The sequence below is a fragment of the Pistacia vera genome, unplaced genomic scaffold (assembly GCF_008641045.1).
Source record: "Pistacia vera cultivar Batoury unplaced genomic scaffold, PisVer_v2 Contig842, whole genome shotgun sequence".
Lineage (NCBI taxonomy): Eukaryota > Viridiplantae > Streptophyta > Magnoliopsida > Sapindales > Anacardiaceae > Pistacia > Pistacia vera.
The window spans coordinates 54,050-126,138 of record NW_022196715.1 but is presented as its reverse complement, the minus strand read 5'-3'; the positions used below and the strand labels follow the sequence as shown (position 1 = coordinate 126,138).

The window sequence follows — 72,089 nt, the reverse complement described above, 5'->3', positions numbered from 1 at the left end:
CTCTAGGTTTTTGGTCAACTTGCAATGTCTAAATATCTGACAAGCTATTGTAATCTTTTTATCAAGTGAGCCAAGATGGTGCAATTAGGATGTCCAATGCTCCAGTTTTTCTTTTGCTTTTTTTTCTTTTTTTTTTGGTTTTCCTCGACATATTAAATGTTTATTCCGATTTTAATTCTTGAAGGTCCAAAAGCGCGGCTCTGTAGGAAGATCTATAGACGTCACGCGGTACAAAGGTTATGATGAGCTGAGGCATGATTTGGCGCGCATGTTTGGAATTGAAGGGCAGCTGGAAGATCCTCAAAGTTCTGACTGGAAGCTAGTATATGTGGATCATGAAAATGATATCTTGCTTGTTGGTGATGATCCATGGGAGTAAGTCAAAAAATACCCTGTCATCTCATAACTTTTTTCGTCAAATTTGTTTGTTCCCAACTAATCATTTGTAAAAACTTGCAGTGAATTTGTAGGCTGTGTTCAGAGCATAAAAATACTTTCATCAGCTGAAGTACAGCAAATGAGCTTGGATGGGGATCTGGGTAATGTGCCAGTTCCAAATCAAGCTTGTAGTGGGACTGACAGCGGGAATGCGTGGAGAGGTCACTATGATGATAACTCGGCTGCCTCATTTAATCGATAGGGAGATTTATAACTTAGAATATGAACTGTGCATGAGTTGTAGAAGTGAAGAGCAGTATCATAATATGAATATAGTTTACAACCCTTGGCTCACTCTTCCTAAATATATATAGTGCAGTAGTTGCTGGTTGACGGAAAGATCAACTCTCTTGATACTGGCATCTACTGCGTGGCTTTTGACAAAGGGATAGCAATATTTAGGGGTACAGAGCACATGAAATTGGTTGTATAATTAAATCTTACCCTCATTGAAAGCTGATCTGACTTCCACTTTCATACTACTTGTAAATGCTGTGATTTAGAGCAACGATGAACAGAAATATGTAGTGACAGCTGCGTCTATTCCTCAACGACATAAGTAGAATCATTTTTGCTTATATTGCAAGCCTTCCCTAATTCTGTTTAGTGCTGTGTACATTATTGCTAGAAAAATGGAAAATAGATTCAGATAGACATCTCTACTAAAACATATTTGTCCAAAAGCAGCGCCTTGCTCTTATGTTGTGGAGAAGCAGTAACAATATCATGAGGAGAAAGGTCCAAATTTTGTTTGTAGGTACAAATACCAAATTCACAGATAGCCCAAAAACCATTCCGGTCTTTTGTCGATAACCATGCTAGCCCGTTGGCTCTCCCAGTAATTCATCTTCTATACGAAGTGACAGCTTTCCCTGACACAACTAGAACTATTAGTCAAATATGAATAAATGTTTAACAAATTAAAGGAACCACCTGTCTAACATGAGATAGCCAGCCCTTATATCAAAGGCCATGTCAACCTTTAGACTTGTTCCAAACGCTGACAAGGGTTAATGTAAAGGTAGCTTTGCGCCACAAATTATAACGCCAGACACGTGCAATAACTAGGAGCTTCCTCTTCTGAATCAAAGGTTACTCTTGATGCTAACTATCTAAAAGTTTGATCCATATCTATCTTCAAACACAATTCAGGTATTCCATTAAATTGTAACCCAAAGGACAACATAAAATCCTAGCAAAGAAAGACAAAGCTGCAATCCATTATACTCAAAGCAAGATTGCATTCAAAATCCGTTTGCCTTGAAGCAACTCATCCAGAAAAATTCAGTAATACATAATAAAATTCGCCTAGACAAACAACTAAGAGAGCACAGCCATCACATCGGATGCTCTTAGAGCAATGAAGTTGGTACCATCGTTGCCCTTGAAGTCGTTCCCAGCATACTTGGAGAACAACACTGTGTTCCCTGGTGCGATGGGTAGTGCTTTTCTGTTGCCTTCCTCATCTAGAGGACCAGGTCCAACGGCAACTACCTAATCCATCCAAAGCAAGAAGCATCATGTCAATCTCGTGTCATATTTAATCCAAGTACTCAGGAACATGGTACAATACCATCAAAAGGGAAAAAAGAAGCCAATTCTTACCGTGCCAATGGAAGGTTTCTCCTTGGTTGCCTCAGTTAGCAACAGACCTCCAGCAGTTTTCTCCTCAGCCTCAGCAATCTGTACCCAGATGTTAAATAACCAAACAAGCCAACATATGAGACTGATTGGTTAAATTACCCTGCACAACAAATTGATCGATATAGAAAGAGTACAAACCTTTATGAATACCCTATCATTCAAAGGCTTAAGATCCTTGATATCATCTGTCTCAAGAATGCCAACTATGTCATCCTCCTTCAGAATGAGATGGTTTGAACCACTGAACTCCACCTCAGTTCCTGCATACTTGGAATAGACAACTTGGGTCCCAGTCTATACAAAAGAAGCAACGAGCAAGTGAGAAAGTTAATAGAATTGAGACACTGAAACATGAAATGAAACCCAATCATCAAAAATCACCTTCACGCTAATGTCCACTTTGTTTTTCCCAATGGACTTCCCCTCGCCAACAGCTACCACCTCACCTGATTGAGGCTTTGACTGAGCTGATGTTGGTAGCAAAATACCACCATCGGTTTTGTCCTCTACCGTCTTTATTTTGACCAACACTCTATCACCCAAGGGTTTAAGCGAAGTGTACTGCAGGGCCACAAAAAGCAAAACAATTGAAAAATAATCAACTCAAATAAACAGATCCATCATGAAACAATAATGGAAACCTTCACAAAGTAACAATGGATCATGCCAAGTCACATAATTATCCATTTAGAATTAAATTGAAAGACTTGGGAGTTCAAAAATAATAAAGCAGGCTCATCTATGCCTCAATTCAATTCAGTGGTGCATTTGGCACCACCAGAAGATCACTTTCGCATCTAATTAGTAACTTCTGGCTGAAATAGATTGCACATTTCTGGGTAAAAGAAAAAAAATTGGATAGTTTTCAGCGAAACAAAATTGAAATCGCTTTTACTTCAAAGCACTTTCTTGAAAAACACACCCAATATGCACTAACTCGTATCTCACATCCATCAAACACAATATCGGTTTCACAACAAAAAACTAACAAAAATTCCAAATGAATCGATAACCACGAATTCTAATGCATTGGAGCAGCTAAAAAAGAGGGTAACAAATACCTTGGGAGCAACCGCCGTGGCTGCTTTCACGACGAAAGAGCGAAAGGAGCGTTGACAGAGAGTGGTTCCAACAGAAGAGAACTTGACAGAGGAGGGTCTTAAACCTTCAAATGAAGCTAAACCCCTAGCAGGAACCGCAATTGATGATGCAGTTAGGTTAGCAGTGGACATTTTTTAAAATACAGAGAAGAAGAGAGCTTGTGGTTTGATAAGGTTGAATTAGAAATGTAAGAAGGAAGAGTCGAAAAGATAAAACCCTAGATGCATTTAAGTAGAGGGTTTTTTAAAGATGATAAGATGCTTCTAGAATTTCTCCAACGCCTCTCTCCAAACGGTTTCGTTTTAGTTGAAAGATTATTCTGGAACTACAACCATTGTGCATATATGATGATTGATGACATTTCAACTCAAAGCATTACTAATTATTTGGTTGGAGTGCTAAACTTTTGAGTTGTTTAACAAACCTTCACACTGTCATTTTGATCAACTAATTTATTATATTATATTAATTAAATGATTTGTTATTAAATTCTTCATGTTGCTTGTAAATGATAATGTTCATGTTACTACATATCCCTTACTTCACAGTTGAATAAGTTAAATATTAACATGTATTAATGCAATCTTAAAAAGTAAACACGAGAGATTTGCTCTCTTCATTGATTTTTTTAGGTTTGAATTCTGGGGTTATCCACTATATTTATGGCTTATCTTGAAATATTGAGTTTGTAGGGTATTCAATAACCCTAAAATTAGTGAAGGTATGCACAAACTTCACAATCATAAAAGAAAAAAAAAGATAATAATAATTTTGTCCATGAGCTTTGGTCTAAGTAAATTTGATCCATGTGTTTGTTGATAAGAGAAAGCAAAGGGGTTATTATCAACTAGAAAACACTTTTATCAAACATTTACATTATAGAACACAAATATTATAATAAACAGTGAGAGGACATTTAATGGTGTAAAACAAAAATAATGTTCTCTCATTATCTTTTTTTTACTATAAGTGTCCTATAATTAAAAGTTTATGTTAAAAATGTCTTCTGAGTGATAATAACTCAAAACAAAACGATATTCACAGAGACTAAAACATTATTAAATAGTTCTATAGGACTAAAATGTACTTAATCCAAACCTTAGGAACGAAATTGTTATTTTTCCACACAAGGATGATACACATTAGAGATGGCAACGGGTTGGGCCGGGACCGGGTACCCCTTGGCCTGAGCCCAAGCCTGACCCCATGACAAAGGCCCGAGGGGACATCACGGGGATGACGGGTAAAGCTCAAGCCCGGTCCGACAGGTTTTTTATAATCTCAGTCCCAGCCCAAGCCCAACCATTTTTATAATATGAATTTTTAAATATTAATAAATATTAATTTTTTTATATTTTTAATTACAGAAACAATTTTTAAATATTAATTTATTTCTGAATACTCATCAAATATTAATAAATTTCAATTTTTTTATATATATGTAGGATAATTCTGTAATTAGATATATAGTATAAGGTTAATTTAGTAAAATTAATAATAAAATGTCAGGCCGGGTCGGGCCTAAAAACATACCCATGCCCAACCCGTACCCGAGGGCAGACCTTAAAATCAATCACAGGGCCAAGCCCAACCTCGCTAATATTAGATAAACCTAACCTTTTCGGGCCGGACCGAACCAAATACCTAGAAATATCGAACTCATTGTCATCTCTAATACATAATAGACAATAAAGATTAATGAGTACTTGAGTAGTTTCAATGAAAATAGAAACAACATATGCTGGACTTGCGTTTGGTCTACTAGCTCTCACAAAAAGTTGTCCGATTTATATAGAAATACATCAATTATTTCTCTAGGGATTCAAAATTTTTTTTGCCCTCTGTATTGTTGAACTAGTAATTTGTCTCCTTATCAAATCTAACTTTCTAAATTGATCCTTCTTCTGACCCCTTATTTGTTGAATATTACTCATTAACCCTCCTAAATCAATTTCTTGCTACGCCCCTTCAACGCACTCTTTTGTATGCTTATATTTCAACTTTCCATTACATGTTTAGAAATGGTAAAGAATTATTTTTATATTATTAATTATATTTATAAAGTAATATATATTTATATTTTTTTATTTCTATTCATTTCATGTATGTGTCACCTTGTCTAGCCGTGTACCAATCTTGCTGTGTTGCCCTAGCCCACAATTTTCATAATTTGGCATGTCTTCACAGTCCACACCAATGCATTATGGTCGTTTCTCGTATGCGTGTTATTGCCCACAAGTAAATTTCCCACTAAACTCTATGTTGTGCACACCAATGCACGAATGGCAATTGTTCTGCATTCATCTATTGCATGTTGCTCACAGCTTGTCCTTACACTTAGTGTGCACTACTAGACAATATATCACATGTACGTTATGAGAACCATGTCCTCTCAGACCGTTATCTGCAAAAAGTCTTAGTCCACCCAAAAAAAAAAAAAAAAAAAAAAAAAAAAAAAAAAAAAAAAAAAAAAAAACTCCACATAAGAATGCCATGAAAAGCACCAATCATTTAAGGTGGGCTGAGGTGGAGTAGGGTGAGCTAAGGTGTGGTGGAAAGGTAAGGGGTGATGTGGCTGCAAGAGAGCAATAGGATGCCAGGCAGAGGTGCATTCAATGGAAGATGGGAGTATAAAGGAGGTGAGGGTAAGGATGCAATATTCAATTGGGTGGGGGTTGAACGAGGTTAGGTAGTGTTATTACAAAATCTCACAACAACCAAAGATATCCAATTGACATTGACAGAATCAAATAAGATGTGGGCGTGATTAATTAAAATCAACAAAGATAAAATGAAACAATAAAAACACAAAATTTTTAAAGTGGTTCAACAACTTTGATCAAGCCTACATCATTTTATTGATTGATTTGAGTGACAATTGCTAGCAACAAGCTTGTCTTTGACTTACAATTATGCTATTTTCTCTCTAAAATTGCTAACCCCTTTACAATGATTTTGAGGGGGGTTTATATATTGTTGAATTGATAACAGTTACAAGAGGGATTCTCGGGATAATGGCTTGATTTGGGAAGTTAATCACATGATCTTTGGTGTAGTTATCATGTCGAGATTAAAGGGAGTCAATCCCGTGATCTTCTCCTTGATTTTAGGGATAACGCTTATCAATGGTGATAGGACTTATCCACGATCTGAAAGACAACTGCCAAACAACTCGCCTTACCTTAGACATAGTTTGCTACAACTCAACAGCGACTCGCTTCGATTTGGTCGTCATCTCACAAATTACTTCGAGCTAAAGCTCGCTCTGAGTTGTCCACACATTCTCACACAACATTTGCCTCCAGTTTTTTGAGGTGAGCTTCAAAAACTATGACCTTTCCTGAGCACGCTACCGATATGCAAGTTACTACTAGATTAAATTGGCTTGTGAATCGGGTTTAACCAAATATATCTAAGCTGTAAGAGCGAGCTTGTACCCAATGACCTTTCGACGATAAACCTGTGTATTGGGATGAGCTTTCATTGTGCACTGAGCACGTTACATCCAACGAGGTACTAAAAACTTGGAAAAGTTTGGCATTGTTGGCTTTCATTTGAAAAATGCTTTCGGGGGCAATCACGAAATTTTAGCAAAATCACATCCATGCATTTAATGCGACTTCAAGTGAATAGGTACGCCTACTGTGCATTTAATGCGGTTGCAAGTGTATGGACACGCCAGTTAAAGCAACTAGCTATGATGTTTCATTTTCTGAAACGACAGTTACATTGCTTGGCTTGATCAACAACACAGACACAAATAGTCGGCCAAGATCGCTGCCAAGAATGGATGACCAAGATTACTTATAAAAATAGACGACCAAGATTGAATTTCGCTTGAGGTAACTTGCTATAAAAGGAATCCATAGCTAGACTTGCAAACCCTTACAAAATCTCCTCTTTGCAACCCAAAACACCTTGTTCTCAAAATCGAAAATCTTCTTCTTTAACAACGCAATTTCACAGTGACTTTCGGTGATTCCCTTCAACACTCTTTGTATTCACATTAGGCTCTTGTTTTCCTCACTTTTGACTTCATCATTGTGGTTATTGTTGTCTGCTTGTTATGGTTGAATTTGAATGGTAGATTTAGTTTTCCTAAGTTTTAGATATAAAAACTCACTTAGGATAGCCAGAATTTGTTGCCAAAGTCCATCTGTGTTGCTGGATTTGCGCTCATTGCTTAAGTTCGTCATTGGGTCGTTTGCTTAAAAATACTCTTGGTACTTAGGATTGAAGGCAAGTGTAGGTAGATCAACTTTAGGAATTAACGCAATCTATAACACTTGACTTCATGTTTTAGGTACCTAAAGACGATCTTTTAGTATGGCTACCACTGACAAAAAAAATTTCAACCTTTTTGATGAAAGCTCCTCGATGAGTCCAAAGGGATCTGAGGATAAAATTGAGTCTGACATACTCACAGATGAGATGTCAAACAGGAATTGACCTAGTGTAGCCGAAGTTGATTCTATGAGGACGGATGAAGACGTTGTCGAGGAAGTTGAACCTGAGGACGTTGAGCCTTTAAAGGTCGTTAAACCTAAAAAAGACTTTGTTTCTTTGATAACAAAGGATGACCAGACCTGTATTAAGAGTGAATAGGGGCTTACAAACCCTCTTCATCAGGCTAAGGATCGCTTGTAGAAGGATCCTCCCCATGGTTAGGTAACGATCTCCGAGATGCTATTGAGATGTGGAATGTTAGTTCCACCTCACCCTTTCATCGCCAATGTATTGAAACACTTCAACGTCGTTCCACTTTAACTTACGACAAACTTTTACATATACGTGAGCAACATGTATATTGCCTTCATGAAAAGTGGTTTGGGCGAGCTCTCGGTGGATGAGCTCATTTACGTATGTTCTCTGAAAAAGAGTAAAGGGGGGACCTACTATCTTTCCAAGACAAAAAAAAAAAAAAAAAAAAAGGCGATATCAACAGCCTGGTCAGTATTCCAAACAAGATTGGAGGCTAGGACTTTGATCATTTTTTCTTTCACTGCGAAGGCGATGGCTTCTTTAGAGAAACCTGTAAGTGCTCATTTGCTGGGATTTTAGGTCGCTTGTCCTTATCTCTTACGATCTCTTTTCCTTTTACTTGTAGGCTAGGGCGGACCCAAGCCCATTGAGGGTAGCCTTATCCTTAAATTTAAAAAATTTGAAAAACCCAAATTGGATTATTTCAACTTGATTCATGGTCTACGACGACGTCTTCATCATTTCCCCATATTCTCTTCTCCCTCCTATCTCAGACCCAGAACCAGAACCAGAAATTCCAAGTTGGTCCACCTCTCAGCTTCTCTCACTCACGTCTCCTGGCTCTCTCCTCACCATAGTGATAGAAACGATTATAATGGTTGGACCATTTTGAATCTCCTCCTCCTCAAAACAATAACAAGAAGATTGGTATTGCCTTTGCTCTTGATCTTTCACTATTTCGATTTAAGCGGTGTTTTGACCATTTACTTGTTTTTTTCATTTGTTTAGGTTTGTCTACTGCTGTGATTGGACTTTGGACTTTGGAGTTGCTGTGGGATCTTCATATGCTCTATTACTTGCTGTTATTTCGTACTTTTTGCTCTCTAGAACATGTTGCATTCTTTGTTTAATTGTTTCTTTGATTTCTCTGAATTGATTTTATTAAAACTTACTACAATGTATTTGGATAGCAGGGTTCAAGTTCCAATTCGGTAGTCTGTTGAATGTTTTGAATGAAATTTTAAAACTTAATGAAACAAAGTCTGATAAAGCATGAGAAATTATTAAACACAACTTTTATTTTTGTTTTGTATGTCAAAGATTAGTGTCTTGTTTCTTCTGATATGTAAAATTGGTCATTGTTGAAGTTTTGTATCATGGTTGTTTTGCAGTTATAAGTATGAGAAAACAAGAGTTGGCATTATGGTGGAAAAGGCTAGTGTAATAGGTGAAGTAAAAATGTTTTTGTATTTAGAACTATAAACATCAATTCAATTATTGTATGATCAGTGATGCAATTATTAAGTTGTAGACTGTTATTAAATCTGAAAATTTATCCTTAATTGCTTGGTTCCATAACATGTGGTTTATGCCAAATTCTTGCTTGTTTGATGCTTGTTTGCCATGATTTAGTTTACAACTTTGGTATAAAGCCCAAACGAATGTGGGAGCAGAAGTCATTAAATTCAATCACTTACATTACATGTATCGTACTCTCTTTTTTCATTTGACAACTATTATATCCAATTATTTCAAGAGACTAAAGAAAAGTCCAACTAAAATTGTTGATGGAGACACTATTGATATTGAGGTTGATCAAATCCCATTAGAAGAAGAAGCCCTACAACAACGACAACAACACCAAGTAAAAAAAGCTTAACCTTCGATCGGGGTTTTCAATTTAGATGAGCTTGAAACTGATCTAGGATTAAGGATACCAGTTAACAAGATTTGTTGAATGGTCCTTGCCAACCTAAAGGTCATAACTTTCCTTTTACTCTTTTCAGAGATAAAAAAATGTAGGTTTACATTAGAGTGATACAAAGAAGGTTCAAGTTGGATGGAATATAGTGTGGCAAAAGATGCAATCTTTTGTTTGAATTGTTATCTTTTCAAACCCGATTATGGTGACCAAGTAGGTGGTGACGTTTCTTTGAGTAAGGGATTTAATAATTGGAAAGATAAAGCAAAAGTGAAAAAATATGTTGGAGATCATTCTAGTACTCATAACCAATGTCATGCCAAGTATGTTGATTTGATGAACCAAAGGCAACACATTGATGTAAATCTTGCTTGAGTGTCGAAAAGGCCAAATTGGACTATCACATTCGCTTGAATGCATCAATTGATTGCATTAGATTTTTTTTTTAATTAAGGATTGGCATTTCATGGTCATGATAGGTCAGTTGAATATGAAAATCAAGGTAACTTTATTAAACTATTGAAGTTTCTATCCAATCACAATGATAACATAAAGAAAGTTTTGTTGGAAAATGCTCCAAAAAACCATCAAATGACGGCCCCCAAAATCCAGAGGGAACTAAATAGTGTCTATGCTCATTTGACGATCAAGAAAATTATTGTAGAAATTGTGAGAGATAAACAACCGTTCTCTTTGCTAGTTGATAAATCTCGTGATATGGCAGTGAAAGAACACATGGCTATTGTTTTACATTATGTGAACAAAATAAGTTGTGTTATTGAACGTTTTATTGGGGTTGTGCATGTTAAAAATACTTCTGCAAAGTCTTTGAAAACTGCAATAGATTCATTTTTTGTAAAGCATGGATTTAGTTTAACAAGTTTACGGGGGCAAGGTTACAACAGAGCAAGCAAGATGAGGGCTGAGTTCAATAGTTTGAAGACTTTGATATTGAGAGAAAATAAATCTGCTTTCTCCATTCATTGTTTCTCTTATCAACTCCAACTGGTGCTAGTCAAAGTTGTAAGTAACCATTTGGCACTGGGTGAATTTTTTCAATCTCGTTCTATGTTATCAAACACTGTAGCGACATCTTGTAAGTACAGAGATCTTCTACGTGATAAACAATATAAATATTTGTTATCTTTGATTTCTAATGGTGATCTTCAGACGGGACGAGGTTTAAATCAAGAATGCACTATTAAACGATAAGGGGATACACGTTGGGGTTCACACATAGGGACAACTTATAGTGTCATAAACTTATTTTCTTCCGTTGTTGATGTGCTCAGGGTGATTGAGATTGAAGGAGACAATTGAAAAAATAAAATTCAAGCAAGGAGTTTGTTACAAATTGTAAACCCTGTGTTATTATTTTGATGCCCTAAGGTATGAAATTTATCTTTTCAAGTAATTTTCTTTTTTTGAATGGAAGGGTAAAATGGTCAATTTACATGTATTTCGAGATGTGACCATTATAAAGTGTAAGAGGTGATGTCATTGAAGAGAAATGAGGGTAGAATGGTCATAAAGTTGATTGATATGGTTAAATGGCATAAACGGTAACCAAGGGTATAATGGTCTTTTCATACAAATCCATATAAATTAAGTATCCATAAAAGTGCACCAAGGGTAAATTAGTCATTTACCTAATGAGATTGCTTAATTACTAAGTGTTTTAAAGAAGTCAAATGGCATTAAATGAGTACTAATCATTATGTTGTAGTAGAAATGACAAAAATGCCCTTAATGCAAAATTTATACCAAATGACCCATATCTCTAACTTTGATGGCCAATTTAAAAAAATGAAATATTTATAAGATATTTCCTTGGTTAAGTCGGCCAACACTCTTAGAACATCAAACTCTCTTCTTCAAGTCTCATTCTCCTCCATTAAAGGCTTAAATTCAAGCTCTCTCTCTCAAATTTTCATAGGATTTCAAGTTGAATTTCAAAGGAGATCACCATCCACACTTAAAGAACTTCAATTTCAGGGTTTAAGGTGAGTTTCAAAACCCTACTTGTTCTGATTTTTAGTTAAAAGAGAAATTCATAAGTGGTTATGTGTGTAAGGTAGAAAGGGTGAACTTCCCTTACTGAGCGATTAGCGCTCATCCCACGAAATGTTTTAGAATGTTTTGCCGGTAAGGATTAAGGCATGAAGCTGGAAGAGGATTCTGAGGGATGCTATGAGCATGAAGGGATGTTTTAATTACGACTATTGAATGGTTTTGCTAGTATTTAGTGTAGTAATTATGTTTATATCTCATAATGCAGTAAATATGTCCATATTATAATGGAATATATATGTTTGTGTTAATAAAGGAAATCAAATTGCTAGTAAAAATTGTAAAAGTGTGTATGTTCTAGTAAGTATTACTATAGATTTCATAATTTTCTCCAAGAAGGGGAACTATATTATTTGACTTGTACAATGAACTTGTTATAGTTTAGAAAAACAAAAAAAACAAAAAAAAAAAAAATGATTTTAAACTACAAGTTTATTCTTTAAATAGGATTTTAAAATAAACTTCTTTCCTAGGTATGCGTTTTCTAGATTCTCAATGGCCAATGGATACTTAGGAAATACCCGACTAGGGAGGGGTTTTACACGAATCATGGAGAATTTTGAATTCGTCTTTTAGTTATTTTTAATGAAAAAATTATTGGGAATCACAAATAAACTATCACAAGCACTACAAGAAAAGATCAGGACCTTTTTAATGTCATGCAGTTTGTATAAATTTTAAAACATCGATTGCATAAAATGAGAACTAAAGACATTTGCTTCGACATATTGTTAAAAGAAGCTTCTAATATATGCAAAGATAATAACATACCAATCCCAGAGAACATGGAAGATAACTTTGGGAGGACAAAACGGGGGATTGTGCCAATTATGAATAAACATCATTTTAAGGTAGAATTGATGTATACAGTTTTAGATAACATTCAAGAAGAGCTCAATATCATTTTGATGAAGTAAATATGATGTTGCTTCACTGTATGGATCTCTTGATCCAAGTAACTCTTTTGCTGCATTTAACAAAGATAGATAACTTGAATTTGCAAAGTTCTATCCTGTTGATTTTCCTCAACACGATATTTGGTTGCTTGATGATCAACTTGAAAACTATTATGAGGATGATAACACCAAAGCCAATTTCACTCATGTCGAAGAGATTACCGACCTTGCTAAAAAATGGTTGAGTTTAAGAAGGATGTTGCTTATGACAAGGTTTTCTTGCTTATTAAATTAGCATTCGTTTTGCTCGTGGCTACTGCAACAATTGAAAGGGTGTTCTCAACAATGAATCTTATTAAGAATAGTTTGTGTAATCGAATGGCAGACGAGTGGATGAACAATTGATTGGTAGTTTACATAGAAAGGGAAGTTTTTGCTACAATTCAAAATGAAGATATCATTGAACATTTTCAAAATACATCAAAGCGGAAAATCATGTTAAATTGAAGATCTTCAGGTATACCATTCTAATTTGCTTTCATCTTTAAATAATAAATATTCATATATTCGGATCTTCAGGTATACATTCTAATTTGATTTTTTGTTCCGTAAGTAGAGGATGCGTGGATCTTTAATTTAGACAGTTGAGTTTTGATTTTAACGGTTGGATTTGGAGTTATACAACTTGAGGTTTGACTGCTTCTTTGGTGATTTTAATCCATCTCTTTGTAAACCTTTGTATATTTTACTTGTGTTAGAGCTGTGATTGAGCTCTAAATTTGTGTGGAATATTTTTGGTAGATTGTGGTTGCTGTAAACTCTTTAGATTATATTAGATTTAAATGGATCGTTAGATTCTCGTGGTTTTTTGCTCTCTTCACATTCAAGAGGTTTTTCTATGTCAAAATTTTCTTGCCTTTCTTTGTGAATTGGATGTGATTTTCAACACATTTGCTCAAGGTATTACTTCTCATAGAATTCAAGTAGGAAAGTATTATATTATTGCATTCTTTCCTTTCAGCTTCTAAATATTGTATTATTTCATTTACTCAAGGTTTGGTGGTTTTTTAAAAGTTTTCACTAGTTGACTGGCAAACAATGACGGAGCCACGGAGGCCCCCCTAGTAAAAATCCTAGGTCCGCCACTACTTGCAAGTAATCACAATGAATCTTATCTTCCTCAGGGGTCTCAGGAGTGAATTCTTGAGTTTAACTGCTTATCTGAGGTTTGACCCGACGTGAGAGAACTCATCACGCTTGAGAATTTGATCAAGTTCGGATTCTGTCCTCCTACCGCAAGCTTTAATACAATCTTTGAGAAGAGAAGGTAAGCAAGTAAGTATCCCTTTCGTCGTCATTTCATTTGCTCGGCTTTTCCTTTAATTAGCTGAAGGTCGCCCGATGCTTCTCAAAGATGTTCGCTACCAAAACCAAAGCGCCAACAGGAGAAAAACACTACTTCTGAGACATCGGATCCGGGGAAGCAGGATTTTGGAAACAAGATTCGAGGAGACGGGATCCAAATAAGAATTATCCAACAAAGAATCAAAGGTAGGCAGCTTTAGAAAAAGATTCAAAAAACAAAAGAAAGATTAGAAAACACTAAGCTCCCTTGCGACCTCGAAAAGGACTTGCGAGATTTGGACCGTCGAAGAATTAAGGAGAATGCCGCGGAGCTTGTCAATCAAAGGAAGGTTAGAGTGGACGATTTACTGCCATTCATTCAGTAGGAGGCTGCTGTGCGAGCCAGTTCTTCAAAGGTTAAGGGTTTTAGCAAGCAGTTGGATGAGAAACTTATGAAATTGTTTGCTTGCATTTCCATGAGGGCTTTGATATTAAATGAGATGATCTTGAGGATGTCTTTGAGGATCTCAGGAAACTGCCTCCTTACCAAAAGTTGCAGCAAGGAACCGATATGCTCTTTAAGGCAAACTTTGATCGTCTTCCTTTTAGCTATTCCTTTATTTATTTATTTTTTTTTTACCTCAGCTTGATGATATTTTAACGCCTTGGATGCAGAGCTTGAACGTTTTCTCACTGCTTGTCCAAGAAAGTGGTGTAACCCTTGAGTGATCTAATAAGATTAACGAGAAGATGGAGACGATCAAGAAATCTTCAAACGAGAAGATTTCTAAAATGAAAGAGGAGCTAGCCATTGTGAAGGTAAAGCTTGCTAAGGAGATTGAGTCTTCAAAGGTCCAACTGGCTGAGAATGAAAAAGAATTTGCTAAACAGCTTTGAGAGGAGGAGAATTTGAAAAATTAGCTTGTGGCAGATAGAGATAAACAGATGCTCTTGAACTCCAGACTCTTTAATAAAAATGAGGCTTTAAAGGCTGATTTGGATTCAGGCAAGGTGGAGTTATTTTCAGCTCACGAAAAACTGTCGAGTTGGAAAATGAGGTCGCCTAGCTAAAGAAGCAACTTGAAGAAGAGAAGGAGTTGGGCGAGGAAAAAGCTTGGAACATGTTGGTGAACTTGGTGGAGCTTATGTGACGATGGAATCTCGACCTTGACTTTTCATTTTTTCCATAAGACTATCAAGACCATAAGTCTTCAAGTTATAGTGATGATCGTCTTTCTCAATTCAAGTGATTTCGAGGATTCCATCTCAAGACGAGGTCGAGTTATAGCAAGGGGCCTTTCTCGAGTCTTTGTCTTTGAGGTATATTTGAATCCTCCTCGAGGTGTCGATGTCGATTTAGGACTAAGTGAGTAGCCTTGTTCGAGTCGTCTATCATTGAGTTATGAAGGATGCCCCGGAAGCTTAAGTTTTGGTGATGTTGTGCTCCTAAGGATCAAGTCACTAAATTACAACCGGATTGCCTTCTCAACCTAATGACTTCGAGTTTTGCAATGTCTTCTTCATCTTCGGACTAAAGATCCGAGCTACAGCGTAGTTGATTTTTCCAACACATGACCATGCAAGGATTTTATAACGTATTAATAAGACACTTATGCACATTTTACAACAAATTAAAAATGAGCTACAGACAACTTGTAATCAATTCTCGTGAATTAAAAATCACAATTGATATAGGCTGAACTTGGCCTTTACAAATAAGGACCGAAAAAATAAAAAATTTACATGATAAAATTTACCAGACTTGGTTGGCTTGAACACAAAGAGATTCTTGCAGGTGTTCGTCATGGTCTTGTCAGTCTCCACGAGCTCGTGTTTTGTCCACAAATTCCTTCAAGCGACCTCTTCAAATGAGGTCTTCTATGACATCTTTTAGGGATTGGCACTCATTTGTGTCATGATTGACATCCTTGTAATATCGACGATATTTCTAGGAATCTCTCCTACTGCATTGCCCTCTTAATTTCTCTAATCGAGGTAATTGCCTCGCCTTGCTTGACACTACGAAGATTTCTTCAAGAAGAGCAACCAAATAAGTATAATCGCTTAATCGAGGAAGTGGCTCGCGGTCACTTCTCGATTTTGTTCGCTATTTCCTTGAGAAACGATGTCTATCCCTGTTTTCTCGCTCTTGACCATCCTTCCTCTTTTCTCCGGCTTCATCTTCATTGTGAATAGAAATGTTACTTGAGGCTCCACCATTTAGCGCAACCATCGAGTTCTCTAATTGTTGATATTTAACGGCCATTTGGTATAAACGAGCTAGACTTACATGATTCTCGCCTTGCAAATCCTTCCACAGATCACTCTGTGGTCTTACCGCGACAATAAGGAGTGTTCGAATTGACTATTCTCGCCCGTTTGCAACTTTGCTTTGCACCATTTTCTTACTGGATGTTACTGAGGTAACTCAAGGGCATTGCAAACCGCCTCCTCGCTTAGAATTGCTAGAGGTAGAGTGCATTGAACTGCTGCCATGAATGAACTAAGCCCGCTGAAAGCCTTTTATACCACCTTTTCGCCTATTCAATCAAGGTGACCTCGAAGCAGCGGTACTTTGCAAGGTCAGAGACCTAATGTAATTCCATTAGGTCGTTGAAGGTGTCAAGATGAACTCAAAAATAACTTTTACCATCGAACTTGATGTCTGACGATTTGAAGCCTAGTGGTAGGGGTGCACGACACAATTCTTTTGAGAATGGGATTTGACAGCTCCGATAACCTGGTCGTCTTGATGAGCTCTAAGGTCATCAAGTATTCTTTGTACCTAATCTAACTAATCGTTCACCTGGGGATTTCTCACCAGGCCTAAGTTAGACCCCTGTGCATTGAGGTGAGTCCAAAGATCGGTTCTCTGTGAATCCAGATAAGTGCGGAGATCTAAAACCCATCCTTTCTGTCCATTTTTATCAGGCATGCTGGCCTGCAAGGATGAACTATAGTTACTCAGACAATAGGTATTATCTAAGGTTTCCCGATGTGGATGTAATCGGCACATCAGTTTTGGGCATTTAAATGACGCGAAGTACGCCCCTAGCATGGGTTCAAACCGACATGCTGGGCTTGACCGTTTGCTTGCTCAGGGTGAGCAACTTCTTGGCGCCCTTCTCTCTTACCCATTAGCTACTTTCCTAGGCATCTGCCTGAGTTATTTTGATCTTGAGCCTCATGCCTTTGTGCTCCACCAACTCTTCGCCGCCGATGGTGGCACTCACTGGACGAACTAAAGACGTTGTTAGCAATTCCAAACTCCTAGCCTTACATTCTTGCAGCGACGTTTTGCTGGCTATGAGCCTGGTTTCCTTGCTAGACTTTTGTCATTTTAGCCATCTCTTGCTACAAGGTTTGGAATGCACTGGTGAGCGACCCCAACATGTTCATCATCTGGGCATTCTCTGGGTTGGATGACATTAGTGCCCCCTGTTGGGATTAACGGTGGAACAATTGGTGGGCGAGTCTACATGGTCCTTTGGTTAACCTCTTAGTGGCCGGGCTCATCATCACTAGTCTGATTTGCTCCAGTTGCACTTTTGGTTGCTCTGGTACGTGTCATGGTTGTTATGCATGATTAACGAATAAGATTGACAAGGGAAAGAAGACCATACTTCTAGCACCAAAATGTTGTGATGAAATCTCGCAACAACCAGAGATATCCAATTAACCATGATGGAATCAAATAAGATGTGGGCGTGATTAATTAAAATCAGCAAAGATATAGTGAAACAATAAAAACACGACTCCATTTTTAAGTAGTTCAGCAAGTTCGATCATGCCTACGTCCATTATTATTTTATTGATAGATTTGAGTGACAATTGCAAGCAACGATCTTGTCTTTGACTTACAATTATGTTATTTTCTCTCTGAAATTGCTAACCCTTTTACAATGATTTTAAGGGGGTTTATATATTGCTGAATTGATAATAGTTATAAGAGGGATTCTTAGGATATTGGTTTGATCTTGGGAAGTTAATCCTATGATCTTTGGTGTAGTTATCATGCCAAGATTGTAGGAAGTCAATTAGGCTCCATTTGGTTCATTATTCTAATAGTTTTTAGAATAATCTTTTAAAAAAAGTTAAATTGGGCGGGTATTACGATGTAGAATTTGGAAATTAACAAAAATATCCCCTATGTTTGTTTATTTACTAAACACCCCTATAATAAAATATTAAAAGTTAATAAAAATATCCTCAATCCAACCATTAACTACGGACAACTGGCCACCACCGTTGGAGGGTGGCCGGAGTGTTTTTGCAATTTCTAAAAAAAAAATTTGGGAGTGTTTAGTTAAATTAACAAATTTAAAAAGTTTAAAAGAAATTAAAAAATATATAATAATATTTTGAAAATAATGATATTTTACTGTTTAACCTTTTTGAGAATACTAATAATAATATTCTCAATAATAGTATTCTCAAAAGTGAAACAAACAGAAGCCTTAATCTTTTTTATACTATAGTACGGGGTAAAGGGAATAGATCTCAAACTTTAGGGACGTTCGGAATTAAGAATTTGTGGGGCTGCGATTCAGGTGACATTGACTTTAATTATACTTATTAACTCCGCTCTTTGATCACGAGAAATAAAAGACAAACGTGGCTAAAAGCCCCAAAACACCCTACCCGCGTAATCCAGAAACACTACTTTCTTATCTGCCACGTGTCCACTATTTTCCTTTTCCGCTTCAAATTAACTCGCTCTTTTGGTTTTGAGTGTTGACTGAGAGTCTGAGACTCACCTTCCTCCCCACTACCAACCTAACTCCCACCACTATATATATCCACTCAGCCGCAAATTCATTCCTCAATCAACACAAAGATAAAATCCTCAGCAACAGCAAACACACAATATAACATCCAACAGCCACCAAACAAAGAAAAATAAAAATAAAAATTCCAACAATGGTGAAATCCACAAGCAAGAAACCTGCAAGGACAAGTGACTCTATTTACAAGGGTGTCCGCAAGCGAAAGTGGGGCAAATGGGTTTCAGAAATCAGACTACCAAACAGCCGCCAAAGAATTTGGTTGGGATCCTACGACACCCCTGAAAAAGCCGCTCGTGCTTTCGACGCTGCACTTTTTTGCTTACGTGGCTGCTCTGCCAAGTTTAATTTTCCCGACAATCAACCAGACATAGAAGGTGGCCGCTCGCTTAGTCCTCCCCAAATTCAAGCCGCTGCGGCAAGGTTCGCAAATTCCGAGCCTTCAAGTTCAAGAACTCAATCTTCGGAACAGTCTGTGTCCGATTTACAAACGGAATATTCTTCTCCGTCTATTTCAGACTTAGACAGTGGTGGTGCCTTTGACTGCTCCTTCTTGGATTTTTTATCTACCACGAATTCCAGTAATTACGTGCCGGATCTTGGGGTTTTTTCTCAGTTTGATGATCTGTCTGGTGATATTTTTGCAGCACCACCTTCGACCGTTGATTATGGAGACCAAATTAATTTTGATGGGATTTTAGTGGATGATTCATTTCTTTGGAATTTCTAACTCTAGGTGATTAGTTAAGTCAGAGTTCTGGAAATTTTTAGATTCTGGAGCTGCTGATTGGTACAGATAGACCATTTTTTCACGGTCTTCTTCTTTTAGTCGAGTGAAATATGAACTTGAATTGGGGGAGAAGATTGTAAAATGAATAACTTGTACTTCTTTTTGCACGTGGTGAATTGAATTGAGTTATTTTTTTTAATCAATGTAAGGTATTTGCCACATGTAACTCGTTGTTTTAATTGTGGATGAGTATATATTTTGCACGTTGTGTAAAGCCTTCTTCGTTGTTCCTTCAGTGCCTGCATCCGCATCAAAATAAAGCAATAGTTCAATTATTTATGCTAACATTCGTTTTATTTGGAAATCAAAACCAAATTCATTTCTGTTTTACTATATATTTATCAATTGTTAATCGTAAATTCCATTGAAATCTAGTTTAAATTCATAGACTTTCATTAATTAAGCAACTATCTTTATATATATTTTTGGGTCGAATTCTGATTAGTAAATGCAACTAAGTCGAAGTTAACTTTCAAGTAAGGAATTATTTTGTGTCCAGTAGTGTGAGTTCTGAAATTGGATTTTATTTAAATTATGGAAGTCAGATTAAAGCATATAATTATTTTTTTTTTGTAAAAAATCATAAAATTATATGTACAACTAAAAAAAGTTATTTTGAAGATATTATTAATTAATCAATTATTAAAATAATAAGTTGAAAAGTGGAACCGAAGGACTATGGTTGAATTTAAGTGGATTAATGGATTGGATGAGGTCATCCATGACGTAGTTTTAAGAGCAATTAAGAGTAGTGAGAGAACCCCTTTTTGGAAATTTTGGGAAAGCTGACGCGTAATTTATGAATAGTTTAATCAGGCTGACGTTACTGTGGATGACGCATCAGTCCTTTGTTAACTACCAAACCTAAATTAATAAACATACCTAGCTCTGCTCGCCCGTGTTGATATGCCAAATGCCAACTGCAATATCCTTCTCCGCTTATCATCTTAATTCTTAGCCCACATCAGGCTCTTCATTTCCTATTTTATATCAGTATTATTATTCATACAAACATCTTTTACCAAGATTTGTATATAATAATGTATCAAAAATTAAATGAAAAAGTTATTATAAAATTGTTACAATATTATTCTATAAAGATATTTTGTTTGTAAAATTTTGGCTAAATGAAATAAAATGTCAAATGTAGAAAAAGGTTGATAATATCCTGTTTCTTGAATTAAGGAAATTTTAGATTCTAGAAAGGTTTGTGGATCAACATCTAACAGTTTTCGAGTAAATAACTTTTTTTCACCCAAAGTTTAATTACACTCTTTCACTTATAGATTTTTAAAATACTATTTTATTATTCAAATTTATATTTCGTTTCTAATTTCGACATCGTTGTGACCTTACACCATCATCATTCTATTTTTCGATCATTATTCACCAAAACCCCTCAAATACTATTCCTGCTGTCCCTATCAATTGCTAACAATCGACCGATTAGAGTTTACACAACCATCTTTTTTAAGTCAAATTTCGATTAATCTCAACCATCAAAATCCAATCTTTTATAATCAAAAGATTTATCAGTCTTTTTTCTTCAAAAGTTTTAATAGTCTTAATAGAGTTTGTTTTTTATTAGCTATTGAAATATAGGTTTTGATAATAAAATAATATTTTTAAAATCTTTTAGTGAGTAAATGTCGTTAAATCATTATTTAGGTAAAAAACAATCGTTAACTCGACAATTTTCATTAAAAAGAAAAATGCATTCAAGTATCATTTTGTCCGGCATGGAGTAAAGCAGCTTTAAGTATGTCTTTGTCATAAAAAATATTTCCGGAGTAGTTATTTTTATTCTTTAAAAAATAAAATAAAAGAAAACGTGCTACAACACTCCTCCCGCGTAATCCAGAAACACAACTTTCCATACTCCCTCTTGACTCTTTAACTGCTTTTAAATCAACGCGCCTGTTGAGTGTTGACCACTCGCAATTGACTCTCTAGTAGACTAGTATTAAGTATCAACCCACTTCCCTTCACAAAACATACATATATATATATATACAAACACACCTCCAGATAAATCCCATCCTCATAGTCATCAATACAAACACAACACCAAAATTTTATTTGATCCTCAACTGCAAAGTCAAAATCAAACCTTATAACAATCAAATCAGACATGGTCAAACACACACCTGAAAAACCGGCACAAAGATCCGACTCTCGTTACAAAGGTGTTCGAAAACGAAAATGGGGCAAATGGGTGTCCGAAATCAGACTCCCCAACAGCCGCGAACGAATTTGGTTAGGATCCTACGACACCGCTGAAAAAGCCGCACGTGCTTTCGACGCCGCACTTTTTTGTTTACGCGGCCATTCAGGTAAGTTCAATTTTCCCGACAATCCACCGGACATAGCCGGTGGACGGTCGCTTAGTCCGTCCGAGATTCAATCTGTTGCAGCTAGGTTTGCGAATTCGGAGCGTCCAGAAAGCCACCGGTCGGAACTTCAAATGGAGTATTCGTCTCCCTCAGTCTCAGAAGGAACGGTGCAGTTGGATGGTGATGGGGTTTTTGACGGATCTTTTTTGGATCTTTTAACGACGTCGGGTTCAAGTAATTACACTTCGGGTTATGGGATATTTCCCGGATTTGATGACCTTTCTAATGATATTTTTGTACCACCACAGCCAACCGTTGATTATGGAGAACAAAACTTTGATGGGATTTTAGTTGATGATTCATTTCTTTGGAACTTTTAGGTGATTAGTTTACCGATATCAGAATTCTGGACATTTTTAGAATCTGGAGTTACTGAGGTTTTAAATTCGGGTACAGATTATCATATTTTTTTATTTGGTCATCCATCAGATTCGTATATATTTTTTTTACGAGTCTACAGTTCAGTTCACCAAAAAAATTGTACATTGTATGCTTGCAATTTTTTACATATTGTATGCTTGCAATTTTTTACATGTAATGAATTGAATGGATTTTCCGTATTACTTCATTTCTATAGGTTGAAATTATATGGCCACGTGGAGAAATACCCCTCTTTCTATGTTTGTTCCTTTTACATCATGTGGGCTGCAACACCCGCAGATCAAACATTCTTTTGTAAATGAATATTACAAAACATTATAAATGAGTTGAATTATTTATGAATAACTGAGATTTGTTTAACTTAATTAATTATTTAGGCAGAACTTACCAAAACCAAACCTATCTTTGTACTTCGTCACTGTGGGAGTGGAAACTTTGATTATTGGGGGAAAAAAAAAAAAAAAAACCTAAAATCCAGTGAATAGAATATAATGCCATCCAGCCAATTAGCATCTAATATGAATATATTCTACATATTTTTATATTTGAAAACCAAACAAATGTGATAAATTTTAGATAAATTTTAATGAAACAACATAAAATTTAAAAGTGAATGATACTGGTTTAATTTACTGGTGAGCGAACCTACATGCAATCCAGCAAGGCACATGCCCCTTGACTTAAGAGTATGTTTGGTGCACAATTATGGTAAATTACTGTAACTTATAGTATTTTATAGCATAATATTATATGAAATATAGTAAAATGTTTGTAGCATCAATGTATCATATTAATTTATTTTTAGTTTTTCAATTACATTTTTGACGGGTATTCATTAAAATTTAATAATTCATCTAAAAATTTAATTGCTTTTACTATTGACTTAATTAGTATCGATAAATAAATAAAATTACAAAAAAATTAGTGATAAAAAAATCATTTCTTAGCTTTAAGAATAATAATTTTTTTTTTGCTATGTTATTTTAAATCTGTTGTGTGTGATTTTTCCATCAAGCTCTGAGAGCTGCAAGGTAATAGCTAGCTCGACCCAGAATCAATCTGACTCTACTGATTATCCGACCCAGCATAAGCTTGTCGAGATTTAGCTCGACCCAGCACAAGCTAGTTGCGAACAATCCAAGTGAGCATTCAATCAATTCCCAGATAACTTCAGATCCCATATATCTCGGGAATGATCAGATTGACAACAATCTTTGTGCAATCACAGTGCCCAATCACAAGAATATCGGAGTCGCATTTCAATTTAATTGTAATCCCTTTAATTTCGCTCTTTCCTTTGTACAAACTTTGTATATAAATCCCCTCAAACGATGAGGAAATGGTTGGAAAATACTCCTAGAATTACTACTATAAGCTCACACAACAAATACAAAGAACAGTGGACGTAAGCTTTAGAGTTCATCTCGCCGAGCCACTTTAAAATCCTTTTTTTCCATTTAAATTACTGCATTCATTATTCATCCATTGCTGGTTATCCGTAATCACGCACACATCAGTTCCGATCCTGCCAAGGTCGATCAGATCACTTTAGTTAGTACAGATTTCTGTATCAACATTTTGGCGCTAGAAGGAGGGCCTTTGCCAACATATCAGAAATTCCGGCAAACAACCACATCGATCTAACCATTTCAGGCTCATGATGGTGTGTATAAGATTAAAAACCACCGCCGGAAACCACGACGATGTGGAGACCACCCATTAAGAGGTGCAACAGGACGTTGCTGGGCGTCGAGCACCATTGCTACCATCTCAACATGCCACGAATAACCAAGGGGCAGGAACATCAAACCCCGAAAACGAACAGTTGGTGGAAATGATCAGAACTATGGTTGCACAAGTGGTGTAACAGAATGTGGCTGAACTAAGAAATCAGCAACCAACTGCCCAAAATCTTGACCAGCCATACTTTATTGATCCCACCCTGATGGGTCGGACTTCAGCCGGGGACTAGTTTGGCTCATCGGCGCCAAGGGGCGACTAACACCCCCAACGTCAAAGGGTGCACTTTGCCCACGAGCGTGAGTCTCGTGGACAAACTAACCTTGAGAGGCGGTCGGGGAAACAACCAGTGGGTGAAAACGAAGGTAATGGTTGCCCACGAGACGCTCGACTTTCCTAGTGGAATCCTTAACATCAGCGTGCCCGTCTTAACCCGCACTCGAGACAAGCTTGATCCTTACAAGCTCGCGAGATAAGTAATGTGCACCAATCTAGCAATGATCGACGTTCCGGTTATAACCGACGTCGTGAGCAACGCATTGACGAGCATGATAACACTTACCAACCGAGCCATCATGACTCAACCTTGCGCATCAATACATGCAATGAAGGAGGTTCACAAGTGACAGATTTGCGAACTCACTTACTCGAGGTAAAGTTGAACAGAGCCAGCCAGGGTAATCACAATAAAGACTTGGATCGCATGAAGAAAATGCTCGACGATCTAAAGGCCTGCCAGAACGGTGTGGCGGAAGAAATAATGAGATCCCCCTTCACAAAAGAGGTTCGCTAGGCCCTACTTCCACAAGGATTCAGGGCGCTAAAGAGTAAGTTCGACGGGAGAGGAGACCTCAGAGACCACTTCGATAATTTCAATGACCTGATGGAGTTGCACCAGGTCTGTGACCTAACGAAATGTGGTTGCTTCGCAGTAACATTGGTAGGAGATGCCAAGAGGTGGTACAAAAGACTCAACGTGAAGTCCACAGTTGTTAGCAATAGTTCCCTTCGCTGTACTTATAGCAATTCCAAGTGAGGAGACAATTTGTAATGCCGCTCAACTACTTGAGCAATATTGGTCAGGAGAGAGACGAAACCCTAACCTCGTATTTAACGAGGTTCCAGAACAAGCAAGCAAAGGTCGCGGATGCACCCGAAGGGTTAATCCAGAATTTGTTGATTGCATGCATCAGGCCGAACACGGAGCTATGGAAAGAGCTTCAAAGTGAAGACCACATGAGCTTAACCAAGTTTTACCAGATGGCTGCAAAACACTAGCGAGTTGAAAGCTCGACACGAGGAGCCTCGAACAAGCAACAAGATCGCCTATTAGACAAAAGTAAGGGCCAAAACCGCAATGATAGAGACCACAATAGGTCGCAAAAAAGAGAGAGAAAAGATAACCGCAAGGACAGGCAACCCTTCCCCCGGTATGCAGAATATACCCCCCTCACGCAAGACATAGCCCACATCTACGAAGTCTCCCGTAAGGCAAAAAGATTACCTGCTCCAGAAAAGATGAGAGGGACTCTAGGCAGAATAGATCGGCAAAGATATTGTCGATACCACTGGGACATCGGGCACAACACCAATGAGTGTCGGGCATTGAAAAATGCCATCGAAGACCTGATACAGAGGGGTTACCTAAAGGAATTTGTCAAGGGGCACCGACCCGTGAAAGTATTGGCGAGCAAAACAACCAGGTCTGGAACCAGGTATAGTAAGCCCAAGCAAACGCCAACAATGAGGTCCTGGTAGGCATGATCTATGGGGGGCCCAACATAATGAACAACTCAAGGCGCGTTCGCGAGTAATATGCTCTAGAGGCCAAAACAGATTCGGTCCCACGGATAATGAGCTATGAACAGAAGCCGTCGAAACTACCCAGATAAGAGAGCGAGGTGGTAGGGTTCACAATCGAAGAATGCGAATAATTCTCTCACCATAATCATGATGTGATCATAATTGTAGCCAGAATTGGCAATGCCAGAGTACTGGGGGTGATGGTTAATAATGAGAGTGCATCAAACATCATTTTCTTAGGAGCTTTCCGAGGAATGAGGTTCACGAAGAGATACCTAAGGGCGTGCCCTTTGCCGCTTTATGGATTTACCGGGGACAGCCTGGTTCCCAAGGGGACAATTGACCTTCTCATGACTTTGGGGGCAGAGCCCAAAATCAGGAAGTTGACGACCAAATTCCTAGTGGTAGACTGCCTGATTGCATACAATGTCATCCTCGAAAGACTGATTTTGGATGATCTGAGCATAGTCACTTCAGTGCGCTGCCAAGCAATAAGGTTCGCAACTCCCGAGGGAGTCACGACGATAAGAAGCTACAGAAAAGAATCTCGAGAATGTTACAAGTAGGCCATAAATGCTGCAAAAAAATGGATGCTCCCAAGGACAATGGTTATTCCAAAATCTGAGCCGAATCTCAAACCTTTTGAGGATATCATAGATCCTCGCATCCATAGAGAAGAGCTCGCAGCAGGGCTGATGGAAGAGCTACGAGAAATATGTGTCAGCAAGGAAGATCCAACTCGAGTATTGAAAATTGGCAGTAGCCTGAGCAAAGAAATGGTTGACAATTTGGTGAGGTTTTTGAAGAAAAACCTCGACGTGTTCACATGGGTGCATGCATATATGGTGGGGATCAGCCTTAGGTAATGTGTCACAGGCTAAACATCGACCCAAAAGCTCGGCCAATAAGACAAAAAAGAAGGTCTATGGATGCAGAGCACTCTAAAGCGCTCAAGGATAAAGTTGATAAACTTCTGAACATCAACTTCATTAGGGAAGTGTAGTATCCGGATTGGCTCGCCAACCCAATCCTAGTTAAGAAGTCGAATGGCAAGTGGCGGACTTACGTCGACTTCTCAGATTTGAATAAAGCCTGTCCAAAAGATAACTTTTCGCTACCACGGATCAACCAACTAGTAGAAGCGACAGTTGGAAATGGACTACTTAGCTTCATGGACGCATACTCGGGATATAACCAAATCCCGATGTATTAGCCCGATGAAGAGCATACCTCCTTTATTACTAATCGTGGGATTTATTGTTACAGGTTTATGCCGTTTGGCCTAAAGAACACTAAGGCGACCTACTAGCGTTTGGTGAACAAGATGTTCGCCAACCAAATTGGCAAGACTATGGAGGTATACATCAACAACATGCTCGTCAAATCAAAGGTTGCCGAAAGCCATGTTAAGCATTAGGGGGAAATGTTTGACATCTTTAGAAAATACAGAATGAAGCTCAACCCCCTAAAATGTGCTTTCGGAGTAAGCTCGGAAAAATTCTTAGGGTTCCTTGTAAATCAACGAGGTGTTGAAGCCAACTTAGAGAAGACTCATACTCTATTGGATATGAAAAGCCTGACCAGCATAAGGTAGGTACAGAGCTTGACAGGATGTGTGGCTGCGCTCAACAGGTTTGTTTCTCGAGCCATAGATGCTTACCATTCTTTGAGACCTTGAAATGGAAGAAAGGTTTCAAGTGGACAAAGGAGTGTGAAAGAGACTTCTAAGAGCTAAAGAAACATCTGGGATGACCTTTTGTGTTGTCAAAGTCTGTCTAGGGCGAGCCACTGCTATTGTATTTGTCGGTATTAAAGTTCGTTATCAACGCGACATTGGTACACGAAGAAGGAGAAGTGCAGTGGTCTGTATATTGTGTGAGCAAGAGGGTGCTTAATGCAAAGACGAGATACCCTGAAATGGAGAAGCTCACCTACGCCCTTGTCATCGCTGCCAAGAAGTTATAGCCTTATTTCCAAGGGAACTCTATTCACATGCTGACCAACTTTCCTTTGGAAAAAATAATGTAGAAGCCCAATACATCAGGTAGATTGATCCAGTGGACAATGGAAATGAGTCAGCATGATATCAAGTACATCCCGAGAACAACAATCAAAGATCAGGCCTTGGCAGATTTCATATCAGAATTTTCCTATCAGCCGGAAGGGGAACTAAGCCTGCTAAAGGCAAATACCTTGGAAGAAGTCAAGCAGCATAAGCCAAAGCTCGATGAACTATGGCATTGGACTCTATATGTGGATGACTCCTCGAATGAGAAGGGGGCAGGAGTAGGGCTCTTGCTCAAAATTCCAGAGGGAAACCCAATCACAGCCATAATAAGATTTGAGTTCGCCGCCTCCAACAACGAGGCTGAGTACGAGGCATTGCTCGCAAGGATCCGCCTTGCCAAAGAAATGGGGGCAAAGTCCATTAAAATTTACAGTGATTCCCAGCTCATAGTCCACCAAATTACCAGGAAGTACTCGACGAAGGAAGATAGGATGGCGTCCTGCCTCCAGCTGGTGAAATCCGAGCTCGAGCAGTTTAGATCCTTCATAGTTCTTCAGATCGCAAGGGAGAAGAACTCGATAGCTGATGCTTTAGCCCACCTAACCTCTACAATGGACCAAGAGAAAGCTGATTCCATACCAATTAAATTCCTCCCAAGACCAAACACCTCCGCTCCATAAGAGTCAGTCTTAGCAACGAGTTAGAGATACAGTTAGATAGACGCAATCATTGCCTAACTAAAAGGGATGGTACACTGAAGGAAGGAAGAACTGAAGCTAGAACACTCCGTGCAAAGTCAACTCGGTACACAAGCATCAATGATAAGTTGTATAAGCACAAATTCAATGTACCGCTACTGCGATATATTGACCACGAGGACGTAGATTATGTTCTGAGGAAGATCCATGAGGGAATTTATGGGAACCATGCAGGAGGTAAATCTCTAGCATACAAACTGCTTCGTCAAGGTTACTACTAGCCAACAGTTTTTGATGATACAGTGGACTATGTGCACAGATACGACAAATGACAGAGATTCACAGACACTCCATGAGCTCCACCCCAAGAGTTAACTACGTTAACAAGCCCTTGGTCATTCGCAATATGGGGGATCGACCTAATCGGTCCTTTGCCTCAAGGAAATGGGGGCGTTAAGTTCGTAGCTGTTGTCGTGGACCACTTTACCAAATGGGCGGCAGTCGAGCCTTTAGCCACCATCACGTCGAACAAGCTAAAGGATTTTGTCTACAAAAACATCATTGTAGGTTCAGAATCCCCCGCACTATAATTACTGACAATGGGAAAAGATTCGACAGTGAAGACTTCAGATCTTAAGGCGAACAGCTTGGTATCAAGAAGAGCTTCGCCGTTGTTTATCGGCTACAACCCAGTGGTCAAGTAGAGGTTATAAACAAGGTCATCAAACATACCATCAAAAGGAAGCTCGACGCTTTGAAGGAAAGATGGGCCGAAGAATTGCTTGAAGCCTTGTGGTCCTACAAGATGATAGCCAAGAGCTCGACAGGTGAAACCCCATTCTCTTTGTCTTACGGGTGTGAAGCAATGGCCCCGGTTGAAGTAGGGATCAATTTATTCTGAAGGAAAGTTTTTGATGAAGAAGTAAATGGGGACCTTCTCCGCTTGAGGCTAGACCTAATCGAAGAGCATCGGGCCGAGTCTCAGTTAAGGCTTGCCACATATCAACAGCAAGCCAAACGATATTTTAACACTAAAGTCAAAAACAGAGACTTTGAAGTGGGCGATCTGATTCTCAGAAAGGTTGTCCAAGGTATTTAAAACCCGAACTTGGGGGCATTTGGGCCCAAATAGGAAGGTTCTTTTAGGATCGTTGAAAAGCTCGCGCCAAGAACTTTCTACCTGGAACACTTCAATGGCGATTTCAAGCCTGGAACGTCGAACATTTGCGACTGTACTACCAATAAGCAGCTCGTGTTCCGCCTATGTCTTTCTTTTTATCATTCATGGTAAGGCCGTTCATGGCCAAAATGTTTTATCAATGAAAGAGTTATTATTCAAAATCTTTCTTTGTTCATCATTGTCATTTTTGCTCGTTTAACACTTATTATTCATCGTTTCAAAAATTGTGATCTACGCGATAGTATTTAAAAAAGAACTTGGAGTCAAGAGTCAGAAAAAATGCAATTTATCTCAATAAGCCAAGCCAAAATCTGACTCTATAAGGGTGAAATATCCCGAATCGACGAAGTTAAACTTGAAAAAAAATTCAAGAAAAACACGTCAAGGAAATTGGCCTTAAGCCGGCGATCAAAACTCGAAACATACAATGGATCCGAAATCAGAGTTGTTTTTCACATAAGATTTCCTCTCATATTTTCGAAAAAGCTCTTTAAGAAGTGAGCTATGCATAACTTGGAGCAAATATGGATTCTTTATGACAAGTCCAGTTAGGACGACTGAAATGACTCTGCAAGATTATAAAAAATTTGCTCGACGAGGATATACTAAAATATATTCTTTTCATTGATGAGGTCGATTACAATCTAACAAATAAAAAAAAAAAAAAAAGAAAAAAGAAAGAAAGAAAGAAAGAAAGAAAAATATATGATGATCTTTCAGGCAGTTGGAAGAGCAGGGGCATCGTCCTCAGTCGGTCTAGGGAGCTTGTCGCCGACAAGAAGAGACGGTTCCTCGATGGAAGGAATGGTAGCAGTCTATTCAAGGTTGGGAGCCTCGCCCAGGGGAAGTGTAGCTAGGGGAGTTGGATCCTCGACTTCTTGCTTGAGCCCGATCTCCTCTTCACCTTCCTCGACCTCTTCTTGGCCTTCACCATCATCCTCAGAGTCATCTGAGTACACGTAGGCCATTCCCTGAGCCTCGGTCTTCATTCTATCGACCTCTCTCTGATAAGCTCATGGAAGGAAGGAGAAGTCGATTGAAGGGTGGGCTTCCCACAACTTTTGCACAAGGAAGACCGACGTCTGTCAAGCCTAAGTAATGATGGCCTCGTTCAACTCCTCAATTTGAAGCTTGAGTTGCCCGACCTCAGCTTCGGCTTTCCCTCGACCTTCCGCCTCCTGAGCAAGGTCGAGCGAGGTTTGTTTGAACTTGGCCTCCCAACCCGAGGTAGCTTTTTGGGCTAAGGAAAACTCTGTTGCTTCGGCTTCAGCCTTGGCTTGTACAGCCTCACTTGCTTTGAGCTTGTCAAGGAACTCCTTTTCCTTGACCCCAAAGGTCGCCATTTCCTCTCTGGGTCGTTTGAGCTTGGCCTGCTTTGCTTCCTTTGCCTTCTCCGCGACTTGGTCCCTGGCTAAGACATTCTCCTTCACCGTCTCCATCGACAAGCTATTCACAAGTGTTCGAAATCGCGCAAGTAGTAAAGCTCGAGTAAACGAGTGTGGAATCCCAAGAGAACTACCTACCAAGTACCAAACTAGTTTATTTTATTTCTATTTGATGAAACAGAATTTTAAGAATGAATTAATGAAAAATAAAACAAACTAAAAAGTAAACAAAAGCATAATTGTATTAATACTCTGATAAAAAGATCAATAAGACTAAACCTAGGGCACATATTTCACACCAATTTAATCGTATGCATTAAAAATTATTGCTAACCTAATTAAGCTTAAGCTTATTCTAAAGACCAAACTCTCTAATATTTCACTAACTTTCTTTCCAACAATTAGCGAATTAACCCTTAAACAACAACCCAAAATATCTCTAAAGTGGATTTAAAAGCTAAGAGATCATTAAGTTTTATGGAATTTACTAGAGCCTCATAGATCGTGGTAACCTATCTCTAACGTTTGCTCAATCTCTGGTTTTATTACCTTAGACTAATTAGGTTTCATCTCTCGATCTCAACCCAACCCATAAAATCATTCAGCTCTCGGGCCTTTAAGAATTGAAAGCATTACACACAATAATAAAACTTAGAATTAATGCTCAATTAAAATTAACAACAATAAAGTCAACACATATTCATAAATTAGGCTACATCTTTAGCCCTAGAAAAGGAATTTAGTTTATAATTGCAGTAATAAAAACAACCATTGTATTAAAAAACATGAGTTCAAGAAAGAAAATAGAAAAACTTCTCTAATTGGTGAACGAAAATTGCAAGAATTCTGATCTCCAAAATAGTAGCCGCTCTTTCTCCTTTTTAATCTCCCTCAAAACTAAATAAAGACCCTCATTTATAGTGCTAGGGTTTGAAGGTTAATTAGGAAAGAATTAAATGCCTTAAACCACTCAAATTAAGATTAGGAAAATACAATAACCCACACAGGCCTGTGATCCATCTCTGTGGTGACAGAAACAGTCGCTGCGATGATCGTTCTTTCTGTCCCACAAGTATATAATATTCAGAATTTGGCAAGGTCATCAAAATGAACTTTGTATCTCTCTGAATAATCTTTCCAATGCCACAAGAATCATTGAATTCCGATTTCTACAGCTCAAGTTATGATAAAAATATCAAAGCATGCTCATCTTGACAAATTTCTAAGTTTTACGTTTCATCTTCAACGCATCACAACTTTCTCATTTCAACTTCGATTCTTGCACCGTTTGTTCCTATTCGTCATGAATTCCATCGACATCATTCTTCTTCATTCAAATATCATTTTTAATTTGAAAATACTCAAAATACACCCCGTGATCCCATAAAAGATATTTATGAAATAATTAACTCAAATTTCACAAATTAAACACATTTTCCACAAATAATCCAATTGAATCACTAACAAAATATGTATTTTCAAGCTCTTACTATCCACTTGCTGCCATCCTTTGTGAGTGTCTTCCAATGTAGGATAGCACTCGTCGTAGAAGACCCTGCTTACCATGACAGCCTAAATAAATGAGGGAAAGTTAGCAAGAAGTACTGATAGCATGCATAAAAAAGTAAATTAGGCAAACTACTAATACCTTTGCCGTATAGCTGCACACCCAGGCCAACATCTCGGTGGGAGATGAATCCTTAACGCCCATGAATGTTCGCAGGGTGACGCCATCCCTAACCGCTGCGGCCCTAACGCTGATATGGTCAAGGAGTTGATCGATTAGCGTATCAACTACATCTTGAGCTGCTTCATCCATTTTCTTGCCTCGCAGCTGAGACAAGCTAGACTTACTCCCCCTGACAGTGCCAGCCTCGCCTGTAGGAGCAGACTTTTTCTTAACCAAATCCTTGGCCATAGTTTTCTTTTGGCCGCCAGCTTGCACAAAGACCTCTTTGCCTGAGCTAACCTGCTGTTAGGCCACTTTCTATTTTCCTAAGCCCCCTAAGGGCTCAGTCGACTTTTTCTTGCCCGAGCCGTCGTATTGCTCGAATGCCTTCTGTTCCCCGAGCCCCCAGTTAGCTCGGGTGTTTTCTTTGCCGGCCCTTTTTGAGGCTCGCAAATACCTTTCCGCCAACTGCCTTCAAGGCATTCGTGGGCTTCTTCACACTTAGCCTTCCCCAAATTCGCCCGTGCTACGCTTTGTGCCAGCGATGTCAATGGGTTGCTTTGTTACTAAAGCAGTTGGCGCTTTCTTGGCAACCGCGGAAGCCACCACTTTCTTCTTGAGGCCATTTGGTTTCTTGACCGACATTTCTACAAAAAAAGGAAGCAAACAGTGGGCGACCTATCTACGCAGGGGAAAAAAGCACGAGTAAGCGATAACAGATAACTTACCTTTCTCTAGAATGGTAAGAAGCTTAGCATTGTCCTTGCAAAAGTTGTATGCCTTCAAATGAGGAAGCGAAATAATCTCGTGAACGTTGCACTATCTGTTAGGAAGGTCGCTAAAATGCTGGAGCCTCTGCAAGCTCGCAGCAAGGAGATAGTTTTGCTCGATGTTAACTGCAAAACAAAGCAACTCAGTTAGCTTAAACATAAAGTTTGAAAGCAATCCTCACACGCACTGGGAGTCAAGGCCTTACTTGCTTCCGAAGTGAAAACGCCAGTCTCCTGGGCTTCATAGAAGAAAAATTGGGAGTCCCAATACAAGACCTTCTTTGGGACGTCGACCAACTTGTTGAAATGTACCTTCCTCGTCTTGGAAAGGTAGTATGTCCAGTCTTACCCTTTTTTTAGCCTATACAAATGGATGAGCTCCCCAACAGATGACTCACCCAATTCGGCAATCATGTATGCTATATACAGACCTATGGTTATGACGTATGAGTTTCCAGATAGTTGGAAAGGAACGATGTCGAACCATCTCATAACGCTGTCAATAAAACGATGAGGGGGAATAGATACCCCGCATCTCAGGAGGGTCTCAAAAATTGCCACCCATCCGGGTGGGGGATTATTCGGAGAAGAGTCCCCTAGAACCATCAAATTAAGTTGCGGTGCATAAACCTATCTTATGTGCTTCTCCCTCTGCAACTTATGAACTGGAGACCGCTTGGATTGAACCAACTATACAAAGGCACGATCGGTTGAGCCTGCCACGTTAGGATCCAAGCTCTGCGCAACAATTTCCTCGGAAACCTCATGGACTCTCTCAAGGATTGTCAAGCTCGTGGGTGAGTCAAACATACGATCAATCGTGTGACTACTGGTAGAAGACATAATTATAACTTGCTTTTAGGTATCTGAAACAGAAGTGAACATGTGTCAGAGCTCAAAAAACTCGGTGACCTATCCATACTTGCTTTCAATTTAGGCAACTAAGATAGCTCGTGCCACACGTGAGTTCACACAACCTACCTGGAGTTCCGACGGCCACTGCGATAAACCCTCCTTAAACCCAAGGCCGCCGGAGACACGCTTAAAAACCTTAGTAAAGTCCTAGAAGGCTCAATGTGGCCACGATAATGGCCACCCTTAGTCATGAAAATCAAGACAACAACTAACGAGAAGGAAAGAAGCCTTACCAGAATAAGAGAATGGAGAGAACTCGCAGGAAAAGAACACCATGGTGATAATGAAGCAGCAACAGAATAAGCAAAGAATTTTTGCAAGTTGAGTAAGTTTCTAACGACTTCGCTTGCTTTTATAGTGGCTTGCATGGGAGACGAAAGGGCAGGGTTCGATCGTAGCCGTCGATCTATAATGAATCTCAATCCTCCCTTTATCGAGCAATCCTAGCTCTTGGATGTGGCCATGTGTCAGACATCCGCAAGGGATGACGAACCGTCAGACTACTATGATCATAATTTTCATCGCACGTCGCCTCAACTCCGCGCGTGGACAGTTGTAGTCGCCTACGCGCGACAAAAGGTAACTGCCAAAGGCTGCCACATTTAATGCGACATGACCGCATGAAATTTATATAATTGTCCTAACCATTCGTATTCCAAGTTTGACAGGTGTCATGAAGAAGAGAAGGTCCAAGTGTGAAGTACGTCGATCGATCATGGGTTCGACCCTCGAAGCTCGACCAAGCTTGCATCTGATGGCCTAATGACGATACCGAGCTTGATATTAAATTAAGCAATCTTTGAAGCTCGAAACAAGCATCGAACATAGGGGGTAGATGTTGTGTGTGATTTTTCCATCAAGCTCGGGGAGTTACGAGGTAATAGCTCGACCCAGAATCAGTCCGACTCTACTGATTGTCTGACCGAGCATAAGCTCGTCGAGATTTAGCTCGACCTAGCACAAGCTAGTCACGAACAATCCGAATGATCATTCAATCAATTCCCAGATAACTTCAGATCCCATATATCTCGGGAATGATCAGATTGACAACAATCCTTGCGCAATCACAATGCCCAATTGTGAGAATATCGAAGTCGCATTTCAATTTAATTGTAATCCCTTTAATTTCGCTCTTTTTTTTGTACAAACTTTGTATATGGACCCCCTCAAACGATGAGGAAATGGTTGGAAAATACTCCTAGAATTACTATTGCAAGCTCACACAGCAAATACAAAGAACAGTGGACATAGGCTTAAGAGTTCATCTCGCCGAACCACTTTAAAATCCTTTTTTGCCATTTACATTACTGCATTTATTATTCATCCATTGTTGGTAATCTATAATTATGCACACATCAGTTCCGATCTTGCCAAAGTTGATCGGATCACTCTAGTTGGTGCAAATATCTATATCAACAAAATCAATAATTATCTATATATTTCAAAGTAATTATTTAACTTATTAAAATTTATAAAGCTAATGGATTAATACAATAGATCCCATAACCTACCCTTTTACTTAGTATTAATTGATAAAAAAATATTATTGATTATCCTTAAAGTTTTCAAATTTATTATTCGAATTAAAGGTGGCGAAATCCGGTTAATCAAACCAATCCTATACTTTATTGAACCCAATTGGAATCTGGTTCAAGTAGGAAATCAAACCGAAACCAGATTGATTTTTTACTTAAACTGGTTATTAACTAAACCAAATATTCAGTTCGATCAATCGGTTTTAAACCGGTTTGATTAGAACAATGCTAGGGTCACTCAGATTTCCTACTCTGTTCCTCTACCGCTCCTTGCACTAAAGACACGTGGACAATCTTTTAGTTGAAACTTGAAAGCCTGCAAACTAAATGCATATGTCTTTTCATGCATGCTTTTCTTATTTACATCATGTCATCATAACAAAAACCATTTCTTATTGTTATGTTTATAAGTTTTGTCATTCATTGCTTTTCCTTTACATTTTACTTGAACCATTCTTCTTATTCCAAAGTCGTTTCCGTTTCTTCTTCACAAAGACGAGCAACTGCACACTACAACTCTACACAACAAGTTCACACAATTACACTTCCTGGTATTTTCTTACCTTTTTGTATTGAATCCTAAAGAGACGAATCAAAAGAGAGATGTTTACTTTGCTGAATCGACAGATCGCAAACGGCGTAAGGCGTAAGTTGTGAAGAAGTTGATGATTGAAGGAGTGTAGACCACCGCGATCTTTGATGAACCGATGGGCGATGACGGTGATTGGTTGTGAAAGTTGAAAGTAAGAAAGCAAGGCAGTTGGTAGAAAGAGTTAACTAATAACTGAGTAGAAAAACGGTTAGAGAATTTTTCGAACCGAAACTGAACTGATTCTATCAAAAAAATGATTTTTTGGTTCAATTTTTCGATTCGGTCTGGTTTTCAATGTATTTTTTTCCACCCCTAATTTGAATATAAATTTTTTTACTTTTTAATCAAATGGACTCTCAATGTTTAAAATTTATATCATGGATACCCCTTTTCCCTAAATCTATTATGTTATCGTTTGTTGTAGATGAGTGAAATGGAAACTTTGATCTTATAAGAAAGTGTTTTGTAAACCTAACGACAATATAACAAAGTTAGGGTAAAATGATATATGTGATAAGGTTTTTTAAACTTTTGAGGGTTCATTTAAAAATGTAAAGAGATATCAATGATACATGTTTTCAACTTTGATGGCCTATCTGATAGAAAGTAGTCTATTACATACTCCCATTAACTAATACAACCATTTTAATTGGTGTTAATTGGTATAATTGAAGTGTATTTAGGACTTACACATTGCATTAGTAATGAGTATAGTGCAAAATTTGCACCAAACATTGTATAAAATTATTTAGTGCAATATACTGTAGTGCACCAAATATACCTAATTTACCTTGAATGTAGTTGCGCCTCCTACAAAATATTTTGCCTTAAAACTTAGGCTAAGTTTTATTTGTTTTCGGTTTACATTTTCTGAATTGTCGTAAAATCTGTGGCACTTGTTCTTAAATAAATAGTGTTTTTTTTGTTTAAAACTTGGGAAAATTTTAGCGAACCCCATGTGTTTCTTAAATTACTAAGCACCCATTGGTTCTCGAAATAGCACCTTAACCCTTATTATTTATGTTTGTCTCTTTTAATGAAAACATATTAAGAAGTTAAATGACTTTTTGACCGCAATGAAAATAATACAACACTTCCAATCGCCTAGCTCACCGTTTATCATCGCACCACCACCACCACCATCTCCAACAACCTTGTGCCGTTGTCGAAGGCTTCTAAGGCCTCATGGAAACCGCTAGAGGCCTTGCGGGCCTCATGGCAACCGCTTGAGGAAAATATAGGCCTCGTGGTGGCTGCAAAAGGCTTTGAAGCCTTCACGATGGCATCAATAAGGCCAAACAAGTCTCTTGACAGCTGTTGAGGTCGGTTCTAGGCCCCACATAGTTGTTAAAGGCCTGATCTGGCCTCGGGGTAGCCTATTGAGGCATTCACCAGCGAGCAAGGGATGAAGAAGAGGGAGGAGAGAGAGTGAGAAAGAAATAAATAGGGGAAAATGAAGAGGGGAGAGAAGGTGAGTTACTACTACCACTAAGTAGCTTGGCGGTTTGCTTGGGACTCTTGGGTGTATTATTCAGAAGGTCCTAAGTTCGAATCCCCACGACTACTAATAAGGGGTAGCCACTAGAGGCTTACCTGGCCGTTAACTTCAAGGTCCCGAGAGACTAGTTGAGGTGCACATAAGCTGGCTTGAATACCCTCGGATACCCAAAAAAAAAAAAAAAAAAATATACAAGTTTACCTATTTGTCAATTAAGTTTCATGGAAAATTCTAATGGAGTGGTGGTTAGGATCCTATTTCTGGAACTAGTTGGAGCATGTTATATTACCTCAAACAAATGGGGGTTTACTGAAATTTCCCCAAAACGTCAACAAATACCATTTACCTATCAAAAGTGCAAAAGCGGTACTTGGTTAATACAGGAGAAAAAGATACTTGATTAATACACAAGGAAAAAAATATTATTTTTTAAACAGTAATGCTACGGACACCGAATTTGTGCACCGAAATTTTTTACCGAACAACGCGACATCCACTAAGATGCGGCCACGTTAGACAAAAAAATACTGATTCCATGAATGGATGGCAATCTATCTTACACGGTCGGTCGTCCATATGTTATGGACGACCGTTCATCACGAATGGACGATCGTCCACAACAATATCAATAGACTCCCATGCATATAATATGGACGGGTGTCCATTTACTATGGACGAGCCCGTCCAGAAAAGTTTAAAAACAAATAATGGATGGACATCCATCTTATATGGACGACCGTTCGTGTAAGATGGACGGCTATCCATGCCCAAATTCTAGTTTAATAAAAAAAATTCTTTAAAATTTTCAATTAAAATGTTTAAAAATTTAGGCCTCTCAAAACTGGTTTTAAAAAACTGGTTTAATTTCTCTCTTGATTTGCATTTTTTTTATAAATGAAAAAAAAATTGTTAATTTAAAAAAAAAAAAATTATTTGAGTATGGATGCCAGTCCATCTCATTTGGATGGTCGTCCATTGTATATGGACGATCAACCTCATTAGGTGGATTGGCGTCTATACTTTGTACTTAAAATCAAAGTTGTTTTTTTCCTTTATTTCATCTAAAAATTTTGTGCTTTAAAAATGAATATTTCATCTAAAAATTTTGACACTTATTTGTAGAAGCATCTTATACAAGCTATAAATTTTTATAAATGAAAAAAAAAATTGTAAATTTAAAAAAAAAAAATTATTTGAGATGTACTGACATCTATACTTTGTGTTTTAAAATTATATGGACGACTGTTCATAGTAAAAGGACTCCCGTCCATAATATATGGATGGGAGTCCATTGATATTTTATGGACTCGAGTCCATTGATATTTTATGGACTCTCGTCCATTTGTGATGAACGGTCATCTATAAGATATGGACGGACATCCATAATTTTTGGACTGTCGTTCATTTACTGAATATCTGTGTTGTGTCCTATGTGGCACATCCGAGTTAGATGACATAGATCGGTGCAAAATTTCGGTACCAGCATTCGGTGTCCGTAGCATTTTTGTTTTTTAAAATATCACTTATCAAAACCTTTTTTTTTTTTTAAATAAAAAACAAATTTTAAATTTCTTATTATACTCTCATATATAGTTTCTTAATTCCATTTTTATCACAGCTCTTTATGATTTATATGGATCAAATTAAGATCTATTTAAAATATGTTTATTATCCAACGTATTTTCAAATTATATACAAATAATTTTTAGAATATAATTTCTAAACAATAGGTTATATGCATTTTCATTTTCCAAATATTCATCATTTTTCCATATTTTTCAAAAAAACAAAATGAATTCATAAAAGAATGTATCCTTTAACTTTTTTTACCCATATGTATCATAATGTTACTTTTTCTTTTGTTTACATAACCTTTCATTAAACTACTATCAATCTAAATTTTTAATTTTTTACATCTAAATACTGAATTTTATTGAAAACACCATTAATCATGATTCAATTTTCACTTTTTTTTTTTTTAAAATTAATTAATTTTACTATCTTCAAATATTACTGACGCTTTGATTTTACAACGAAAAAATAAAATAAAAGAAATCATGCTATTAATATAAGATTTAAGTGCATTTTTCTTATAGTATTGATATTGCAATAATTATAGAATTTTCGGATATTGTTTTATTTTTTTTGAGGTGCCTTCCTATAAAAATCCGCAGTACAGCCAACCAAGGTTTCCCATAAATTTCATTTATATGGCAATCCCACATGAATCAAATGATAATTTGACAAATTTAAATGACTTCAAAGTCAAAGACTGTTTTATCAATTTCAAAAACTATTTTTGTCAGAAGAATATATAGTACAAATGTCCAGTTAACATGGGTTTTATTATAATTCTAAATTATTAAGGGAGTTTTGTTCATTTTTTTAAGGGATTTCTTTTGATTAATGATACTTTTTATATTAAAATCAATTCACAAAACTTATCACATTAATAAAAATTAATCAATTTAAGTATAATTAATGCTGGCTAATGTCATAAACTCCTAATATTATTTAATAGAATGAGGATCTAATTTATAATTAGTAAGGCTTTGTTAATTATTATTCGAATATATAATTTCAAACAATGTATCGTCTTAACAATATGTTGTATGATCTATCAACTCAACAATTGCGTGTAAACCTATGGTTGTTAGGATTAAATAATTATCTGTTATAAAAAAAGAAAATTATTAAACAATATTTATAAATATTGGTTAAGTTCAATTGAATTGGGGTTGTTGTACCTTAATTAAAGCTACAAATAAAAAGGTATTTGATAAGTTGATTTCAAAAGTGATTGTATCTAAAGCTAATTATAATTTCGTATAAATATATTTAATAAAAAGGGTAGGGTGACTTTTAAAAATCAAAAGCCTGCTATAATGTAAATATCCATTACCAAAATACACTAACAATTAATCTAAATTCTAAAAATTTTTAGTTTTTATTTTTATATCTTATGAGCATAAGCTAAGGAGTAAGGACGATCATAATAATTAAAGTTGAGAATATACAAAAATAATGTACAAATAAGTCCGAACTAATTAATAATAATAATTGTCTAGACAAAGCTTTATTTTAAATGCAATGTCAATAATGGTAAATAATTAACTTTTAAATACAAAGTCTGAGTTTGGTGGTGAGCTGAGTGGTTATATTAGCGATAGTCGAATCTTTTCCATTAAACAAATTTAATTATATTTAATGACTTCCATCAGCACAACTCGTAAATGACATATGTAACATGAAAAAAATTGATGCTTTGAACATGAAGTTGAAGTCGTATCTGAATCTTAAGACTGATGTCAAAATTTGGTAAAACTTAGACCTTCCTTCTTCTTTAGGTAAAAACCAACCGTTGACCTTCCAGAAACAAATTCAACACTTCTCCTGCCTCCTCACAGTTACAACACTTTTCTTTTTCGACACGTGTCTCCCTCAATGTATATCTACCTACACGTTGAATTTTAACGAGAATCGGATTCCAGATCCAACGCCCTACACTGCTCCACCTGTAAGCTGTCTCCCCATCAAACACAAATGCTGCGCGAATAGCTGACGTGGCACTCTCTCCCACTCCCCACGTGCTCCCCTCACTCATTCATTCTTCCGTCTCCTACTTTTCCTTTCCTTCTACACTCCTTCTATTTAAGCCGAACCCAGTCGCGATTTCTAGAGGATAACATTCGAAATGGTGAAATCAAGTGGTGGGAGAGTCGAGACTAACGGCGTTTACAGTAACGGACGTTACAAGGGAGTGAGAATGAGAAAATGGGGGAAATGGGTAGCAGAAGTTCGGCAACCTAACAGCAGAGGAAGAATTTGGTTGGGATCCTACAAAACGGCGGACGAAGCCGCCAGAGCTTACGATGCAGCCGTTTTTTGCTTACGTGGACCCTCGGCGAAGCTCAATTTTCCGGATAATCCTCCGGAGATTCCGTTAGATAGTGAACTGACGCCGGCGCAGATTCAAGAGGCTGCGCTTAGGCATGCTCGTAGTGCTCCGGGTGAGGCGGCGGAGTTGAGGTCTCAAGTAGTGGTGAGTTCCGTTACGGGTTCGGGTTCGGGAGTGGATGATGTGGGTTTTGTGGATGGGACATATTATCAGTCACCTGGCGTGTGGAACTTTTGAGTTTTGAGGAATATAAATTTTTTGTTTTTAACAAAGGTAGGATTTTGAGTGGAGATTAAAGGAATGGTGTTGTTTGCAAAGTGCTTCCACTTACACAAAGCAAATTTTGTATTTAGTTTTATAGTTTTTGTAATTTGACTAAAAACTCTTACTTCTAAGAAAGAAATTTTATGATTTATATTGCAATATACTTTTCTGACCTTGAAATTGGCTTTCAACAAAAATATTATTCCAACGTTTGAAGAATATTAATAAAACTCATTGTGTTATAATGCATTTAATGATAGTTAATTTGATAGAGAGGAAAATAAATGTTATGTTAAATTTTGTTGATATTTCTTGTTCGATTAGACGCTGTAAAAGAACTGCACTTTGATAAGATGAGAATGAAAAGAACAATTCATATATATAAAAAGGTCAGCATGCAAATTATTGAAGGTGAGAGAGTAACTGATAGCTTACCCAACTCATAATAAACATATATAGTGTAGGACATAGGTGACGGCAGAGGGGATATCTTATGTTTACAATGACACCTACTCAACCTAACAACATTAACACAGAGTTGTTCCTTATTTTCACTTTGATCACTTCTTTCTTTGATATTCAACGTCAGCCCACGTAACATTCTAATGTGAAACTAGTTGTTCCGATTATTCCGAATGAAATCGTGTATTTTCTCAAAAGATATCCAAACAAGAGGATTACCAAATACTCAATTAACATCTGTCAACTATCTGCTTTATTCCCATCATGGACTAATAGTACATCTCTACATGAGATATCTTAAAAGTAAAATATTTTATTCTCCTCCTCCAATTCACTTGCAAACAGCTAACCTTGGTGTAAATGAATTCCCACCGCTGTTAAATTCGAATGTTGATCCCCTCACCTCAATTGTACAACTCTTCTTACCCTTACATAACTACAAAACAACAAGATGAATGCTATCTTTACATTAAATGCCAAGGACAATATATTCTTTGATGTTTTCATTACCTTATCTACTTTACCAGTGGTCTGATTTGCCTGAATATTGCCCTCCTTAAATGACCCGCATGTTCCATTTGGATTTCCGTAGCTAGCAAATTTTATTTCCGAGATTTTGCGATTACCTTGGCAACTCAGTTCCAATTTTCTCCCCTCGTACGCATTTGCACAAATAGTTCCAACTGCCTCAACCTGGAAAGTCACATTCGATGGGTCTCCTCCCACTTTCTCAAACAAAATTAATGTGCTGTCACCGTTCACGTTGAGGAATGATCTTGGAACATGGTACCTAATATTGATATAATCAAAGTAGGTAACAGTAGGTTGGGATTGATTAACAACTCTTTCAGCAAACTTCAATTTCATTTTTTCTTTTTTACCATCTTTCAGAAGGGTTGCCACAATTTGTCCTGCATTTATATGATCCAGGGTAATCACATTCATCGGAACATCCATTACTGTCAGCAGTTTGTGTAGGCCAGAAACGGCCAACGCTTTTGCCACTTGACCCCCATGCCTAGCAAGTCTACCACCCCCGGCTCTTTACCTGGCGGAGGCTTGAAGTTGGCCTTCACATATACAATTGAAACAGAGAAATCTAATTACAACAGATGTCCCAGAAGAAGAAATGTTTGAAGGGAATTTTATTATTGCTGCTATTAACGAGGTCGTACCTTGAGCCATGTCATTGGTGTATCTTTGGGAAGTGATCCGCTGGACGTCCAATTTTGCATCTTTGGATGACTGTGACTGTGGATCATGAAGTTGGTTGGTCTCACCACATAATCCCACCTTCACCCAGAAACATAATTTTTGAATAAGTTTACATTAAGGTGTTATAACCCAAGCCTAATTAATCAATTCGCAACACAAACAAACACAATCAAGGCACGAATTTACCGTGGTTCGTCTATCCAATATTGGATAGACTACATCCACGTTGAGCTCCGAAATACGGATACTCACAGCACTAAAAGATTATCCAACAATTACAAGAAGAAAACCATACAAATTTGCCGAACCAAAGCAACACTCAACTTAGGCCTATTTGCTCAAGAAACTCTCTACAATCTGCAAGAAACAAAGGACTAAACCAGCCTCAAGAAGGAAACACAACCCTCTCTCTAATCTACCCAGATTATTCCCAGAAAGCCTCAGCAAGAATACCCAACCCTAGTTGCTCTCTAATTTCGTATGAACCCTAACTTTTCAGATTAGGAAAAATGCGGCTCCAACAACACTGTTGCTACTCTTTTATATAAGCTCATATCAGCCCTTGGATTTGTCTTGATCTGACGGCCAGGATTCCTTCACTTAACTTAAATGAAATGACCCCGTTTTTGGCTTCACAATATTTTCAGTCTCCATCTTGAAGCCAACTTTCTTCCTTCCATTTATTTTCCTTTCTTCTTTTTCATTTCTGGACTTCTTTTTAGTGCAGTAAGCTATCCCATATTTCTTCTCAGCTCTAAAAGAAAGTGGTTATCTGATGTGATCAAGCAAGTTCAAGCAGTGCTTGAACTTGCTGTGGTCACTACTTTGGTTCCCATGTCTACTGGATTCTCTTCAGTAGGTACCTTCAGAAGGTTGATTTCTTCCTTTGCAATCAGGTCTCTGATGAAGTGATGCCTGATATCCACATGTTTTGTTCGTTCGTGATACACCGGGTTTTTACTCAAGTGGATGACACTCTTACTGTCAGAGTAAACTGTCGCTGTGCCATTCAACAAATCAGCTTCTTTCAGAATTCCTTGAAACCATGTTGCTTCCTTGAATGCATATGAAACTACCACGTACTCTGCTTCAGTAGTGGAAAGTGCAACCAGTGGTTGCAACTGTGCTTTCCAGCTAACACAGTTGCCTCTCAATGTAAAGTAATAAGCAGTTGTGGACTTCCTGGAGTCTCGGTCACCTGCAAAATCTGCATCTACATACCCAACCAGATCAAGTGATGCATATCTTTTACATAAAATTAAACCAATCTGAATAGTGCCATTAATGTATCTCATCAACTATTTTAAAGCATTCCAATGTTCATTTCCAGGATTTGACATGAACCTGCTTAATAGAGATATTGCATATGCTAAATCAAGTCTGGTGGATATCATAGAATACATTACAGAACCTAAGGCATTAAAATAAGGGACATTCTCCATTTTCAGCCTATACGAATCTGTTTTTGGGGATTGTGACTTACTAAGTATGAAATGGTTTGCTAAGGGCATTGTCACTGCTTTGGATTCAGCCATACCAAATTTTGAAACCAGTTTCTGTAAGTATGAGGATTGATGGAGTTTAAGGGTATTTGCACTTCTATCTCTATCAATCATCATTCCTAGTATTTTCTTTGCCTTCCCTAAGTCCTTCATATCAAATTCAGTATTTAATTTGGCTTTTAAAGCATTAATTTGAGACATGGACTTATTAATTATTAACATGTCATCTACATATAATAGGAGATAAATTGGCATGTTATTCATACAGCCAAAATAGAAACAGTTGTCATACATGCTTCTAGTGAATCCATTTCCTATTATGAATGCATCAAACCTCTTGTACCATTGTCTAGGGGACTGTTTAAGTCCATACATAGATTTATTCAGTAAGCATACATAATCATGCAGTTTTTTATCCTTAAAACCTAAAGGTTGACTCATGAATATTTTTTCATCCAACTCACCATGCAAGAAAGCAGTTTTAACATCCAATTGTTCTATCTCTAAGTCATATTGAACAACAATTGCTAGCATGATTCTAATAGTTTTAAATTTAACTACTGGAGAAAATATTTCAGTGAAATCAATACCTGCCCTTTAAGTATAGCCCTTAGCCACTAACCTTACTTTGAATCTTGGTGGATTAGATTCATTTATCCCTTCTTTCAGTTTGTACAGCCATCTACATTCCACTAACTTTTGATTCATTGGCTTTGGAACTAGTGTCCAGGTGTTGTTTGAGTGCAATGACTCCATCTCCTCTTCCATAGCAGCCACCTATTCTTTTCTATCCCTTGATCTCATTGCCTCATCATAAGTATTAGGTTCTAATCGATGTACCTCTGAACCAGCCAGGAGTGCTGTATAGATCAGGTCAGCATAGCTGTACCTTGCAGGAAGTCTGATCTCCCTCCTGACTCTGTCTCTGGCTAACTGGTATTGGACCAGATTACCATGTTGATCAACTTCAGCATTGTCAGGAGGGTCATCTTCATCCTATTGCTCTTGAGTTTGTTGTGGCTGGTCTTCAAGTGGGCCAGTCTCATCTGTTTGGATGTAATGGTCAGGATTTGTTTCAGGCTCCACTTCAAACTGAGTTGTCCCAGTTTGTCCAAAAGTTTCAAAACCTTCTTGTGAGCTACCTACACTGTTAGTACCAGATTTGCAAGGAAAAACAGTTTCATTGAAAATCACATCCCTACTAACAATTACCCTAACCCTTGGGACAGCCCTTTCCCACAGCCTATAACCCTTAGTTCCCTCTTGATATACTAAAAAAACACACTTAAGAGATCTTGGCTCTAACTTTCCATCTCTGGTATGTGCATATGTAGCATATCCAAAGACTCTTAGATGTTCAAGAGATGGTCTCCTTCCAGACCACCTTTCTTCAAGGCACTTAAAGTCTATTGAGCTAAAAGGGCTTCTATTTATAAGATAGGCTGTTGTACCTAGTGCTTCCCCCCAAAAGGTTTTTGGTAGACCAGCTGTGAATAAGAGACATCTAACCCTCTCTAGAAGGGTTCTATTCATTCTCTCAGCAACCCCATTCTACTGAGGGGTTCCCCTAACTGTCCTATGCCTCAAAATTCCCTCTTCTACACAGTAAGAGTCAAACTCCAGGATACAGAATTCTAAGCCATTGTCTGTCCTCAAGGTTTTCACCTTCCTATTAACTTGGTTTTCAACCAGGTTTTTCCAGCCTTTAAACTTAGTTAAGGCTTCATCCTTGGACCTAAGAAGGTACACCCATACCTTCCTGCTATAATCATCCACTATGGAGAGGAAATAGCAATTCCCTCCATGTGTCCTAACCTTTTCAGGACCCCAAAGGTCTGCATGCACATAATCCAACCCTTTTTCAGCCAGATGAGTTCCCTTTTGGAAACTCATTATGTCTTGTTTTCCTAACACACAAACTTCACAGAAAGTTAATTCAGATATGAATTCCTTACCAAAATAGCCTTGTTGGCTTAATACTGTCATACCTTTTTGGCCTATGTGGCCAAGTCTCAAAACTCATTTCTCTACAGCAATCAGATTAGTAGATAATAGAGCAGAATTTACAGTGGATGCACAATGTTCACCACACAAAATATACAACCCATTTTGTTTGACCCCTTCAAGCAAAATTTCATTATTCTTATACACAACTATGGACCTTTTTTCTGCCTTATAACTACATCCAGCTTCATCTAATGTTCCTAAGGAAATCAGGTTTCGTTTAAGGTTAGGTATATACCTTACTCTGGTTAACATTATGACTTTACCATTATTTAACCTAATGGTTATGTTTCCTATACCTACCTTACAAGAGTGATTATTACCCATGAAAACAATTTCTAACTCTCCTTTCCTAAGGTTCTGGAACCATTGGATGTTTGGGCTCATATGAAAGGTGCATCCTGAATCTAGAACCCACTCTTTACTGCTAGCTTGATTTGAAACAGTGAGGGCTTCTGAAATTTCAATGTTAGTGCTAGTGCTAGCTAAATTACTCTCTGTATTGTGCTGTTTTTATTTCTTTATCCAATCATAGCAGTTCTTCTTAAGGTGGCCTAGTTTATTACAGTGAAAACACTTCCTAGTTTCTCCCTTAGACTTGTTATTCTTCCCTTTTTTCTTAGTCTTAGAGTTCATGTGTTGTTGGAAATTCTTGTTACTATCCCTTCCTAGTTGTCCAGGATCTGTCCTACTTTTGACAAACAAGTTATTTCCATTCCTTTTCTGTATTTTCAACTCCAATTCCCTAGATTTCAAGCCAACTATAATCAGGTCAACACTAGGAACTGTCCCAGTGTATTGTAAAGCATTTTTGACCACTAAGTACTCATCAGGCAATGAATTTAACAGTATCATCACCAAACTAGAATCTCCTAACTCCTGATCTGTACCTTTCAACACTAATGTCATCTTAAGAAACTCATCAAGGTTTTCTTCTATAGACTTAGTAACATCCATTTTATAAGAGAATAAAGCTCCTTTAAGGAATGCTAAGTTTGGTGCAGACTGTAAGGAATAAAGGGATTCGAGTTTACCCCAGAGTGTGAGCGGTGTTTCCATGCCATCTACCTTTCGCAGGACTGCATCGGATAGATTCATTATGATTAGATTATAGGCTTCCTCATCAACTTCAGCCTTCTTCTTCAGTTTCTCTTCAGACCACTTGGTGGTGTCTTTTTCCAGAGCAAGCCCGACCTTATTATGTGAAAGGAGGGCCTTCATCTTCTTTTTCCATGTGTTAAAATCGATCTTCCCATCGTATTGGGAGATCTCCATACGAGTAGTGCTCATTGTACTGTAATGGCAGGGCATGATAGTCTAAGGTGTACGTGGCGTTGTTATACCAAAGGTCGCCAAGTACTGCCAGACAGTTTTTAAGGCGGTTATTGGTTTTCCAACTGAGATACCCTTAGACTTATCAAATAAGACGAAAGTGAACAGTACTACTACAGCCCCTAGGCAATACCAAGATTTCTCCCCCTAACTTGTGTTTGTGACTCAGACTAACCAATTCGACCAGATTCAGGACGATTCGAAACCCTAAAGCTCTAGAAGCCTTTAATTCGAAAAACCCCCAAATCCTAACAAAACCCTAATTTCGATTTTGCACGAATTTCGTCGATCCCTTATGTTTGTGACCTAATCTCATGAATTAATCCCAAGACTTAGCAAGATTCGAAGTCCTAATAATCTAGGAACCTTTAAATCGAAAAACCCCCAAAAACTGACAAACCTTAATTTTCGAATTCGTCAAGAATTAAACGATTTCTAAACCTAGATACACCTTAGAACTTTGGCTCTAATACCACAGTTATAACCCAAGCCTAATTAATCAATTCGCAACACAAACAAACACAATCAAGATTCAAGACCCAAAACACATACACACACAATCAAGGCACGAATTTACAGTGGTTTATCTATCCAATATTGGATAGACTACATCCACATTGAGCTCTGAAATACGGATACTCACAACACTAAAAGATTATCCAACAATTACAAGAAGAAAACCATACAAATCTGTCGAAACAAAGCAACACTCAACTTAGGCCTATTAGCTCAAGAAACTCTTTACAATCTGCAAGAAACAAAGGACTAAACCAGCCTCAAGAAGGAAACACAACCCTCTCTCTAATCTACCTAGATTATTCCCAGAAAGCCTCAGCAAGAATACCAACCCTAGTTGCTCTCTAATTTAGTATGAACCCTAACTTTTCAGATTAGGAAAAATGCGGCTCCAACAACACTGTTGCTACTCTTTTATATAAGCCCATATTAGCAAATATCAGCCCTTAGATCTGTCTTGATCTCACGGCCAGGATTCCTTCACTTAACTTAAATGAAACGACCCCGTTTTTGGCTTCACAATATTTTCATAAGGTTTAAGTAATTGGTGATGTGCTGCTAAATATCAGAATGATTTTTAGTACCTTATAAGAACATTCTTTTGATGTTAGACTTGTAGTACTACTTCTGCCTTCAAGCAACAGAACTGTGCCCCCAACTAAGCCTGTTGGTGTTAAATCGTAATATGTACCATAATTTTGTCCACGTTAAAGAATTAATCGAGAAAATATGTGATCTAAGTTTAGTAATTAGGTAATGATATCACCGAACCTGCATGATTTTTCTATTAATTATACGTAAGTAAACATACCGCCAATCCAACTGTGGCACTGAGTAAACTTATGACATTGGACCCTGGTTTCAGTATAGCAGGTTTCTCAAACACGAAACTGTAATCATTTCCATCCACTTTGTTTCCCATTAGATTGCTTGAAGAATTGTTTGCCTGTTTAGACCAACAAAAAGTTAGATGAATGAAGCCTGGTCATCGTCATCTTTTATAGAGAGAAATCAATGACACACCTTGAAATTACCCATAAGCTTCCCATTAACATAAGCATGAAGATCGTGGCTGTTGGTGCATACTCTTAGAGTTACATTTTTCTCGGATGTCCCTTTGATGTGCACATTGTGTAAACAGGTGACAGTCATACAATATTAGTCTCTCTCTCTCTCTCTCTCTCTCTCTCTCTCTCTATGTGTGTGTATATATATATATATATATATAAGTGAAGCAGAGTGGTCAGGAAATTACCTTGTCATGTACCACAAGTAGTCGCTAGCATCAACAGTTGTTTCTTTTTGGTCAAGAAGCCGTATTTTTTCAAATTTACCTTCTCCTTTGAGGGTATCCATCATTTGCTCTGATGTCCAAAACCATGATAATTTATTAGGTTGACCATCCTTTCCCTTGTCATCTTCATTTGCCTTCATTATCATCAGAGAGGTTTGTGTGTTAACCTGTAGATCAAAGTATCATGGGGAAAGAAATTTGATATGTTTACTTGCCTTGGCTGTGTTGAAGACTTCCATGTTACCATTTTGAAGGAAAGTGACTGACCAAGCAGGCAAAAAGAACTTGCCATCTTGTCCCAAATCAACATTACTATCTGATGAATTGTCTGTGTTGCCCACCATACAAAACTTTTCCCCACTAGGAAGGCTGAATTTTGTCAGCTGAAGAACACAATAGGGTGACATGATTGAGTTCTTCTGTAGGAATCAATCACGTGACCGTATTGTTACTATCTGTAGGAATTAAGTCTGAAAGGGTTATTTATGTAATTCAACATCAAACTTATTTTAGCTTATTTGTTAAGCTGTTAAAAGTTAGTTTTAGTTAGCTGGTTAGTTACTTAATTAGTTAGTTAGTAATTAGAGAGCTTAATAGATTTGTATATAAAGCAGTCTGTTAATGAATTAAAAGTGTGAGCATTATTTAGAAATATCTTTCTTTTCTCTGTTTGTTCATGGTATCAGAGCAGGAAAGAAATTCTGGTTTCTTCTGATTTTTTTTTTTTTTTTTTTTGAGCTTTGTTTTACTAATTGGTTATTACTCGACATGGTGATTGAGTCAAGTAATACTGAAGCTGGAGAATTACCATCAAATTCTAACGAAAATTCTGTTTTGAAAGAAATGGAGTCGAATGATGGAAAAGAATTCCATGATGCTGCAAAATTCGGACCATCCAGGCATGCAGTTGGTGAATTTTCTACTTATAGGTAACGAAAACTATCTAGCATGGAGTAGATCAGTTTTAATTGCATTAGGTGCAAACAGAAGTTAAGGCCAGAACAAGATTCAGATAATTTTGAACTTTGGTCAAGGGTTGATTGCATGGTTAGGTCATGGTTTTTGAACTCTTTTTCGAGTGACATAGTAGGTGCTTTTCTTTATGCATCTACTACTGAAGAACTATGGAATGAACTTAAGGAACACTATGGTGAAAGCAATGGACCTCTAATTTATCAAATTCAGAGGGAAATTGCTTTAGTTTCATAGGGAAATGAGACAATTTTGAAGTATTATACTAAATTGAAAAAACTTTGGGATGAGTTGAACTGCATTTTACCAGTTCCTGAATGCAGTTGTGGATCAGGAAAGAAGATGAATGATATTAATTCTTTGAATTGTTTGATGCAATTCTTGATGGGGCTTAATGATTCCTATGATCATTTAAGGAGCCAAATTTTAGTACTTGAACCATTACCTACTGTTAATAAAGCTTATTCTATGGCTTTGAAAATTGAAAAACAAAGGGAGGTTCATATCAATTTTTCATATTCAAGTACCATTTCTGCTATGTTTGCTAAGGCACAGATGACTCAAGGAAATAATACAACAAAGAAATATGGGAGCAGTGGCAGTAACTATAATGGGGGAAATAAGAATAAACAAGAAAATAGGAAGAGGAATGTTGATAAACATTGTGATTTTTGTAACCAAAATGGACACATAAGAGAGTTTTGCTTTAAAATCATAGGTTATCCAGAATGGTATAAAGATCTGAAAGGTCAGCAGGGTAAAGCCAATACTAGGGTAGAGCAATGGCAGCACAAATGATGGATTCTCCTATGAATTTTAAGGACACTGGTGAAGAAGAAAAGAAAGGCTTGCAGGGACAATCTCTCACTGATATTATACAGCAGGAGGTTATGAAGCTGATGAAAGGAAAATGTAGTTGGAAAATAATCAGGTGAACTTTGCAGGTATGAATTATAGCTTACAAGTCATTGATTGCTTAGAAGTAGGAACATGGATTGTTGATACAGGTGCTTCAAACCATATGTGTGTTGATTTGAAACTTATGAACTCACCCAAACCTGTAACCAAGCCCACACTTGTTTATTTACCAAATGGAACGATAAAGTTTGTGAACCATATTGGAAATATCCTATTAAGTTCTAAACTAACCCTTCATAATGCTCTGCATGTTCCATCTTTCAAATTTAATTTACTTTTAGTACCCAAACTCACTACTAATGCAAATCTTAAGTTTACTTTTTACCCAAAACATTGTGTTTTGTAGGACCTACACAGTGAAGAAATATTAGAAGTTGGGAAACTTGTTGGGAATTTATACATTCTGGACAAAAACAGTCTCCATTTTAGGAATTCTTCTATATGTAATAAGACAAAAACACAAGCTATATCAGCTAAGTGTTTACCTCCTGCTTGTAATACTTCTTTTTCTACTAATAAAGTGGATCATTGCTCGTTATCTCTTTGGCATAAGAGACTTGGTCACAGCTCTTTGAATGCATTGCATCATTTATAGTTTATTGACAAATTTGCCGATGCATATTTTTCAGATTGTGATGTGTGTCACAAAGCAAAACAATCCAGGTTTCATTTTCCTATAAGTCGAACTACATCTTTTAAACCTTTTGATTTACTTCATTTGGATCTATGGGGTCCTTATAAAGTAAGATCTGTTATAGGAGCACATTATGTGCTGACCATTGTTGATGATCATAGTAGAGCAGTATGGACATTCCTTCTTTCCCACAAAACACAAACATTCACTACTTTACAAAATTTCTTTCATCTTGTAGATACCCAGTTTGATGCTAAAGTTAAAAGCATTAAAACAGACAATGGAACTGAATTTCTTAATTCTAGTTGTCAGCAACTATTTCATACATTAGACATCATTCATCAGAGAACATGTGTCTACATACCTCAGCAGAATGGTATTGTCGAAAGAAAACATAGGCATCTACTTCAAGTTGCTAGAGCCTTGATTTTTCAAGCTAATATGCCTATCATGTTTTGGGATCATGCCATTCTTATGGCAACTCACATCATTAATAGGTTACCAACCTCAGTCCTTCAGTGGATATCCCCATATGAACTACAGTATAACCAAATTCCTAACTATGATTCTTTTAAGGTTTTTGGTTGCCTTTGTTATGCAACCAATACACTGCCACATAAAGATAAATTCGCACCAAGAGCTAATCGATGTTGTTTCATTGGTTACAGTCAAGGTCAGAAAGCTTTTAAGCTTTATGATATGTCTTTTAAAACAATTTTTGTTTCTCGAGATGTGGTTTTTCTTGAACATTTGTTTCCTTTCTCTACTAACTCCACTGCCAACAATTCTTCATGTGTGCCATTAATTCCTTTTGATCTTGAAGATTTGTTTCCTACAGATATTGATCATTTACCTGCCACATCTCAACCACAATCCACATCTGATTTTGACATTTCTGATTCTATACCTTCTGCTAAGTTAGAAACTCATTCATCACCCAGAGTTGATACTATTATGCATGCTGAACCTATTACTGATGCATCGCTTCCTGAAAATTTGTCTCTTGATCATGTAGACATGCATTCACAGTCTAGTAACATTTCACCTATTCCAATTGCTCAGTCTCCACCTAGGCAAAGTCTTAGATCTAAACAGCCACCAAAATGGATGAATGATTATGTGCTGCACTATCATAATTCCCAACAGCTCTCATCTGTTGAAAAATCTCATTTTTCTTCAATATATACACCTCCAACTTACCCTTTCATTGATCCTCCTTGTCTATCACACACATATATCAATTTCTTAGCTAATGTCTCAACAATCCAAGAACCTACTTCCTATCATCAAGCTTGCCAGCATCCTGCTTGGATTAAAGCTATGAATGTTGAAATTGATGCTTTAGAGTCCAACCATACTTGGGAATTAGTCCCATTACCACTTGAAAAAAAACCAATTGGCACGAAATGGGTTTATAAAATTAAACTTAAACCAAATGGGAGTGTAGATAGATACAAGGGGTCACGTGATTTCTTTGTCTCCTAATTTAATAAATTCTTATGTAAGTTTGCGACTTACTTCAACATTTTTGGTAACATTCTTGGCTTTTGTTGTACCATTGGTGAAAAATTTCTCTGCTTGCTTAATAGCTTCATGGAGTTGCTTCAAGTGTCCCCACTTGGGCTGATTAATTGATAAAATTAGTACCATGGGTGATAGAGCATTCTCTTGCTGGCATATAATCCATGGAATCAAAATATTTTAGGCTTCAGCCATGCTAGCGCACCATTTAATGTATTCTTTTTCGTCATCTCCGTACTTATCCATGATATTTCCATATTAATTCTCAATCTGTTATGTAACTAAGAACTCAAAAGCCCACAACTCTTACTGCTAATATTTACTAAAAATAAGGGATATGGTGTAAAAAAAACATGGGCTAAAATAATCGGACCTCCCTGTGGTGCAGATAGATTTGCTTCTTTGCACATATTTACAATCTTTGTGGTGAAAATTTTCACTTTGTCCTGCATGCATATTTAGAATATTTGCTGTCAAAATTGATGAATATTGAATCAAAAAATAAACATAAATCTGAAGAAAATCAAAACTTTAACCTTGAAAAAATCATTATTTGTTCTAAATTTGATCCCTGGAAGATTGTGCAGCCTCTGATGACAAACAATGTATAAAAATCAGCAACCTTAACTTTAAGTAGGTTTTGTAAATTTTAGTTTTTACCCATAATTGTTGACCGTTTCTCACGGAGGCCATTCGTAAGAACGAGTCTCTAGCTCCCCTTCATTTTAGGAGCACCTGAAGTGGTCCACTCGGGTATTCATCACGTTCGTAGAACGTGGAACTACCCCATGATAAACTGAACAAGTGGGACATGCAACCGCCAAAGCTGGATGGAAGCTTTGGCTATAAATACAACAGTTTGGTCCCCAGACTCGATCACTCAATCCCTTTCAGTCTTACACCATCTAAATAGAGTGAGTAGAGTTTGGAAGTACCAAACACCAATGAGAGGTCGTAGCAAAACCGTGAGGAACGTCAATGACTGGAGGTACTGTTTCTTTGGCATTAAGCTTTTCGATTATGTTTTAAAGTATTTATTCCACATAATAGAATCATATTTATGCTAACATTTGCTATCAGAGCCCCATTTTATCTCTGCCTTGATGTTGGAATGATGGCCTGTTTATCTCTGTTTTTAACCGAAAGTTTTTAAAAAATTAAAGTTTTGATTTCTAGACCTTTTTATTCGAAAGAAGATTAGAAATCATGTGGAAATAGTTTTTCTAAGCTTTCTTTGATTAAAATTAAAAAAATGGTGACCTGCAACCCAGTCTGGAGGTTGAAGACGACCAAAATGACATATCGTTTATATGGCCTGGTTTTTAAACAAGGGGAAAAACAACATGTCGTTTATATGGGTCAGTTTAAAAAAAAAAAAAAAAATCTGAAAACAGAGACAAACAACGACATTTATAGTTTCCTCTTTTATACTTGGTTTATGAAGTGGGCTTTTTGGGCCTCACCCTTTTGTGCTTATAATTGTTGTGCTATTTTGTTGTGCTTATAATTTTTATTTGATTTAATTATATGCAATTTGGATAATTGTTGTGCAAATTTATTTATTATATATGCTCATATTTAATTTGCATGAATTGATTATTTCTGCTCTATATTAATACATGCTATTTTTGGATGAGTATATATTTAGTCAAAGGCATAGTATTAAATGTTATGCATAATATTATAGTTTTAATTATGCAATATTTATGCTTATATTATGAGAATATTTTGTGCATAATAATAACATATTAGTATTTGTTAAAATTATGTAATTCGTAATATTAAGCTAGTCTTTATGGGATTTAATGTCTAGTGAACCATATAATTTTAATTAATTAGAGAATAGTCACAGCATCTTTAATTAAATAAAATTATATATTATGATTGATTAGGATCACATAAAGAATATTAGACATTAATTGTAATTAATTATACTTCATATAATAAATTTTTCCCACAGGAATTTTTATTATATTTATATTATTAATTAGGATAAAATATCAAGTTATTCATAATTTACCCACAGGAATTATGAATTTAGTAAATAATTTGATAGTTTTATCATAAAGAATAAATGAATCTGCTTGAATTAGAAATTTAGCGCACAGGCAATTTTTTTATCATTAGATTCAATTTTTAAGCATGATATTTTGTTTGCCTCAATTTTAACATAAGCATGTAATCTATAATTTTATGCAGTCGTACAACCTGCAAATTTCTTTGATATTCATTATGATATCCCTGAACTTAAGAGAGATAACTATAAGGTCTGGAAGGGGAGAGTTCTTCTCAATTTGGGGTGGATGGACAGGAAAGACGAACCACCAGCAGTCACTGATACTAGCACTGCAGCGAACATCACGCTTTATGAATGATGGGAGCGATCTAATCGTCTCAGCTTGATGTTCATTAAGACTAGAATCTCTGCTAGTGTCCGTGGTTTTGTTGATCAGCATGAAAAGGTCAAAGACTTGCTAAAAGTCATTGATGATCAATTTGTCACTTCAGACAAGGCACTAGCAAGCACCCGATCATAAAGCTCTCATCCCTAAGGCTCACTGGTGAGAGAGGTGTGCGCGAGCACATCATGTAAATGAGGGATATTATGGCTCAATTGAAGAATCTCAAGGTTGAAATGTCGGATTCATTCCTGGTGCACTACATCTTGAACACCCTTCTGCACCAATATCGACCCTTCAAAATCTCATACAACACACATAAGGATAAATGGTCAATGAATGAACTTATGACCATGTGTGTTCAAGAGGAAGAGAGATCGGTGATAGAACATGGAGAAAGTGCAATGCTGGCAACGCATGGAAAGGGAAAATATCAAGCCAATCAGAAAGGGAAAGGTAAAATGCCTCCCCAAGGTGATATCAAGAAAGATTCCAAGTGTTTCTTCTCTAAAAAGAAGGGATACATGAAGAAGGAATGCGCCAAATTTCATAAATGGCTTGCAGACAAAGGTAATCCAACCTCATTTGTTTGTTATGAATCTAACATGGTTAATGTCAATATTAACACATGGTGGATTTATTCTGGATCAACAATCCACATTTCAAATTCCTTGCAGGGTTTGCAAAACCTAAGGAAGCCAGTGGGAAGTGAGCAAAGAATCTTATCAAGAAACAAGATGGGCTCGCATGTGGAAGCTGTAGGAACTTGCTATTTAATTTTAAGTAGTGGCTTTGTTTTAAAGTTAGAAAAGACCTTTTATGTTCTAAGTTTTTTCTGGATACTTGATTTCAGTTTCAAGGCTTGTACCTTTTGGATATTCCTTTAATTTTTTATATTCATCTTTCAGCTTACTTTATAAATTTGATTGTGTTGGGAATGGTACTTTGTCTGATGGTCTTTACTGCATTAATTTACAAAACAATGCCACTTATGATTCAATGCATGTTCACACTTGCGCTAAAAGATGTGTTATTGATGAAGACTCCTCTAAATTATGGCACCGGAGATTAGGTCATATCTCCATAGATAGAATTAAAAGATTAGTAAATGAAGGAGTACTTAATACTCTGCATTTTACTGATTTTGAGACTTGTGCTGCATAAAGGGAAAGCAGACCAATAAGTCAAAGAAAGGTGCCAATAAGAGTTCGGACATAGTAGAGATCATACATACTGATATATGTAGTCCAGACATGGACTCACATGGTCAGAAATACTTCATCTCTTTTATAGATGATTACTCACGATATATGTATCTCTACATGCTTCATAACAAGTACAAAACATTAGATGCCTTTAAAATCTTTAAGGCTGAAGTAGAGAAACAATGTGGTAAGCAAATTAAGATCGTGAAATCAGATATAGGTGGAGAATATTATGGTAGATACACAGAGGATGGACAAGCACCTGGGCCATTTGCAAAGTTTCTTTAAGAGCATGGGATTGTTGCCCAATACACCATGCCTGGTTCATCGGACCAGAATGGTGAAGCAGAAAGAAGAAACCAAACATTGTTGGACATGGTGCGGAGTATGCTTAGCAGCTCGAATCTTCCTAAATCCTTGTAGGCTGAAGCACTTAAGATGGCAGTGTATATATTGAATCGAGTTCCAACCAAGTCTGTTCCTAAAATGCCATTTGAATTATGGAAAGGTTGGAAACCGAGTTTGCGACATATGCGTGTTTGGGGATGCTCGTATGAGGTGAGAATTTATAATCCACAAGAGAAGAAGCTGGACCCAAGGACCATTACTGGGTATTTCATTAGATATGCTGAAAGGTCTAAAGGTTACAGATTTTATTGTCCATCTCACAGCACTAGGATTGTGGAATCAAGAAATGCAAAGTTTCTTGAAAATGACTTAATCAGTGGGAGCGATCAAACTAGGAACATAGTTTCTGAGAATGATCATTCAGAATCTCAACCTTCCACCTCAGGTGATAAATTGGTTACTGGTGTTGAACAACCAATCATTGGAGTTCCACAAGCTGCTGAAAACATTCCAGTAGATCAGGTAGTTCAAGAGTTGCCAATAACTTTTGAACAACGAGTTGAACCACATACTTCTCCAGAATATGATGATAGAACATTAAGAAGATCTACTATACCAAGGAGATCATCAATTCCTAATGATTATGTTGTGTATCTGCAAGAATCTAACTATAACATTGGAGCAAAAAATGATCCCGAGTTCTTTTCACAAGCCATGAGTTGCAAAGAATCGGAATTATGGTACAGTGCCATGAAGGAAGAGATGAATTCTATGAAGAGTAACGAAGTCTGGGATCTTGTTGAGTTGCCTAATGGTGTAAAAGCCATTGGATGTAAATGGGTCTTTAAGACAAAAAAGGACTCATTGGGCAACATTAAGAGATACAAGGCAAGACTCGTTACTAAGGGATTCACTTAAAAGAAGGAATAGATTACACAAAGACTTTCTCTCCTGTATCTAAGAAAGATTCTTTGTATGTGATTTTGGCATTAGTAGCCCATTTTGACTTAGAGTTGCAACAAATAGATATGAAAACAACGTTTCTCAATGGAGATCTAAAGGAGGAGGTTTACATGAAACAACCCGAAGGATTCGCCTCTAGTGATGGTGACCAATTGGTTTGCAAGCTCAAGAAATTCATATACAGTTTAAAACAAGCATCCCGCCAATGGTATTTAAAATTCCATAATGTAATTTCTTCATTCGGATTTGTAGAAAACGTTATGGATCAATGTATATACCAAAAGGTCAGTGAGTAAAATATGTTTTCTTGTTTTATATGTGGATGACATTTTGCTAGCAACCAATGATAAGGGTTTGCTGCATGAGGTGAAACAATTCCTCTCTAAGAATTTTGATATGAAGGATATGGGTGACGCATCTTATGTCATTGGCATTAAGATCCATAGAGACAGATTTCGAGGTATTTTGGGTCTTTATCAGGAAACCTATATTAATAAAGTTTTAGAGAGATTTTGAATGAAGGATTGTTCACCAAGTGTAGCTCCCATTGTGAAGGGTGATAAGTTCAATTTGAACCAATGCCCGAAAAACGACCTTGAAAGGGAACAAATGAAGAACATTCCATATACTTCTGCTATCGGAAGCCTAATGTATGCTCAGGTCTGTACAAGACCTGACATTGCATTTGCTGTAGGAATGTTGGGACGATATCAAAGTAATCCAGGTTTAGACCACTGGAGAGCTGCAAAGAAAGTAATGAGGTACCTTCAAGGAACCAAAGACTACATGCTTATGTATAGACGGACAAACAATCTGGAAGTAATTGGCTACTCAGATTCTAACTTTGCTGGTTATATTGATTCACGCAAATCAACATCAGGATACATTTTTTTGATGGCCAGTGGAGCTGTATCATGGAGGAGTGCCAAGCAGACTTTGACTACCACTTCCACTATGGTAGTTGAGTTCGTCTCTTGTTTTGAGGCTACTTCACATGGTGTATGGCTTAAGAGTTTCATTTCTGGGCTTAGAATTATGGATTCTATCTCTAGGCCTTTGAGAATGTACTGCGACAACTCAGCTGCTGTTTTTATGGCTAAGAACAACCAAAGTGGGAGTCGAAGTAAACACATTAACATTAAGTATTTAGCCATGAGGGAACGTGTTAAAGAAAAGAAAGTGGTCATTGAGCACGTCAACACTGAGCTAATGATCGCTGATCCTTTGACAAAGGGCATGCCACTGTTGAAATTCAAGGATCATGTAGTGAATATGGGACTTGGTTCCATTATGTAATTTTCATTGTATGAATTTTATTCTTAATTATTTTGATGTTTTTTCTCATATTGATGTGCACCTTAATTTAATTTTGAGAAAATTCATCTATGTTGGACCAAGAATAAACATAGGGTTTATTCATTAAGAAATTATTGCCACATAAATTATAATGTTTAAGAAATAAATATATAGTAATACATGAAAGGTAATACTCGTCATTAGAGGACCTATCGCCGTGATTCATATATTTATTACTTAAATATAGATTATCGATGGGTTTAAGATGAAACATAAGATTAGAAGTGTGGACCAAGTGGGAGAATGTTGACCGTTTCTCACGGAGGCCGTTCGTAAGAACGAGTCTCCTGCTCCCCTTCATTTTAGGAGCACCTGAAGTGGTCCACTTGGGTATTCATCACGTTCGTAGAACGTGGAATTGCCCCATGATAAACTGAACAAGTGGGACATGTAGCCACCGAAGCTTGATGGAAGCTTTGGCTATAAATACAACAGTTTGGTCCCCAGACTCGATCACTCAATCCCCTTCTGTCTTACACCATCTAAATAGAGTGAGTAGAATTTGGAAGTACCAAACATCAGTGAGAGGTCGTAGCAAAACCGTGAGGAGCATCAATGGCTGGAGTTATTGTTTCTTTGACATTAAGCTTTTCGATTCTGTTTTAAAGTATTTATTCCGCATTATAGAATCGTATTTATGCGAACATTAATTCCATATTGCACAGGCGTATGGACCAACCCGAATAATGGCATATAAACCTGCGTCTTTAATCAGCTTGAAGAACTTGATGAAGTCCTTATCTCCAGAGAAATCATACTAATATATCCAATTTGCAAAACAGTAACAGAATAAATGTTAGATTAAAAGACTAATTTCTGGAGCTAAAAATTAAATATTCAACAAGAATACTCAAACCTCACGACGGCGAGGCTCATGGATATCCCAGAAAATGTAGGTTTCGATAGCATCAAGGCCACCATCCTTTGCCTCCTGAATCAAATGTGGCCACATCTGTGTCAAAGACTCAAAGATAATATAATCATTCATGTAATGGTTCTTGAATTTCCTGGACAGTGCCAAGCTGTAAAAACAAATGTTTCAGTTATACCTCTGCGGTGCTGCGAGTATAGTGGATTGTACCAGCGTTGATAACTTTACTTTGCCAATCAATGATAAGGGATTTTGAATCATAATGTACTGTTATAGCTGAACATAATCATAGAAAAAATGAAGACGCAATAAGAACAATTCCAGTCCAAGAAGTTATCATCTTCTAATATGCATTGAACTCACAAGCTCAAGACTTTCTTCTCAGGGAAGAGAAAGAAGAAGGGAAGAATTTGGATTGAAGTTGTGCTGGAAGCTCGTGATTTGCTGACTCAAGTTTCAAACTACACTTATATAGACAACCAACATTATCTTGTAATTTAGAATACGTACATATCTAAATTTGGGAGATGTGTTCCAAAATTTGGCAATCTGAATCCGTGTTTTATTAAAAATCTAAATTTGGAAAAAAGACGTGTTCAGATTTTGGGATTGAATAATATGAATAAACGGTAATTTTTAATATGGTTTTCAGAAAATCCCGTTTGAAGTGAGAGTTTGCCGTACTTCATGCAAAAGGTCGATAAAAGAAACATCAAATGGGGCTGTTATTTCCTTTATTAAACGTTAGAAATAAACACTACGGATAAACTTTGACTGCTTATAGAAACTTAACAGAAAATGTTAACTGTTGATTCATAGTATTATACGGCCCAAATCAATATTTGTAGCAAAAAATTTGGATTGTATGCTGGTTGTTTTTTCTTTAATGGGTTATGAAATATAAATAAGCTTCAATACACAGAATTTTTGTTTGTTTTTTTCTTAAAGAGTAATGAAATATAAATAAGCAGGTAATGCACAAAAATTAGTGTTTGTTTTTGCCAAAAACAATTATGAAATATAAATAACAATAATTCACAATTTTTATTGCAGTACCCTGGCATATATATCATCACATTATGATTTGTACATAATTAAAAATCAATTACAACATGGATAATAAATAGCCCAAATTAATATTTCTCAGATGTTAATATCAATATTTCTGAGAGATTTATTACCATGTTAAAGAAGATGACTGACAATTTAATTATATATGGACATACCAAAAAGAAAATGTGAAACATATATCTCACACGAGTCAAAATTGCACCCAGGAAATTACGGATTCACAACAGAAAAAGAATCAAAGCACACAGTAATACATATCAATGTTGCATTATATTAAAATTTAGCGGATAGTAACTGCAAGAATCGCAGTTTATTCAGGACAAAATATTCTTCTATGAGACAAAAAGTAAAACTTCTTATATGGCATTTGGTCCTAAATTAATTAAAAACGAAAGCAAAGAAAAAAAAAGGGGGGTTTATATCTAAATTATTAAATATTACTACTAACACACAGCTTCCACAGCAAGTCTCTTGACAATACTTCCGCAGCTAGTTTTGCCAAGCTTATCTTCAGAAATGTCAATGTAACATGTCTCCTTTCCAACACACTCCTGTTGAAGTATTGGCAATATTTCTTTCTCAGCTTCACAAGTCCCCACTTCAAAAGAACCGCATGTCCCTTGTGGATCACCAAAACTAGCGAACTTAATTGCAGAGATCGGTCGCCCATTGCAGGACAATTCCAATGTCTTTTCCTCATACGCATTGCCGCATGCTGTTTCCCACAGCGAGTGTTTAAAGTTTACTAGCGATGGTTACCACCGAATTCCTCAAACAACACTAATGATTTACATCATCTTGCAGAAAAGACCGAGGCACATGGTACCTATCAATCAAAACAAAACAGAGAAATCGTAAGTTAAATATAACAAACTAAATGAATTTAACCAAAACTTGTAGAAGTATATTGCTCTCACCATCTCTGGAAGGCTGACCACGTTGGAGCACACTTGTTGTTGTCGTATTGACCGCGATAGTCGCAAGCGTCAGAGCTACAACCATCTTCTTCAGCCAGGTAGCTTGGCCAGTGACGACCAAGTTTTGCCCATTAACCCAAGCGAAACCTTTGCCCATTCCTTGTAAATCCAAAACAACTGCATCTCCTAGAGGAGCTTTGAAAGTATCTTATACCATGTCATTCTACTGTTAGTGGGAACATTATCTGCAAACCAACCACTGGTCTCTTATTGGTATTTACTGTACTGTAAAACTTCTTTTCTTCCAGTCCACTCAATCCAACTTTGTATGACCTTTGTGAGAAGACAAATCCTTGATACACTCTCGTCCCCCTTCCTTCCTATCAGTTCAACCGGACCAGTATTCCAGTTTGTACCATGTCAAACATGGGACCATAATTCTATTATGAGAACAACATGTTAGGATATATAAAATATAAAGAGACTGACACTGTTAATTAATAGGTTTAGAATTACATTACACCTGCAAGCCAACAGTTACACTGAGCAATGATATTTGATTCTTTCCAGGATTTAACTTGACTTGTTGCTCAAAAACATCTTTGAAAACACCGTATTTGTCCATTGTGAACCTGAACGAATAAGAGAAATAATTATTAATAAAAGTTTATAAATAGATCAGAGTATTCACAACAAATTTCCAAATAAATTACCAATATGTTTCTCCATTAACATATGCATGAAGTACAATGCCACTGGTATTAACTCTCAGTGTCATATTATCACTCCAAATTATATCATCTGGCTTAAGGTCCACACTGTTTCAGTGACAAAAAGTTGAATTAAAGCATGTGATATGATGAATAAATCCTTAAATGAAAGTTTCACAGAAAAAGAAGAAATTACCTTGTCATATACCAGGGTATCACACATCATTTATTACTTTTTGGTCAATAAGTGAACTAGCGCAAAGCTTCCCTTTCCTTGAACTACAGTTCATCGATGACCTCAGTTCTCCAACCCACTTCAGAGAAGATGGTTCGTTTTCAGCCTGGTTGGTTTCTTAACAATCAATGATTTTTGAGCGTTCACCTTTGCAGTACTATAAACTTCGGTTTTACAATCAGGGAGAATGCTTACAGACCATGCTGGCACAACATAATCACTTCCCTGGAAAGTGATTGCAGCATCTCCAGTGGTATTTGCATTCCCGAAAAAGCAACTTGATCCTTCCTCAGTTGCATAAACAGTGGCCTGGACCGAAATTGCATATTTCATAAGCTCCTAATTAAATATATTATATACGGGGAATGAGTAATGTGTTTTATGTAGTTAAATATAAATAATCTTACTGTGACAGAATTTCCGAAATCAGTGGTGGAAACGTTGCCATGGGTAGAGTCTTCTCCATTGCCTTCAAGACATTATAAGTTCCTTCAAATGTCCCCACTTCGGTTGATTCAGGTTTCCTATCAATTATTTACAAAAATAATTTACTAATTGAATATTGATTATTAGCATGAAAGTACACTAGAAGTTAATAAAAATGCTAAAGAACTATGAACTCACCAAATTCGTCAAGGGGTGCATCATAATCGAGTTGTAGTAAGATATGACCACCCGATGTCTACCAAAATTAGTCCCACCATGGTACTGATCAGAAATCCAACTGAGTTTCAGCATCCAATTTTTGATTTTTTGTTTTTTTTTTTGGTTTAAAAATAAGTTTAAATCTAATTAATCGGTAAGAACTGACCATGTAATAGTTTTGGAATGTGCCTCCAGTTTGAAAATCTTGCAACAGAAAAGGCAAGGTCCTCAGCGTCCTATGTGGGTCTTTGCCTCCCCAACTCTTAAACCTAATAAAGAAAATAATACATGAATTTTTAGGATACCATAAGATAAAAACAATTCAATAAAATAAATAAACCCACCAGCCAGTCCAATTTCAGTCCACATTTTGGGCTGTTGGGATTATTTGGTGTAAATGAATCGCAATACCAACCATGGCATGTGTTGATCTGACGGCAAAATTGAATAAAATAATCAATTAAAAAAAAAAACCAAAACAAAAGAAATTTCTAAACGTGAATAAAAAAAATAAAAAAAATATTTATATATCCATTGGCTGGGGAGCTCACTCTCTGGCACTGATCCATGGTACTCCAATATCAAGTGAATCAGCCATTTTAGCACACCAGTCAATATATACTTTCCCAGCTTCTCCATAATTTGATATCATGTTTCCGTATTCATTCTCAATCATCAAACACAAATTTACACAGTTACAAAAATTAACATATATATTAACTAAATACTTACAAAATTAATGGTTAGTATAATACCTGAGCAAGAATAATGGGCCTCCTTGAGATGCAAATAATTTCTCTTGTTTAACCATATCCCTATCAAAGCTGTAAAGTTTTGCATTTCATTCTAGAAAACAAAAAGAAAAAAATATCGTCACAAATCTAAAAAAAAAAAAAAAAAAAAAAAAAAAAAACACTGAGAATATTATAAAAGAGTTAAAATGTTCCATTCACGTACCATAAACACTTCGTTTACGGTTCGAAGCTCTTGAACTCCAGGCATGTTATGTACCACCAACAGAAACCCCCTGATCAATTGGATAGTGAAGATTAGATTATAATAAATATTTATGTGAAGATGAAGATGGAATTAAATTGATAGAAATTACACTCACCCATATTCCATTCAGCACAAACATATGGTCCAATTCGAAGAACAGCATATAATCCTCATCTTGAATGGTTTTAATGAACCTTATAAGATCAGAGTGCCAGAAAAATCAACTGGCGACGTGTGGTTCATGACATTCCAAAAAACATAATTCTCAATGCATCCACCAACCACCCGCCTTCGCTTTCCTTATAAGGTCAGCCCCATCTGTAAATCAATATTACAAAACCTATGTTACTTGTTATCCATAGAAAAACACACATGATAAAAAAATAAAAATAAAAGATTACTTCTGGTGTGCTTCTCGGGTATGAATTGATCCAGAAAGCAAACCCTACGTCGACCATCAATGATGATTGCTCTCCCGTCAGAGGAAACATTATAAGCACTTGAAAGGCTTATAAAAACAGTTTGAATAATGAAACAGAGAAGAAAGGCATAAGAAATTGTCTTGGAGACGCCATTGGAAGATATAGGAAACGACTGATTTAGCATGTATTTATATGCTTAAACACAACTTTGAGATAAGATCTAAGAAGTTCAACTTAGCCGAAATCCAAGATAGAATATAGTGTGAAACAAATTTAGTATATCATATCACTTAATAAACCAATTGAGATTCAACTAAATTCCAAAAATACGTGAACTATTTAAATTAGCATTAAAATGAAGATCAATAGGAGATTATATTGTTGACAATTAGTTATGGTTGAATAAAAATTTCTTCATCTTGTTGGAGAAGAATTTTGAAATTGAAGATAATCTAGATTAAAATGTTTGAAATTTTCAAAAGATATAATTAGAAAATTAATGAATTTTATATTTTTATTACTACGCAATAAATGTTTATATATTGAATGATAATTCATAATGCAAATATAATTGTTATGAATAATATGGGCCTGGCAACCCTAATTTTTTGTATATTTGGGGTTAAATCGAAAATTATGTTGGGGGTTTATGTAATTTTTAGGGGTGATTTGTAAATTTTTAATTAATTATTAAAAAAATAAAAATGAATGGTTAATTAGTTATAAATTTAGGGTGTTTTTAATTTAAACTTTAAAAAGATAATTTAATTAATTAATTTTAACATAAATATAATATTCACACAATCACACTTCACAAATAAACAATTAAATAATTTTTTTAATTAAATTATTCATTTACATCATCAATATTTACATCGTCCAAATCTGTGCTCTTGAAGAGTTTGAGTAGTTCAAGATCTTCAGGGTGCTACTGTAGTCTTTTGTCTACATAAGTCCAATCCCATAACATGTTATGACTTCAACCATCTCATTGGTTAACGAGCATCTTCTGTCTTCAACAATCCGGCCACTAATTGAGAATGTTGACTCGGATGCAATTATTGAAACTGGCACAGATAAAATGTCACATGCCATTTAGGCTACAATGGGAATCAACTTTGATTTTGGTTCCACCATTGAAGCATATCTATCTCATGTTTCTCACTAAAAGAAAAACTAACCAAAATTAGTTGCAAAAAGGCTACATTTACCAACTAAATTGCCATTGGTCGGGCAAAGAGCAACTCAATTTCGGGGCCCACATATTCCAACTTTTGGCGTTTAAAGTTAATGTTCTGCGACTATTTTGTTAGTTGCAAAACAAGTTGTTTTAGTGACTAATAAATTTAGTTTCAATTTTTGGTGGGCCATTTTTTCCTCTATAATTTGACAATTTTCATCTAAAATATTTTATTTTGCATCTACATTATTGGTTACAAAAAACATTTTTTTGCAACTACCCGTTGTAGCTAAATTAGTTGCGATTAATTAAGAATGTATTAGTAACTATTATGATTAGTTACAGAAAAATTAAATTACCAAAATATTCCATATTTGGACAATAATTACAAGGGTCCCAAAGCATTTTTAACAATAAATGTTTGTGTTCATATTAACAATGGTTGCCAAAAATTATATACAACAACTTAGTTCGGTTTAGTTGCCAATTTAAGTTGAAAAATTCATCTTCCCCCCAAATTATTTATTCCCGCCATACTTGCAACTATAACTAATTCTTTCCTACTAAAAATTTAGTTGCAAATTAATTTGTTTGTAAAATATAATTATACTTAAAAATTAAACAACTAATTACAAGTCTTACTTTTTAAAGTTATTTACAGAAACCCTAACCTATATAAAGCAAGCCTTCGCCAAATTCCCAATCTTCTCCACGCAAATCCCTACCTATTTCCCCAAATTCCCAATCTCATAACCTAACTCTTCTCTTCTTTACGCAAATCCCTACCTATTTCCCCAAATTCCCAATCTCATAACCTTACCTACCTCTTCTCTTCTCCACGCAAATCCCTCCCTGTTTCCCCAAATTCCCAATTTCTTCTCCACGCAAATCCCTGGCGATTACCCCAATAGAAGAAGTTTCAGTTGGTGCTCATTTGATGGACCACGTCAGACTTGGTATGTATTGTGTTAGGAAACTGGTAATGTACAATATTTATAGGTGATTTTGAGAAAGATCATGTTTCTCCTCATACTGTTTTCTTGTTTACAGTAATTTGTGTTGTTGATTAGTAAATGACGTTTTTATATTGATGGAATAGATTTGATTTCTGATGGAAAACCCCCTGTTTTGACAGAATATTTGAACGAAAAATCAAAGGTTCTTCAGAGATGGAAACGGAGAAAGTGGTATCAGAGATGGAAGAGCTGCCCAAGAATATCGTGCGCAGAGTGGTAAGGATAAGCTCAACGAATGTTCACCCGATACCGACATCACCGAACAAAGACTCCCTTCTCGCTTTTCCGAAAGCGCCCGTCTTATACCAGTACCTCTCGCCACGTAAGCAATAACCAAAACATCTCATTGTTTCAACTCACCCATTTAGAGTTTTTAATTTACTTCTTAGGTGAATCTTGGATATTTTGAAATTTTATCGCAAAAGTTCAATGTTTTCTTCGAAAGTTTGATGATGGAAGGTTGTCAACTGGGATTGGTTAAATTAAGGTAAACTGCTTGGGATTTGATGACTATATGGAAGCTCTTATGTGGTTTTTGCAGCATGACGGTGGTTTTTAGTACAAAGTTTTTGTTAGAGAATTTGGGTATGAATTTTGTTGTGACCTAGTGTTTATGGGGTGAAAATACTTGCAGGGCTAATGATATATGCAAGGAGTCAAAGAGGCAAACTATTAATGTGATGATGTATTAAAGCAATTGAAGAAATTGACTTTCTGAGTTCGTTGGCCCTCTAAAGCTTCCTTGATGGTAGTCAATATTTGAGTTTAATTTTCATCCATGCCTTTCCATGCTAGTCATTTTGTATGTCTGAAGAGAGAAGGAAATATTAGGATTCTGGCTATTTCAGTCCATGTTTATTTTGTGGTCGGATTTACTCATATATGATTTACTCTAGTTTATCAGGTTAATAAGAATGGTCAATGAGAAAATGTAGGAAATGAAACAATGTTCAATCAAAAGAATTGATTCTAGAGAATTCTTGGAAGAAACTTGTGCTCAGACTTTTGTTGAAGTTATAAGTGTTAGACTATTATTCTTATTAGCGGCATTTATAGATAACAAAATTTGAAGAAAGCCTCATAGTATTTGAAGAAAGGTTCTCTATTGCAATCATATTTCTTCTACATGTTGATGTCTATATATTCTTCTCATATGTAAATGTTTGAATAAAAAGAATGTTATACCATAACAATTACTTGACATGTACATAGAACTATAGCTCTCACAATTCCCCCTTTAACCTTGTCTTAGGCAGGAAATTATCAACTGGTAATACAAATACACATGACAAATGATGCTTATCTTTACTATACCTTCTCAATATGGTTTGCGAAGGTTCCTTTTTTCAGTTGGAAGCATCCTGAGTTGGAAGAGGAAATGTTAGTTAAGAATAAACTTCCATTACCTTTTTCCTATTTACTACTTTAGGTGGTCTTTTCTTCAAACACTTGTTCTACATTCTTATCTTTTGTTTTTCTCTATTATTTGTCCTGCATTCTTGTTATGATTAAGATTAGTAGATATATTTGATTTAGAAAGGTATCAAGTGCCTTCTCCAGTGGCTATTATGCAAATTATCTAAGAGAATCAAGCTCAAGTGTTATATCAGAAGGAAGAGATTCACAAGGGCTTTCATTTGGAAAAGTGTTAACCTTTTTCCTTGATACAGCGCTCTTAGCCGCCAGTTTTTACATCATCTTGTTATTCATAGTTTTCTCTATGGATCACCCATTTCCTAGCAATCCATTACCTTATGGCTATAGGATTATTTCTCCTCTCCTTTTGGAAAGATCAATCCTTTAACGAAGCCAAAGTGTTATATCTTTTCAAGGAGGGGGTAAGATTGAATCACTCCATCTTGTATCCTATTTTCCTAGAGTTAGATTCATACAAATATCTGTACTTATCCATGTTGATCAGAAGTAACATTGCTACCAAAACCTTACAGTATTGGGATTCACTGCATTGGGGCGTGTTTGTATTATGGGGAAATAATGAATAATAAGATGAAGAAGAAAATCAAGCACCTTAAGTGAACAGTGGGAGAAAATAGTTCACTATCTTCTAAATCAGAACCCGTATGAAAACACTATCTGAAGAATGATTTCACAACCTCATTAGAAGAAGCCATATGTACCTTCTTCTAGCCAAATAGATTTTCAGTATGTAACTACATAAGGAGAAATGAAGTAAATTGAGAGGTCAAGAAGAAGAAAATGTGTTTGAAGAAAAGATTTTATTAATAATAAAGAGGAACATGCATCTGAAGGTTATTTGAACAAGACTTTTATTTGCTCGCTATTAGGATTATGATCTTTTGAGATAAGAAATCAGATGACTGCATATATGCCTTATAAATGAATAGTCTTCTCCATATTTATGAAACAGATATTGTAGGCAACAAAGTATTTGGGAATATCGGTGTGTAAAATTTCTACAAAAGGGAAATATAATCAGCACCAGTTGTACAAAGAAGACATTGCAAAAGAACAATAAGGGGGGACAGGTTATGTTGGAGTTAAAATTTTGTGTATATGACAAGTAGTTGGTATCTGTATGTAGTTCTTTTTCTAATGAAATGAGAGTCGTAAGCGAAATAAATTGTCCATGTCAACAGGTCACTAAACGTATAAAGTGTAAAAGTCAATAGTTAACTATAGAGGGGCTTCCATCCAATTGGTATCTATAAAATATTCCTAAGCTGGAAAAATAAAGCATATGACGGTTTCCAAATTTTTTGCAAATTTAAGTATTGGTTTCTTCCACAGATTTTTGTAAAACTAATTTTTTTTTGGCTGAATTTTCTTAAGCTTTCCTCATTTTCTCTCTAGGCCATACTATTAAATCTAATAAACAACAAAGATCTGTAAAGATCTATTATAGAATATTTGGCCATAGAGTGCTTTTGAGTTTATCTAGAGCCCTACAAATTTTTAATCTCTCAAAAGATATCATTGAAGAAAGTAATTGATCTTCGATTTCACTCGGCCATGGTCCATACTTATTATGTGGTTTAAGCACTAAGGTGTGAAAATCAATTATTATGATTTATTTTACGAAATTGAAGAAGTAACTGACCTTTTTTCTGTCTTTATAGTAATGAATATTGTAGGCTACCTGTTATCCTTCTGTTACGTGCTTGCACCACTTGCCACAATGGTTTTGAATTAGATATGATAGGA

The 72,089-nt window shown here is 36.7% G+C and overlaps 6 protein-coding genes and 1 pseudogene across 8 annotated transcripts in view; 5 read left to right on the top strand and 2 right to left on the bottom strand.

Moving 5' to 3' along the window:
* LOC116118408 (auxin response factor 19-like) overlaps positions 1-1,044 on the top strand; it is a 10,230-nt gene extending 9,186 nt beyond the window's left edge. For 2 of the 3 annotated variants that reach the window (XM_031404394.1, XM_031404392.1), the window contains 2 exons: positions 185-375; positions 460-1,044. In XM_031404394.1, coding sequence (XP_031260254.1) covers positions 185-375; positions 460-640 — 372 coding nt within the window. In that variant the 3' untranslated portion in view covers positions 641-1,044. The remainder of the gene's footprint in view (positions 1-184; positions 376-459) is intronic. The other variant, XM_031404393.1, reaches the window with a different exon arrangement.
* A 505-nt stretch (positions 1,045-1,549) lies between these two features.
* LOC116118409 (20 kDa chaperonin, chloroplastic) lies at positions 1,550-3,434 on the bottom strand. Its single transcript, XM_031404395.1, has 5 exons — positions 3,144-3,434; positions 2,464-2,643; positions 2,221-2,376; positions 2,044-2,121; positions 1,550-1,932 (listed from the first exon to the last, which is right to left on the bottom strand). Exons 1-5 carry the CDS (start codon positions 3,312-3,314, stop codon positions 1,759-1,761), a joined length of 759 nt encoding a protein of 252 aa, XP_031260255.1. The 5' UTR covers positions 3,315-3,434; the 3' UTR covers positions 1,550-1,758.
* Positions 3,435-18,712: 15,278 nt separating this feature from the next.
* LOC116118413 (ethylene-responsive transcription factor ERF017-like) lies at positions 18,713-19,684 on the top strand. Its single transcript, XM_031404401.1, has one exon. The coding sequence runs from the start codon at positions 18,817-18,819 to the stop codon at positions 19,408-19,410; it is 594 nt and encodes a 197-aa protein (XP_031260261.1). The 5' UTR covers positions 18,713-18,816; the 3' UTR covers positions 19,411-19,684.
* Positions 19,685-21,586: 1,902 nt separating this feature from the next.
* LOC116118417 (ethylene-responsive transcription factor ERF017-like) lies at positions 21,587-22,366 on the top strand. The gene has a single exon (XM_031404407.1). It carries the CDS (start codon positions 21,602-21,604, stop codon positions 22,181-22,183), a length of 582 nt encoding a protein of 193 aa, XP_031260267.1. The 5' UTR covers positions 21,587-21,601; the 3' UTR covers positions 22,184-22,366.
* A 5,485-nt stretch (positions 22,367-27,851) lies between these two features.
* LOC116118402 (uncharacterized protein Mb2253c-like) lies at positions 27,852-28,475 on the top strand. Its single transcript, XM_031404385.1, has one exon. The coding sequence runs from the start codon at positions 27,852-27,854 to the stop codon at positions 28,473-28,475; it is 624 nt and encodes a 207-aa protein (XP_031260245.1).
* A 13,230-nt stretch (positions 28,476-41,705) lies between these two features.
* On the top strand, positions 41,706-42,172 carry LOC116118400 (ethylene-responsive transcription factor ERF016-like). The gene has a single exon (XM_031404384.1). It carries the CDS (start codon positions 41,732-41,734, stop codon positions 42,170-42,172), a length of 441 nt encoding a protein of 146 aa, XP_031260244.1. The 5' UTR covers positions 41,706-41,731.
* Positions 42,173-63,225: 21,053 nt separating this feature from the next.
* Positions 63,226-66,894, bottom strand: LOC116118399 (annotated as a pseudogene).
* Positions 66,895-72,089: the final 5,195 nt, after the last annotated feature.

What these genes read in the sequence shown, in the direction of transcription:
- LOC116118409 (XM_031404395.1), bottom strand. Translation starts at nt 3,314, where the DNA reads ATGTCCACTGCTAACCTAACTGCATCATCAATTGCGGTTCCTGCTAGG. An exon ending in CCACGGCGGTTGCTCCCAAG is followed by an intron (nt 2,644 to 3,143) that starts GTATTTGTTACC and finishes GTGGCCCTGCAG; the next exon opens with TACACTTCGCTTAAACCCTT. An exon ending in AGAAACCTTCCATTGGCACG is followed by an intron (nt 1,933 to 2,043) that starts GTAAGAATTGGC and finishes TGGATGGATTAG; the next exon opens with GTAGTTGCCGTTGGACCTGG.
- LOC116118413 (XM_031404401.1), top strand. Translation starts at nt 18,817, where the DNA reads ATGGTGAAATCCACAAGCAAGAAACCTGCAAGGACAAGTGACTCTATT.
- LOC116118417 (XM_031404407.1), top strand. Translation starts at nt 21,602, where the DNA reads ATGGTCAAACACACACCTGAAAAACCGGCACAAAGATCCGACTCTCGT.
- LOC116118402 (XM_031404385.1), top strand. Translation starts at nt 27,852, where the DNA reads ATGGAAATGAGTCAGCATGATATCAAGTACATCCCGAGAACAACAATC.
- LOC116118400 (XM_031404384.1), top strand. Translation starts at nt 41,732, where the DNA reads ATGGTGAAATCAAGTGGTGGGAGAGTCGAGACTAACGGCGTTTACAGT.